The sequence below is a fragment of the Mytilus edulis genome, chromosome 10 (assembly GCF_963676685.1).
Source record: "Mytilus edulis chromosome 10, xbMytEdul2.2, whole genome shotgun sequence".
Classification (NCBI taxonomy): Eukaryota; Metazoa; Mollusca; class Bivalvia; order Mytilida; family Mytilidae; genus Mytilus; species Mytilus edulis.
The window spans coordinates 45,559,893-45,631,981 of record NC_092353.1 but is presented as its reverse complement, the minus strand read 5'-3'; the positions used below and the strand labels follow the sequence as shown (position 1 = coordinate 45,631,981).

At 32.0% G+C, this 72,089-nt stretch overlaps 2 protein-coding genes and 1 long non-coding RNA gene across 14 annotated transcripts in view; 1 reads left to right on the top strand and 2 right to left on the bottom strand.

Annotated features, from left to right (window-relative positions):
- Nucleotides 1-3,601, bottom strand: part of LOC139491301 (uncharacterized) — an 11,361-nt gene extending 7,760 nt beyond the window's left edge. The window contains exon 1 of one of the 3 annotated variants that reach the window (XR_011656514.1): nucleotides 3,579-3,601. Coding sequence is in view for 1 of the 3 variants with exons in the window: in XM_071278918.1 (XP_071135019.1) it covers nucleotides 1,419-1,526 (108 nt within the window). In the remaining 2 variants the exon portion in view is untranslated. Of the gene's footprint in view, nucleotides 1-1,418; nucleotides 1,542-1,598; nucleotides 1,746-3,578 lie in introns of those variants that run through there. The other 2 variants (XR_011656513.1, XM_071278918.1) reach the window with 2 other exon arrangements.
- Nucleotides 3,602-9,191: 5,590 nt separating this feature from the next.
- LOC139491300 (uncharacterized) lies at nucleotides 9,192-11,625 on the bottom strand. The gene is made up of 4 exons (XR_011656511.1): nucleotides 11,547-11,625; nucleotides 11,123-11,195; nucleotides 10,415-10,659; nucleotides 9,192-9,650 (listed from the first exon to the last, which is right to left on the bottom strand). It is a non-coding gene; the product is annotated as an uncharacterized lncRNA (long non-coding RNA).
- A 13,045-nt stretch (nucleotides 11,626-24,670) lies between these two features.
- On the top strand, nucleotides 24,671-70,172 carry LOC139491298 (unconventional myosin-VI-like). Of its 10 annotated transcripts, none has more exons than XM_071278908.1 (33): nucleotides 24,696-24,824; nucleotides 32,738-32,864; nucleotides 33,623-33,692; nucleotides 35,051-35,124; nucleotides 35,685-35,814; nucleotides 36,681-36,845; nucleotides 38,022-38,119; nucleotides 39,615-39,779; nucleotides 40,703-40,783; nucleotides 42,064-42,247; nucleotides 43,009-43,153; nucleotides 44,093-44,250; nucleotides 44,826-44,917; nucleotides 46,371-46,443; nucleotides 47,230-47,357; nucleotides 47,987-48,082; nucleotides 48,516-48,707; nucleotides 49,429-49,470; nucleotides 52,313-52,406; nucleotides 53,178-53,308; nucleotides 53,529-53,736; nucleotides 54,450-54,540; nucleotides 56,130-56,280; nucleotides 57,163-57,303; nucleotides 58,197-58,273; nucleotides 58,808-58,886; nucleotides 59,099-59,148; nucleotides 59,593-59,697; nucleotides 60,106-60,126; nucleotides 61,765-61,868; nucleotides 63,519-63,653; nucleotides 65,596-65,808; nucleotides 66,910-70,172. In XM_071278908.1, exons 2-33 carry the CDS (start codon nucleotides 32,748-32,750, stop codon nucleotides 67,095-67,097), a joined length of 3,798 nt encoding a protein of 1,265 aa, XP_071135009.1. In that variant the 5' UTR covers nucleotides 24,696-24,824; nucleotides 32,738-32,747; the 3' UTR covers nucleotides 67,098-70,172. The 10 variants fall into 10 exon arrangements, with proteins under 10 accessions (XP_071135014.1, XP_071135009.1, XP_071135008.1 ...); XM_071278907.1 differs by having other exon boundaries at nucleotides 24,772-25,061; XM_071278909.1 differs by lacking the exon at nucleotides 24,696-24,824 and adding an exon at nucleotides 28,171-28,336.
- Nucleotides 70,173-72,089: the final 1,917 nt, after the last annotated feature.

Below are 72,089 nucleotides of genomic sequence, written 5' to 3'. Positions count from 1 at the left end.
TGTTGAAAGTTTAGAAACTGATAGTTTAAATCTAATAAACTGGTTTTCTATAAATTTAATGAAGGCTAATCCTGACAAATTCCAGGCTGTAGCCATTGGGGAAAAAACAAGTAAACATAATTTGATATTTAATTTAAATGGAAATAAAATTTCTTGTGAAGAAAATGTTAAACTTCTTGGAATAACTATAGATTTGGACTTGAATTTTAACAATCATATTTCTGAAATATGTAAAAAGGCATCAAGACAATTAAATATTCTAAAACGTATGGGTAAGTATTTAAACAGGCTAGGTAGGTTAACAGCATACTACTCATTCATACTTTCGAACTTTAACTTTTGTCCAGTAATTTGGCACTACTGTAGTGAAAAAATTTCTTTTAAAATGGAAAAAAATCAAGAAAGAGCTCTAAGATTCATTTATGAAGATTATGATATTCCTTACGAAAAATTGCTAGAAAAATCTAAATTACCATCTTTAAAAATAAGAAGAATAAAAACAATTGCAATAGAAACATTTAAAATAATTCACCAAAAAGTCCGAGCTACCTTCATGATTTGATTGATATAAAAGTTAACAAGTATGATTTAAGATCACAGGAAACAGCAGTACTCCCAAGAGTTCGAACTACTAAATATGGCTTCAGATCTTTTCGCTATAATGCTGCACAAATCTGGAATGAGCTACGGAACCATTGTCGAGTGGAAACATCTTTCGACCAATTCAAAAAATTGGTACAAACATGGTATCCAAGTAACAGCTCATGCCAGTGCAGTGCATGCATATAGTGTTTATGCCTGTTTTATTTTACTTTTTATTTTCTGTGTGAATATTTGATTTGTGCAATCTTATTATTAACTTGTGCTATGTTTTAAGTGTACTATATGCTTTTAACTTATATATGACATTATGGTATCTTACTATGCATTATATGTTTAAAATTGTGTTTTTTTCATGACTTTTGTATGTGTGTATTGTATTTGTGTGTGTGTGTATTGTATTTTGTTTTAAGTCGATTTGAAAAGCTAACTAGAGCTTGTGTTATGTAGTTTATTGAATATCGACTCTAAATAAAACTTCGAATCTTGAATCTTGAATCTTGAATCCTGTATTTATCAGGTCAGTAATATAATACTAATACATTAATTGAATCTGCTCACTGAAATGAAGTTATCGGCAGTAAACATTAAATTGTTACATTTTTTTCTAACCGTCTGCACTTGATCCCCTTTCTGTCATCCCATAATAAAAAGATGGGTTAAAATATTTATTTTGATGGTATAAATGAAGGCAGCACTTCTAATGGATCGTGACTTGTTGCGTCGACAGAGTACGCGACTATGCTTTATGTTGGGGTTTTTTTTGGGGGGGGGACGGGGGCGGGGGGATTAAACAAAACAACATATGGATACCATACATGCTTCGAGAAAACCTGCAAAATCTGAGACACCAAACTATCCATCCCTGCATATGGTCGTTCTTCATATCCAACAAACAAACAGAAAACGTACTGACTTGCAGTCATGAAACTAATATTGAATTGTACTCAGAATTCCAATTAGATCGATAATATCAAGTAAACAATAAAATTACTCACTATATACAGTTAGTTGATATCGTCTATTGGGAATTCCTCCGTGAATTCGTCTGCTGGGAATTCCTCATTTGATACGTCTGCTGGGAATTCCTCATTTGATTTGTCTGCTGGGAGTTCCTCATTTGATTCGTTTGATGGGAAATCCTCAATGACCTCACTGCATGAACGCATGCGTTTACTAACATTTAATTTTCAAATTCCTTTCTACTTAAGTTTAGAAATATACTTGAAATTTAAGGCAAATTATACTACAAGTTTGTCAGAAATTATTGAATTGCTTCGATTTGAAAATTAATTCACATTAAAGTAAATTTACAATACAATATATTTCAAGTTTATCAGAATTTATAAAAAGTTTTTTAGTTGGAATTGAATAACGAATAATGCGAAATTTAAAATATTTTCTACTTCTAATTTATGAGAATTTAATCTGTTATGTTTTTTTGCAATTTAAAGTCTAGTTAAATTACATTTTACCCCATCTTTAATGAGAGTTATTTTTATAGTATACATATAGTTAGGAGTGGTTTAAAGCAAATTAGCAAAATATAGCATTAATTTTATATTCAAGTTATTCTATTCTTTTTTCTTCTTTGATTTGTTCACTGAATTATCGGATAACGAGGAAAGTTACTAAACATAACTTTTGTGCAGACATTTGAGACAACAGTTATTTAATCTGAGGTTGGATATATCGGCTAAGTAATAAATCATTTATTTATTTAAAAGACTATGTTTGGGGGTCAAATTTCAAGAAGTTGATACTAATTCTTTACTCCCCTTTCCATTATTATATATATATAACTTCTTTTACATTGCAAATTCCTATTTTCCTCGTACATAATTTAACAATTTTGGGGTTATTAAGAAATAAGGCTTTTATTTTTCTCAATTTAATTGTTTCATAGTTTTCATGTCGGGGCTTATTGTAGCCGACTATACGGTATAGGGTTTTTCTCATCGTTGAAGGACGTTCTGTACGGTTGCCTATAAATTAAATCCACTTCATCTGAATTTTGGTGGATATATATATATATATAGAGTTTAAAACTTAGTTGTCTCATCGGCAAATATGCCACATCTCCTTATTTTATAAACATCAAATATGGTGTATTATGCTATTAAACTGTTTAATCATTCGTATATTATTCGTCATTATTTATATTCCTTTGCATTATCAGTATAGTCAGGATATTTAAATTTTGCAATAAATTAGCATATGTTGTAATTGTTTACCATACCTCTGGTTTTGCTTAGTATGAATCCAAAATTGTATCCTTATGTTCGTAGAGTTTACCTCCCTTTGATTACAAAAGATGCATCCAGGGGAACTAACTGCGCTGCATTTACAACAACGTTTTATTTGGTTATTCTTAAATATTAGATACATGCTAATTGGTTAATTTACCGTTTATATCTTTCTATTTACTACCACAACAACGCCAGCACATAAACGAATTTGTAATATACAATCAAGGTTAAAAAAATAGAAAAGGTAAAATACTGTAAAATGTTAAGGACATGGCTGTTTTCCTAAACAGATCATATATCTAGTATCTGTTTATGTAAACAATACAATTGAAAGAGTCTGGCCAATCTTTGAATTAAGAAGCAGAAGAAAAATAAAAACATGAAGCAACTGTAAGATATAATAGTGCCCTGTGAAAATGTGTCCACCTGGACAGTTTTTCATTGAATTTTGGTATTAAATAATGTCCATTGCCATGAAATATTGTCGCTTAAGTGGACATATTTTTATAGTCCGAGATTACTCTGACGTCCAACGGCTGTTTTGCCAGACAAGCTGGGGCCGTGGGACGTCAGAGCTCGTCCCATATCAAAAAGTGGATATTTGCCCACCCAAAATATATGCGCTGCTTCGTCGCTTCTGATGCCGACTGACGGCCTTGGAATTATATAAATCGGGCATCAATCTGTTCATTTTTCATTTATCTCTTCATTTATGTAAGTTTCACCTACCTGCCAACCTTTATTTTTCCATATTTTAACAGTTTTCACAGTGACCCATCGATGTCGGCATTTTGCCTTTCATTTTCAAAGATAATCACGTGACCACGAGAAAACAGTGATGATTTATGCAAATGACCATAATGTAACACCTCCTTCATTTACGATGCAAGTTATCTAAATGTCCGAGAGCTTCCGATTGTAACGTGGTCGGAACTAAATGCTTCATACCGATCTCCTGTAAAGGAGGTGAAAAATCGTGGTTGGCTACTAAATGTTAAACATCGATCTCCTATGAAGGAGGTGAAAAAAATATAAATATTTGCATATTTTGAATCTCGAGACCACGAACTCTCTCGTAACTTGACGTCCATTTGAAAGTGAAAGCGAAATTGAAAAAGCACGGTCAGAATATACGTAAATAATAAACTAAACGAAAACAAGAAAACCCAAGGACTTGATATTGACTTTGGATGGGAACGTCAAAGATCCGGTTAAAACATATCAACAATCCGCTTATATAACTTGGACAGTGTTGGAACAATCGCCGATGTCGGATTTATGACAATGACTGCTCAATACTTATCTGACATAAAACATACGTCAAGTGCTTGTTTCTAATTGTTCTTACTATAAATATTATCTGAATCAAAGATTGTAATCATACTTGTAACATAAAATGTTTTTACGTTATAATATTTGGAGTGTCCATAAAAAGAAGATATGTTGGATAAACGTTTCTGCTTTAAAAAGCCTCAATCTGAAAAGTCACACACTTTTGATCAAACGGTTCTATAGCGTGAAAATGCGCTAATGTTCAATCTAGAAGTAGAATCAGAATAATTTCACTGATCTGACTTCTGACTTCACCATGCGTGATTGCGTATGTTATAGTACTATTTACACATTCCTGGGCATTGCCTAGATTTGCGTTATACTCTAATAAAATTGAGAATGGAAATAGGGAATGTGTCCAAGAGACAACAACCCAACCATAGAAGAAAAGACAACAACAAAAGGTCACCAACAGGTCTTCAATGAAGCGAAAAATTCCCGCACCCGAAGCCGTCCTTCAGCTGGCCCCTAAATATTATCTAAACACGAAAGCAGTGCTAGGTTCATCCTAGTACTATAACCTAGCCTTATAATACTGAAATGTTAACTGCTTCGACAGTTTACCGTACCCTTTTGGGTAGTCCGAGATTACTCTGACGTCCAACGGCTGTTTTGCCAGACAAGTGGATATTTGCCCACCCTAAATAGATGCACTGCTTCGTCGCTTCTGGTGCCGACTGACGGCCTTGGAATTATATAAATCGGGCATCAATCTGTTCATTTTTTCATTTATCTCTTCATTTATGTAAGTTTCACCTACCTGCCAACCTTTATTTTCTCATCATTAGACAGTTTTCATCACTGCTGATGATCCGATGGATAAATCTGTTGTAGAGTTGTCACTGGTTCAGACGTACTTATAATATATATATATATAAAAAATAGACCGCCCTCACTTCTCTCATAAAGCGAAGAAAAGAAAACAATCTCGAAATATGTTTCAGGAATAATGATGGACTTTAGCATGCGAAGCACCCGCTTTTTTTTTTAATCATATGAGAAAGTTGAACTGTGAATGTTTTGTTTCATAATTGAAAACTAGACAAACTTGCAGAACTATTTGAAAGTTTTAGTAGTCAGTTTATAACACCCGATGACGAAAACACAATTTCCATCCCATTATTACATTTTGACGTTGTGCATTCCTCCGTATATTCTCTACACCCAGGTTGTCATATATCACAGAATTTCATAATCTGGCTAAAACTAGTTCAAGTTGTTATTGAATGAAAACTATCTTATTTTAATACTGAAATCCATCTTTGTTTTTTATTTAATGTCACACGAACATAAAGTTCGAAACCGAGATCTTTTTCTAGAGAACCAATATCATGCATAAGTACGATTGACAAAAAAATACACCAACTCATTTAACATCAAATCAAAAAGGTCGAATCAAAGGACTATATTCGGATAGGTAACATCAATACGAATAATCCGACATTGATATATTGACATTGAGACCGAACTTAAAGGTAATATACATCTTGTACAAGTCATGAGGACAAGCCCAAAATCATCGTATGTCGTAGGTCTTCTTCAAAAGATTTTTTTTTTACAAGAACTTCCACACAGGTAAAATGGCATACACAATATGCCTACATTCTTTGAAAGGGCAGTTATGAAAGAAAGTATTTTTACTTGAATTATCCTATACAACAGTTGCATGTTGCTTTTGATTTAAGTTCTATTTAACTCTAGATTTTTTTCTTGTATTACAATTGTACCGTACCACATCGGTAGTTTCACGGTAAAGAGTTTGTAATTGTACTATGTACAGGCTTAGAGGTTGTGGGTTTGTTCAAAGAGCAAAGACAAAGTCTTGTAATAATATCAAGCATTGGGTTCTTTTTCGCACTATTAATGGAGTCATTATTTTAAAATGTCAACTCAGTGTATCGGTCTACATACATTGTAAATCAGAGTATCTTCTAAAACTGTTCGCATTAAAATTAGAGTGAACTGTTTGTTGATGTTACGCAGCTATCTAAAAATCTTAATCAATTTTCTCTATAAATATGTATTAAAATAATAAAGATTTTCTTTGTTTATATGAGAACGAACATTTGATATTCTTTGAGGGAGATTATAACACCTGAGCCTTCTTGCCTTGTTATACATGCCTCTAGAAAAAGACCAATTTAGATAAATAAAAGAAAAAGCCGGCTTCGCGAAAGGGGAAAATTGATATTCTCCTCCCGAAATCGTCTACTGCCCCTCTCCAACAATAACATGGTCATCCCCTTAAACAGTACGCAGTAAATGATATTGATAATCAAAATTCAATTAATTTTAATCCCAGTTGAAAGAGAACAATTTCGCAATTCCTATGAACGGTTAATAGATCGTTTCATCGTGCAGTGGCAAGTATTACAGATATATTTAGGACGAACCAATTCAACAAACCATATCCATTTCAAAGAATATGATATAGAATATTCATTTGTCATACGAAAACTGGATCTGTCGATATGTGAAGGGAACTTTATCACCGAGTTGTCTACGTATACAAAAAGAAGATGTGGTTATGATTGTTAATGAGACAACTCTCCACAAGAGTCCAAAATGACACAGAAATTAACAACTATAGATCACCGTTCGGCCTTCAACAATGAGCAAAGCCCATACAGCATAGTCAGCTATAAAAGGCCCCGAAATGACAATCTAGTACTTTAATGGCCACTAGCGTGTCAAAACTGAGGCTGTGACTGTGGTTCTTTCTTCGGCAAAGTTTGTTCAGCTTAGATCTTTAAAAATAGACAGACGTTACTTGTTTTCTTGTCGAAGCCAGTGGTTTTCTCTGGCTTTCTCTATAAATTAGTCTTGATTGTCATGGAAAGCCAAGCGTAATGAAAGTGTCACTAAAACCAGAAAACAACTAATTGTTCATACGATTCTTTTCGTTTACGGGTAAAATGATTTTATTTTAGTTACAACCATGTATTTGAAAGACATAAGTGCGTAAACATTTTTCATCACTTTTTATACTGATTTTCGGAGAACCCTAATTGTGCGCCTATTCCCAAGAACAGATATACTGTATTTTTTGCCCAAAATATTGAATAAATCATTTTAATTTCGGTGATTTTCAGATACAGACTCTGAACCTTTCCAAATTCAAACTCTGAACCTTTCCAAATGCACTGTCTAGGCATGGCAGTAATATTTATACTTCCATGGTTTAGGTATCTATTAAAATCTGAGATCCGAATTTCCATAAGTTTTTTAAATATAAAGGTCTGTATACAAAGGTCGTAACTTGAGTTTATTAATTATAATCCAATATGGATTTTTCAAATTCAAACTCTGACTGTGACCTTTCCAAATGCACTGTCTAGGCATGGAAATAAAATTTATACTTCCATGGTTTAGGTATCTATTAAAATCTGAGATAAAAATTTCCATAAGTTTATTTTTGAATAAAAAGGTCTGTATACAAAGGCCGTAACTTGAGTTTATGAATTATAATCCAATGCGGAGTTTAAAACTCCCCCGCGATTTAAATTGCTTATGGGTGTCCAACAGATCGTTTAATAATAAATACTAAAAATTTGCAAATACATGTATCTGTAAAATTGAAGTCGTGTGCCATCTTAACAAATTTCTATAATACAGTAATAAGATAATCACGTGTCCGAAAATATGTAAAACAAATATATGTGTAAATCTAAAAGTACACATCTGACACTACATGTATGGTCTTAGTAGAAAAAATAAATAAAGGAAATTAGCTTTATTGCTTGCCATGTTTTAACTATTTTTTTCATTTTTGCCCTTTCAAAATACTGACTTTATGTGTTGCACTAACAAACTAAAACTACAATACATACTCATCATGATCAATCAATAAAAAAATTCAACACATTTTAGGCTCGTTTTTAAACTGAGGACAGGGCTTGATTTACCGATGCATGGTTAAAAGTTTTGTGGTTTATTAATATGCTGTAATTTGTATTTAGATTTTTCACTATATTACATGTATATACTTGCAACAATAGATATATACATATATATTATATGTATGTGTATATGTTAGGTTTTTTTTTAGTTTGTCACAAACACGTTTAATTTGTTGAAATATATATGACAATAAAGATTATTATTATTTATTTTATCAACGCCTGACTTTTAATTATTCAGTTTTTTTTACCCTAACCATGGACGTGAAATGACTAAAGAGGTTATATGACCTCATTACCCTAACTCTAATGTAAATTAAATCTGGCAGATATTTTCAAATCCGCAAGAACAAATGTTTCGTAGTAGGGTGAATTTTCTGATAAAGGATCAAAGGACGCCAATAGTACTTTATTATAAAACTTTCATCACAATAAGATTGTGGCGTTCCTGATCAATTTACTTAACATAGGCGGATCCAGGGGGGGGGGGGGGGGCAAATATTTAAGTGACATGTCTCGATCCTTTCTTGTCAATCACGGATCTTGAAATCGAAGTCAGTTATGGAATTGACAAATCCTTTTTATCTATTATGTCTGCAAATCATACCGTTACTGATTGACGACCAACTGTGTGTCATGCTCGTTTTGGGACTTTGTGGTAAAAAGATATCACGTGATTATTTGCACCCGAGATGCCGATAAAACGGTGAATGGTCTGGTATCGGTATTCAGATTAAAAATCAATTTTTCTCGCTTATTCAACCGAATTAAAATCTTAATATTCTTAAGTTTATGTCTATTTATACAAAAGGAACATAATATCAATTTTTCATTTTTTTGCGAAGTTTCCCTTTAATAACAATAATTAAGAGGATTAATATGATTGAGGGAAATTTACAATTATTGAATACAAAGCAGACGACACTAAACAGCGATCTCTAAGGACTTGTTTCGTTCCGCGAGTGATTCTTAAATTTATAGTGATTGACGATTGTAAATATTTGTTTATTGTTTTTATTTGTAAATTTTTGTATCTGTTCTTATGTGTTTATATTTAACAATCATGATGGACGCAAAATATGGAGCTTGAATACATAACCATAAATTGTCATATCTAAAAAGGCATCATATTCAAAATATCTAGTTTACACAAATCTCATACTGTTTATCATGCCACGCCTTCCAAATTTTTAACAATGCACTCGAAATCGGATGAGTCGAACCTCGGATGAGTCGAACCTCTGTTAAGTCGAACACTTTCGTCCGCTCCGTTCGTCTTCGACTCAACGAAGCTTTTCTGACATTGCCTTTTTTCTTGTGTCCGTAATATACATGTATTTTGTGTTTTTTGGTTTAACGATTTCTGGTTCTCTACATCCCATTTCCATCCTTCTGCTACATGTACCTCCAGACTATACTTATCTTTGATAAATACAGTGTTCTTCAAATCAACAAAAACTGATAGCTAACAAGAATTTTTTTTAAACATTTTATGTATTATATTCTTAAATATTTACTCTATAATTGTTTATAATGTGTTTACATGTAGTAAGTTGGTGTTGGCAAACATCTGAAAAGGTAAATTAAGAAATGTTATAAAAGAATAAAATGTACAAAACCAATCAAAATTTTAGTGAAGAATAAGTCTAATATCTGAGACATATAAAAGTCAGAGCTGCAGCTTTTACCACGGGAATTCGAAAGGTGTCAACTGATTTAATGCCTACATACAGATGACTAACAATCTTATTTTAGGTGGATTTAACTGAAATGTGATCTGAATACCATTTAGATATATTGATCCTTTATAAAACTATATCATGTGTAAATGTCTTGTTTTTTTTTCATTAAATATTTCCTTTATGTTCCTCCTTTTTGTTTTTCATTAAACCATTTCTCTGAGAATTTCAATTGGTGAAGCACTTATATTCACAGTCGCTTTTTTATTTTATTTATGACCATTGTTTATTTAATGAAAATAATGTCAATGTCAAAATGCAGCTTTCACCAAAAAAACTGGTTTTACTAGGCTTTTCAATCAAAACACCTTTTTTTGACGAAATGTAGTATTCATAAATAGTAATCTGACGCAAAAAAAATTAACGAGTTTAAAGTGGACAAAAATATGAAATAAGTATGTTATCCACCAAAAGAATGCTTTTTACAATTACTAGCACGAGAGACATGTGTGGTGACGGAAAAATCGATGATATTAATTAAATCTTCGTCTCGTGAGGTTATTGCCGGGGTTTCAACAAAAGCTATGGTATAATTTACGAAACACCACAAAACTATCCAAAAGATATGAAATATCTATAACATAAAGTTACTCACAATATATAGTTAGTTGACTTCGTCTGTTGGGAATTCCTCAGTGAATTCTTCTGATTGGAATTCCTTAGTGACTTCGTCTGATGGGAATTCCTCAATGACATCGCCTTGATTAGACCTTCTACATCCATAGCATTTGCATTTCGTTCTTATCCAGCCTCTACAACGTCCGGTATGACAGCGTCTAATATGGCGGCAGTAGGCTCGACACAAATAACGAATTGGACAGCCATAATTAGCCTCAGTTACTACAATATATATATATAATTGAATAAGATCATATTCGTTTCCAAATCATATTTAAAACTGTAAATGTTATATTCGTTTCCAAATTCTATCTAAAACTATAAATTTTATCAATTGAAATCATGCTTTCTTGAAAATCCATCAAAATAATTCTGATACGAATTTACATTTCATTGCAGTAAGCATTTCCGTTTTAAAGAAATGATAAATTTGAGGGTCGCCACATTCGCTTTTGTTGTGTTAATCATGTAATGTATGAAAACATCTGAAACCCTTCGATATTGCAGCGTTACACCTTCACGACGTTACGAATATTCTGTCGATTTATTCACTAAATGTCTACAAAAATAAAATATGAAATAAATAGTGGAATTTCCGAGTAGTGAAACACTCTTGAAATAAGACTGCACCAAGTAGACACTTTGAACCTTGCGCTTGGTAAACGCAGGCGTCTTATAATCTTACCTGTGATATATACTGCACAACAACAGATAAGTAAACCAATTGCTGCTTTCATATTGCCAATTTTCTTGTCAAACTTTAAATAAAACAGGTTGCATTAAAAAATAAACATGCCATAACATGTATGCACCATTGATTGTGTCTGTATGTAAATTTATTTATTATGTTTAGTGTGAATTTGCATGGCGGGGGATTCATGCATAGCAAGAGACGCTTAACTATCGACGCACCCGGTCTCTCTCCCTTTGTGAGTTCATGCGATTCCCGCCGATTGTTCCGTTCTCTATATTTGAATCTCCCTAATCGATGTATGAGATTGGAACATAGTTAAACTAGTGTTGTCTAAATTCATGTAATTGAAAATCTACAATATTTTCATAATTTAAATATCTATGTATTTTAATAAAGACAAAATAATTCAACTCACCTTTTACTGTTTTGAAGATGATTTCAAACTGTTTAGTTAATTTAACGCATTACAAAGATATATATACATGCCAATAAACAAACAACGGAGAAAAAAAAAGGAAAATCTATTCTGGTCCTTGTTTTCTGTTTCCTGCGATAACGTTTTTGTTTTTTTAATTTTTATAATAGTCATTGTTATTTTTGCGACTCTTTATTGTGGTTTTTTTTTTCTCTTCTAAATCAATTTATTAGATTTGAACTTCGGTAAATTACTTTACTCCCAACTTTGCTAAATTTATGATTAGATAAAATCTTTTTTATGAAGTAAGAACATTGTCTATTATCATCAACTCATCATAGATACCAGTCTTCAATTTGTACGTCATAAGTTCGTTTCGTCTACAAAAAAACCTCACCAGTTACGTTGTAATCCAAACAGTTAAAAGGGTCAAATAAGGTACGAAATTGATCAGTCAAAATGTAACAATCGGGAATAAGACACAATCGGAATAAGATATAGATCGGACGATAATACTGGCATTAAAAGATCTAAAGTCGCGCAACCATGTGATTTGAGACACCATAAAATGTATATAATTTCGATTTCATTCGTTCTATCATATAGCTCTGGTGTTTTAATAAAGCAGTGCAACGAAGTCTGCGAAGTGTGAACATGTGCAAAGCTATAGCAACGCCGTATGACGGAGCAGAGGGTATGTTCTTACCAAATGATACCTCACAACGGGTTTGTACTTACATGCGCAACACAACGGGTAACACATGTAGAGGAGGGTCTGCTTACCATTTCTGATCACCTGATATCACCCTGGTTGTTAGTAGGATTCTTGTTTCTCGATATTTGGTTTTCTATATTGTGTTTTTTATATACTATTGTTTGCCTTCTGTACGTTTTTCAGTGTTTTGCCATGGCGTTGTCGAAATATGAGTTTGTTTGAATATCCCTGAGAAATGGAAAGGTGACAATTGAAATGTTGAACTCATCACGTTCGTCATAACATCCAGTCTGAAGGCGTCTTGTCAATATTAAAGAAAAGATCAAAATATGAAGACCTTCTACTTTCGGTAGTACCCTTAAACGGGATGTTCTGTACTTGTTCCTTATACTGTCAATTTCCTCATTTACATTTACAATTTAAAAATAGATTGAAACGTAAATGTATTCCGTATTTTCTGTTTTAAAAATTTAGCACATACATTATATTGTCATTTTTGTCCATTTGTGAACTAGTTAATGATGACAGGTTCGTAATGAACACGGTTTGCTTAATATTTTCCCAGAAAATAATATATTAAATAAGTCGACTAGAAGTAAGATAGGTTTTTAGTCGATATGGATGCTTTTTTGTCTCGGAACAGCAGAGTCATTTAATTGAGGACATTTAAAAGAATGCTGTCAAATGAACAAAATTAACATTCGGGAGGTGCAAAACACTATTTGTTTTAAATCATTGATGTTTAAAATAATTTTGTTATCAGAAGACTGCCGGACACTTTTCTGAAGATAACAAACGTACCGCACATTCAAAAGCCACTGTTCTAACAATATATGTATCATTTATAATGTTTGATGATCTTTTGCCAGTATTTGTATCGTTTTTATTTATATTCATAGTGAATATTTTTGCAATAAAGAAAACAGCTCATTCAGAGTGAATCAAAAGAGAATCATAAAACATTGTGAAAGTAAACTAATCTATATCGATAACACTTCGCTTAATTCTATGAGTTGTCAATTTCTGAAATCAGATGCATTATTTGTAATATTGCAGTTAATGCAGTAGGTTAGTTACGTATTGGTACTGAAACAAAAGAGGAACACAAAAAAGTTTTCAATATTAACTTATTTATAAGTAGAGTTCTAAGCATACTACGAGGTGTTATAAATATCTGAAATCAAAAACATATTCTTTTATCAAGCAATTTGCTGTACAGTATACACAAACATATAGAAGTACTAAATTTATGAAAAGGGATAAAATAAGTTACAAGAATTTTTTGGGACTTTTTCAGAGTGCTTTCATTGATATGTGATGTCTTAACTCTTGCTCAAAGTTAAAATGTTTTAGTAGTTCTTTATATGCGTTTTAGTTTTAATGTGTACACAGGTTTTATTTATTTGGCTTCCCGTGATATTGTTCTTTCGTAGATATTGCTGGGTCGTTACAACTGCTTGTTTCGCTGTCATTCCTGGGGATACCGTACACTGAATATTCTGTGTTTTTGGTAGTGTCAGGATTTGAATGTGTATATAGATAAATATTCCTTTTATAAGTGAGGTAAAAGCTATGATTGCAATTCCATCAGGCAAAGTTATTCCCTTTTCACGAATGTGACCTACCGAATTGGACTGTTTATCGGGTTTGTAATAACATGAGCAACACGACGGGTGCCACATGTGGAGCAGGATCTGCTTTAGTTTTCTATGTTGTGTCTTGTGTACTATTATTTGTCTGTTTGTCTTTTTCTTTTTTAGCCATGGCGGTGTCAGTTTGTTTTCGATTTATGAGTTTGACTGTCCCTCTGGTATCTTTCGTCCCTTTTTTTTATCCTAAAACAATAAGGCCATTCATTTAACATGTTTAAAAAAGATCTAGGTTTAAAATCTTTACGTTATCTAATCTGTCAACTACATGTTATTAAAGCAACTTACAGTTACACGTGACTTGAACACTTAAAAATGTATCATACAAAACAGTCTCAACTGTCCCAAAGATACAGTGTAAAGGAGAAGTGAAAGATACAAAAGTGAAAGTCATTCTCATAAGTCGTAGAAAAGAACTGACAACGCCATAGCATAAGGCGACCAAGACACAAACAACAGTTTGCAAAATATAACATAAAAAACTAAGACTGAGTAACACGAACAACACCGAAAAAGCGGGAGTATTCTCAACCCCAGAAGGGTGAGAAAATCCTGCTCCACACGTGGCACCCGTCGTGTTGCTCATGAAAGTACGAGCACAATTATAATTCTTATTCACATTCGAGGAAAAGAGGACATAATTGTGGTTACGAAAAGATGGTACATCATTGTATATTTTTGGTTCTAGTGTAAGGCTTCGTCAAGATTAAATATACTTGACCCTTTTGCTTCTTGTGTTATTTCCACTTCAGTTTCATATTGGACATCTAAAGGTAATCACTGTGGTGTTGCAGAACCACTATCAAATCTTATTTTAACCCTCTTATCTCTTGGAGACTCTTCAGATCATGTCTTCATCGTAAACTGAAACAATGAAGGAATATCATCTTCTTTAAGTCTGCAGCGATCACCTGCATTACAAAACACAATGAATTTATAACATCATATCCATTTTGTGGACATTTTAAAGCTACATGTACGAGTTCATGCAGTTGCGACGCGACACATTAAGTACTTTTATTAGCTTTTGAAGTCAATAGTACTTTTGTTGATTCAATAATTCTTTGATATGGTTTAGTTTATTTTTGTTCAGTTTGTGTATTTGTTTTTTGGGGGTAACTTTGATACCGATATTAAAGAGCTTATTGCTTTTTCTTACCATACTTTGCGTACGTTGCATAAACTTTTCGTATTCCATTGATGAAAAGCAAAAGAAAGAGAATTGAATCTAAAAATAAAACTGTTAGCAGCTTGTCCATGGTTAGGCTTGTCTGAAAAATTTACACATTTTTTTACTGTTTTGGTTTCTACTATTAGTTGAATTATGTGATGATGGTATTTTTTTTTTTGTCTTATATAGTTTCTCTAATATTTTTGCATATTTGTTTTGGACTGGGTGATCTTGAGCTTGAAATACTTGTATATATAAACATAAGAAGATATGGTATGATTGCCAATGAGACAACTCTTCACCAGAGACCAAATGCCATAGAAGTTTACAATTATAGGTGACCGAACGATCTCGAATAATGAGCGAAACCCATACAGTATAGTCACTATAAAAGGTCCAAAATGACAAATGTAAAAACGAGAAAACTAACGGCCTGATTAATGGACAAAAAAATGAACGATAACAATTTATTATACAGCAACAAAACACTATTACTGAATTACAGGCTCCTGACTTGGGGTGGAAGAAAGATCCGCTGATGTAGGCCCTCAGGTAATCGGTGCCCTCAGGTATCTTGCAAATAGTGCCCCATATGCGTAGTAATAATATGATCTGAAAATAGAATAAACTGAAAATACATTATTCTACTTTCTATTTAGACTGTGACAGTACACAAGAACTCTTGGTTTAATAGCTTCCTTGTGAGCAGCAACCCTCTATCGAGGAAATACAAGCCCAGGAATATCGTATTAATTGGGAGATATATACTTCGTATGCAAGCGCTGCTGGAATGTTGCTACATAGAAATGGAATGTTCACAATTGGGAAGCTGAAACCATCTCTTTTGTCGTAAAGTTTTGTTTTCAACCGACCCTCATTGTCAATTTCTAGATGTAAGTCAAGATATGAGGCAAACTTAACTGTATCTGTTGTATTCTTTATCTTTATTTCGATGGGATAGATGCGTTCAACATAGTCACCAAATTTTGAATGATTTAGTGAGAGAACATCATCTATATAGCGGAAAGTAAAGTTAAAGGATATTGCTAACTTGTTATCTTTCTTCCTAAGAAGTTCCTGTATGACGTCAGCCTCATAATAATAAAGAAACAAGTCGGCAAGAAGAGGGGCACAATTGATTCCCATTGGAATGCCGACAGTCTGTTGAAAAGTCCTCCAAACGTAACATATATGTTGTCAATCAAGAAATCAAGCATCTTGATAATGTCAGTTTCAGAGAATTTGTTGTTTGAATCAGAGTGATTCTTTACAAAGTAGGATTTATCCCTCCCCAAGACAAGATACTTGTATCTACGTTCGCCATTCTTTTTATGAAACAAAGCAATACCAACTCTTTCAATTTGTCTTTTAGTTTGGAATGGGGAATACTTGTGTAAAGTGTCACAAAGTCACTTTGTTCGTTATAACATTCAAAAAAATACACACAATTTCAATTTTTATTATTCAATAAAATAATTTATCAGCTGGGCATCCAGAGATTTAAGTAAAGTGGGTTACTAGTAGTTGTTTGTGACTTCAGCGAACTTTATTTGTATATGCCAGTTATGGTTTCATTAATATTTACAACACCTTCATTCCATTTCAGCTTTAGTTAGAAATACTATCATGGAAGAACATGTTTAAACTTATGATTTGTGTTCTTAAGAATTGAACCGAGCAGATCGAGACGAAAAAGCATTATTTCTTTCGTGCCAAAATATTACATTTTGTTTACAGTAGTGGAAGTGTAGGGTTTGAGTCCCTTGATTATGCATCTCCAGGTCAACCGTAAAGGAACGTAATTCATGTAAAACCGTGTAGAAAATGTTACGCTTGACTCCCATATATTATAATATACCATTGATAAAATCAATTTTTAATCATTTAGTTCGGCCGATTGGTGCAGATATAGAGCAGAATTGCTCACTTGATGAGGAAAGCACGAAACTTTGCATAGTACTTCTTGGTTATAAACCCTTCGATTTCAGCTATGGACCCACTCTGATAAATCCAATATGGCTGCCATTTTCAAGATGGCGGAAAAAAACGGTATAAATATCAGATTGTTCTAAAGGTATTCTATATAATTTCCGAAATTAAAGTAATGATTCTTTAAAAATGGACTTAATGTTCTTGAATTTGTTATCAATTAATTTTAAAATATTAAAAAAATAATGTTGTTATTTCTATAACACATACATTTGCAAATATGGCTGCATATACAAAAACAAATAGTAAAATTCAAAATGTTGATCAATATCTTACATGTTATTGTAATTGTTCTTTAAACGCTTTCAGTTTTAATGGTTGGAATGAAATAGGTTGAAACGAGTCGATTGAACGTTAATATAGGTCGGTTAAATGTGGTGGAATTGTATGTAACTCATCTGAACTTTGAGGCAGTGTCGAGGGCACCTTGTCTCGTGTCTCTTCAATGCCACGTCTTACGTCACTTATCGCGTTTTCATCTGCCATCGTCAAATTATTTTATGTAATCAATAGGTGTACCTTTCTTCAGGCGGATTAGACGATTGCAATCATTTGAAATGGTTAAGGGTCAACTATTACCTTTTCAAACTACGTGCGACACCAATTCGCAACTATTCAGCGAGCATGGTCCTAAAATCGCTCCTGGTCAGCACTTTTATTAGTTTTAATGGTAACAGTAATTTCTGAGTTTGGCGGAACTGTGATGGTTCGTTTCATGCAAACTTGCTGAGTTGAAATCTCGCTTTTACCACTTTATTGTTGATGGTAAGTGTATGGAGTACTCAGGTTTATCACTGCGCTCAGTGTGTCCAAAATATCTAGCCTAAGTATAATACGTCTGTTAATGGCTCTTTGCACACATCCCATTGTATGTTTATTCTATTAATGTCGAGAGTCGTTCTTTATAATCTTCCCAATAACAAACTCTTAACCCAAACCACGTAGCATTACTTTCTCAAAATCTCCATTTTCTACCGGAATTAGTTTCCCGTTTACTAATGTTATCATTGCATCAGTGTCCACAATCATGCTCACACTCTGGTCATGTATAGTACATCGTACTGCTAAGCTCTTTCAAATGGTTCGTTTGATGTCAATATCGGACGAGGCCGTGGGCCTCTATTCGATTTTGTGATGAGGTATCGATGTTTCATGGCCAATAGACTTTGGAATCGTGCGTTGGCCTACTGGCCCGACCCTTTGCTGTTTAAAGAATCCATTGTTTGGGTTGCACTTTGATTTGCTCCGTATCCTGGTGAAGGTGACCGTTGTCTGAAAAAACCGGGTTTTCTGGAGTTTGTCCGTGGAGATGCTGACCGTTGTTTTTATGATCTATATGATCTCTAGCTTAGTGGGGGTATTGCTGATTGATATGCATTAAGCTTGGGTGTATTTCTATCTGGTGAACTACCGCGATTTTATTGCTCAGGAGGTCTGCAACGTGTATATTGATCAGGTGATGTTCCATTGAACTGATGATTTTCCATGATTATTTGATCAGAAGAACCGAGGTTATATTGATCGTCCAATCCACGGTTATGCTGATTAGTTGAAAGCATAACATCAGCTAGTTGTGTGACAATTTGTGTGAGGTTATGCACCTCATTATCCAAAGGACTGCTCATATTTCCTTTATCGGTCGGTGATACTGCACCATCAGGAAAGTAAACTTGTCGATGGTCATAATTGGCACTTTTTGATCCATATATCGCAATCTGGTTTGCTATTGAGGTTTTCAATTGTTTTGACGCCTTGTTGAATGTTTCTGGGTTCCTTTCTATTACATGCCTTGTAGAATTTTTGTCTTTACATTCTCGGAGGAATGCTTCGGTTCCAATCTGGTTTGATCGTCTTTCTTGCTGAAGCGCTGTTCCAATGCTTTTTTTAAGGCCTTGGAATCATCATCAGTGTTTACCTTGCGAGCGTACTCAAAGCCAACATCGGCCTGGCAATCTGAGGCCTACACACATTTTTCCTGCTTTTCCATTGTCATCTATCGGCAGTTCGTTAAAATTGGTAAATGAACGCCTCCCAATTCAAGGGTCCTCTTCAATTGAGTTTTTGCATTTTTGGGAGCTGTGGGCTTCGGCTCCAGTCCCTTGCACCGATATTTTCTTGCCATCGGGTATATTCTCTCTCCAATGAGGAGTCTGAAGAAGAACAACTCTTTTGGTTTCCTCTGCCCTCTCCTTGGTCAGTCAGTGGAGTCAGCTTGCTGTTAATGGAAGCCTGTTAGAGCTCCAGGAGCTGACGAGGTTGTCATAATTAGAGTGATAAATGTGGGATTTGCCATTAAATCGACGGGGATGATACCGTAAGTAGGCACTGCATTCAGCATTGGAGAAACTTGATAGGATCCACTTGCAGCCAATTGTTTCTTTAATGATGTGCTGCTCTGAACCAAATATTATTGACTCAAAGTAGATGGTATGTGTGCGTAAGACGACACATAAGCCTTTTGCTGGTATCCTTGATTAGAGGTTTATAGTATGTTCTTAAATGGAGATTGTTGTTGAATAGTTTGAACTGTTTCGTGCAGGGCCATTGGCCCTGACATAGGACTTTTGACTTAAGGTGAAGACACCTTTAGCAAAGTTTGCGCGGTTGATGGTTCATGCGAGCTACAATTGGGGAAAGACCCAAGGCATGGATTTCGTTGTGTACTTTTGGTAAACTTGCGTTGTACTGGCTAAGGTAAAATTTTAGCTTAGATGATGTGCTCATTGCAGGCATTTTAACTTCTTTATTTCAATTGTCCACTAATTCATTTACAACATATGCCAGTTGTTGGAAGGTATCCTACTGTTCAAATGCAACTTTAAATTGAACTGTGTCTCCTTCCTCAGTTGTTTTCAGCTTGTCCATCCGTCTCACCACAACATTGAATATGTTATTGGTCTGACCATCCATTTCGCCAAGCAATTTCCACTATCCGTGTGGTCTACCCTATCTTCAGACTGTTGAAGTTGCTGAGATATTGCTCCCATCTGTTCGTTATTAAAATGCATTGCCTCTTTCTGTTCTGCTTGAATCGAGACCAACACATATTTTAGCAATTCGCTCTTCGCTCTGTTTTATATTGCAGTAAATCCAAGCTGTTCTTTGAGCATTAGATTTTCTATCTGCTAAAAATTCTTGGTACAATTGTTTAATAGTCATTTCTGAGTTGTCCTCTGTTAAAGCGTCTTCAGCTGTGGGTTTCTCCGTATCCCCAAGTGATTAAGTTTCTGCCATTTCAATGTTCTTGTCTTTGTTGTCCTCAATTTCTGCCATTTCACTGATATGTGTTTAAAAGATTTTCTATTCACAGTATAATATCTCAAATTTCAAAATATTGCGACCAAAGAAATAAGATAGGCACTGAATAATATCTTTAGGCAGATAAATCCCAAATCACAGCTTTTATGTGTGACCCAAGACAACAAATAGTGCAGCTTTTAATGAAAGCTACTACTACAGCTTTTGATAAAAGCTACTACTTTGTGTATGAAATAACAAGCAAGGCAAAATTAAAAAGGACAGAACTGGGACAAATACTAAATGACACTGTACATCAATAAAATTCTTATATTCAGGTCAATTCTCAATAATGAATATTTGCTTAGTTTTCAAGGCGGCCATTTTGAAAATAGCCACCATTTTGTATTTCAAAGATAGATCAAAACAAAATCTTGCTAAGTACACCAAGTCATTCAAATATGTTGATTTTAGTGCTTCCAGCATCTAATCCACTGTGCAATACTGGAAAATATTTTAGAACGTACGGCAGCCATCTTGAAATAATCCGCCATATTGAATTTTGAGGGTGGGTCCATAGCTAATATTGCTCAGTACAAAAAAAAATGTACCATCATGCAAAAATTGGTGCTTTCCTCATTATTTGAGCAATTTTTTCACCGATCGGCCGGGCTATAAAAGCTTCCAGAAAACCTACAAAAACTAAGACATTATTAAACCATCAATCCCTGATATTGCGTTCTTCATATCTAACAAACAAATAAAAGAAGGCTTTGACTTGCATGAAGCAAATATTGATCAAATGAAATTAGATATCCTGATTTAGTATATTCATCAAATAAGCTATAATTTTTGCATGTGTGAATTACAGAATTTATTGCTCAAATATTGTGAATTAATTTCGCTGCCTTTTTTCCTTTTTTCATTTAAAGTATTATTAACAAATTAGACCCCCACTTTATATTCCCAAATTTTCCAGGCCCCCTTAATTTATCCTTCCCACTTTCAGGTTACAAATGACCAGTCCCTTGAAAATGTAAACGAGTTACGATAAATATGTTATTTTAATCAGATTGAACCCCCCTCCCTTCCTGACAAAATACGAACGGTCGGTGCTTTAGTAAAACTGCATTTCAAATTCTTGGAGTGTTTGCCACGATGTTCATTTTGAATTTAAAAAAAAAGGGACAGTTATGGACACTTTTTGCCTTCACATAGGCGGATCCAAGGGGGCCCTGGGGGGCCCGGGCCCCCCCTTTCGTGGGAAAAATTTGGTTGAGTATATAGGGAATCACTGAAGCATGACTGGAGCGGGCCCCCTCTTAGGCAAAGTTCTGGATCCGCCACTGCTTCAATCAGGCAGTCAGAATGTAACATATAATTCAACAACGCCCATATGGATATTAACATATATATGTTAACATTTATCTGTTTTATTATTAATTAAAAAATACAACAACAAAACACAGATGTTTAGTACAAACCAGCAGGTCATAAAAACATGTATTTCTCAAAATAAGTCAGTTGTTAGTAAAAAGGATGTCCGAATACAGACAAAGGAAAAAACAAAGGAAAATTGATAGGATCAAGCTTTTTTGTGATTGGTTTAGCATTTGTTGATATATATCTGTGTTGTGATGTTTTATTTCTTGGCTAGTATAACATGTACCGAGAAATTAAACAGGCAATATATATGCCCGAAGTTTTAGAATTCGTTCATACAGTTTTGTATTATTCAAAATTATTAGTCAGTACAAGGATCACCAATCATTCACCTTTCATTTGATACCTTAACAACTAAAATATATTCTACATAGCTTTATATTACACCTTATGCGTAGAAACTATTTTGTTTTAAATATGTTATACTTTCCTGTATGTTTTTTTATAATGCTCGATTTGGCTGTGATACATCTTACAAAGTCTATCCTAATCATTTTGCCCCATATCTTTTTTTCTATTACAAATTGTTTACTAGTACTTCAGAATAATAAGCACTTTTACCAGTGAGCATAGAATAATTTTGGAAACCCGAAGACCTGCGCGGTACACAATTTGAGTTGTGTGTGCTCCTGATATTATTTATATATAATTTAAAATTGTTACAAAAATTTTAAAACTTGTGATCCCCCTTCTGTCATCCCATAAAAAAAAATATATGTTAAACTTATTTATTTTGAAGGTATGAATTAAGGTAGCAGAGGTTTGACGACATTAAATTCTCATAAATTGATTAATAGGATGACAAATAGATAAAAAAAAAAAAAACCACACAAACTGAACTTGAGGACTTGCTCGAATTCAAATGGAGCGTGACTTGGTGCGTCGACTGGGTAAATGACTATGCTTTCGGGTGGGGGAGGGGGGGGGACGTAACATTTGGAAAAAAGTAAAATAACAAAAATACCGAACTCCAATGGAAATTCTAAACTGAAAGTCTGATTTTTTTCAAGTCCTGATCTTGAAATAATAAAATAAAATAAAGACACCCCCCATCCTTTCCAAAGACAAAAAAAAATCATCCCATCATCTCTCAATACTTGTGTTCGTTACAACAAACCATACAATGCTTCGAAAATCTGCAAAATCTGAGACATCAAACCATCCATCCCTGATATAGTCGTTCTTCATGTCTAACAAACAAACAGAAGATGGCATGACTTGCATATAACAAATATTGAAATGAAATTTGAAGTAAAAAATGATAACACAAGAGATATAGAAAAAACATCTGAATCGCGTATTAGATATTCCTGCTGAAAATAGTCAATCAAATACTGATTTAGTGTATTCATCAAATTAGCTATGGTCGTATTGTAGTCTCTTTGACACGATTCCGCGTGTCTATTGTCAATTTTAACTATATGATTTTTGTAGGCTTGAAATATATTTATATAGAATTGTTCGAATCCTGTGAGCAAATTTTGATCCCCCCACACCCATTTTCAAGTATTGGAAAATTAGACTAAACATCTTTAAATTTTTAAAACTTATCAAGGTCCCCTTAACTTCTTCCCCTTTCTTAATGTTACAAATGACCAGTTCCTAAGTAAACGATTTACGATAGAAAGTGTGTTATTCATATTGAACATCCCTCCCTCCCCCAAGAAAAGATGAACGAAAGGTTCCTTAGTAAAACTGAATTTCAAATTCTTGCAATGTTTGCCACGAAGTACATTTAATGAAAAATGGAGAGTTATGGACACTTTTCTCATTCAATCCGACAGTCAGAGTATAACACATATGTCAACTATCTCAGTCAACTATATCTATAGCCTATAGAAGTACGAATATTAATATTTGTTTTTCTCTTTTTTTTAATTTTAAACATATAAAAATCAAATGTTTAGTACAAACCAGCAGGTCATAAAAAAACATAAATTTCTCAAAAAAAGGTCAGTCGGTTAGTAAAAGGATGTCCGAACACCGGCAAAGGAAAAAACAAAGGGAAATTGATAGGATCTAGTTGATATCTTTAGCTATATGGTGGTGTCATTTCTTGACTAGTATAGCATGTATAAATTGTTTACCTGAGAATAATGTCCACTTTTACAGTGGGTATACCATAATTTTGCAGTCCTGAAGACCCGCGCGGTACGCAATTTGAAGTTATGTGCTCCTGATATATATTTTTATCATGTTTTTTTATTTTTTATCATGGTTTTTTTTTTTTTTTTGTTCGAATGATGAATGGATAAAAAAAAAAAGAGAGATGTTGGTGTACGTTGACGAGACAGCAATCCATTAAAACAAAAATAAGACATATCGTCGCTGTTATGCAAAAACCTCGTATCTCAATTTTTTGTGGAAATCTTTTTATTGATTATTTAGAATTAAATATGTATGTTCGAAAATATCTGATCTTCTAACCAATCATTAACCTGAATTCTGACATGTGACGAAAAAGTGTAGTCGGATTGGTGAGACATTTTGTTGTTCGAAAATATCGTATCTCAAAAGAAAAACACACGGCACGGCAGCTGACATCATAACAGCTACAGTTTAATCAATTTTAGGTTCTCAAAGCTAATAAAGCTTAGAAATAATGTGAAAAGCTTTCAAAATACAATATCGGTGCAGACATTTTTGCTCGTCGATTGCAATGGTTAGAAGATCAGAATTTTTCGCACACAGTGGAACATACACACAGAATAAAAACAAATAGTAGAATAATTGCAGAAACAAAAACATAATATAATCATGTTCATAAAAAGATAACAAAATAAGAGTTATTTCTAAAGATTAAGAAAAAAAATCTTAAAAATTACAATTAAGGAAACTAAAGGCTCCCATCCAGACCCTTAGTTTGTTTGTTTGTTTTTCTTTTGGTCATGGAGGTGCGTGTCCTTCGATGATTTATCGTATGGAAATTGATAATTTGTCAATAACAATTTTAAAACTCTTGAAGTTTTCAATGTTAGTCCGGAATTTGAACGGTTCATTTTATTTTGTGTATTATTTGACATCCGGCAATTCAGCATACCTGGCAAAAAAAGTACGAAATTGGTACTCTCTGGGTAAGTTGACTGATTCTTAAACCAATGTATTTACTCTTTCTTTCTGCTGGTAAAATCTTGGACTTCCAGTAATTATTAGAGGTCAAAACAAAAGAAAATAAAGGAACTATTTGAACAGGTGTTTTCAATATCACTGCGCGTCTACTCCTATTTTTAGCAGGTCAACTCACCGGTAATAAACTTGGGAAATAAAACAGAGAAACACCTTCAACACACAATTACTGGATACAATTTTTGGTAAGAATTTATAATAATTTAGTACAAAAGGATGACAAATCGTCAATTCGTGACAACATTTTTACAAACTCTGAAATTAACCCTAATATCCACACCTGAATATACAGGTAAAACATGTAAAAAGTCATACTTGATAATTCCAGGTAAAAAGGGTTTTCTAAATTTTTTATCAATGACTTGTTTGCAGTATGTTGTAATCTGATATAATTCAAGGGTTTTTGACGTTTAAAATGATGTCAGAGCTACAAAAGCAAACTTTCAAATTTAGGTGACACACCCTTTCAATTCAATATAGATTATCACATATATTATAATACATATAGGAGATTATCTGGTAATTAATATCATTGTTACTGTTTAACCCACATGTCTATAGCTTGCTTAACAGGATGTGATACAGACAAACAAATATTGAAGGGGGAAGTTCACAAGCAAATGACAAGTCTATTTTATCATTAAATTTCCTTGTTTACTTTTTGCCAGTGATTGAAAACTCCAATAATCATTATAATGATCTGAAGTTTCAAATCCAAATTGAATGCATTGACAGAAGCAGCCAATGCATTCAGTGGCGGATCAAGAACTTTTTGTATGGGGTGCCGGTGGGGTGGGGGCAATGACTGACGGTGGGCCCTCTCCATTTATGCTTCAGTGATTCCCTATTCAATCAACCCCTGGATCCTCCTTTGGCAATGAAGGTTAAGTTTTTTGTTTTTATTTAGTTGTATAAATGACAATATCCACCACTGGTCAATGCTACACTTTTCAAATACATGTAGACCATGTAGACAAACAATTGTTTATTTAGAACATGATAAATAAGGTGGTTATTTTTCTCAATTAAATATGGTTTCATATTATTCAAGTTAGGTAAGATCTTTTAAAGCCAACTATACAGTATGTTTTTTCTCATTGTTGAAGACTATCATGACTATATATATATATGGTTTCCCATAATTCCACTTTATTTTTAAATTTTTGTTGTCTCATTGGCAATGACATACACTATCTCCTTATTTTCATCATGTTCATATTGGCACACAAACTAAGTATCAATCAGCAGTACATGTATGTATTTTAGAATTGCAAAGTCTAAACCAGTTTTATTTAAATGTTTTGTTGCTGGGCTTAATTTTCTTCAATGTTTACAAAACTTTATCACTTCTGTTTAATTTGCAAATTTGCTGAAGGTTAAATAAAATTGAGAATGGAAATGGGGAATGTGTCAAAGAGACAACAACCCGCCCAAATAAAAAACAACAGCAGAGGGTCACCAACAGGTCTTCAATATAGCGAGAAATTCCCGCACCCCGAGGCGTCCTTCAGCTGGCCCCTAAACAAATATATACTAGTCCAGTGATAATGAACGCCATACTAATTTCCAAATTGTACACAAGAAACTAAAATTAAAATAATACAAGACTAACAAAGGCCAGAGGCTCCTGACTTGGGACAGGCGCAAAAATGCGGCGGGGTTAAACATGTTTGTGAGATCTCAACCCTCCCCCTATACCTCTAACCAATGTAGTAAAGTAAACGCATAACAATACGCACATTAAAATTCAGTTCAAGAGAAATCCGAGTCTGATGTCAGAAGATGTAACCAAAGAAAATAAACAAAATGACAATAATACATAAATAACAACAGACTACTAGCAGTTAACTGACATGCCAGCTCCAGACTTCAACTAAACTGACTGAAAGATTATGATTTCATCATATGAACATCAGGCACAATCCTTCCCGTTAGGGGTTTAGTATCATACCATCATAACATATATGAGAAGAACATAACCTGTGTCATGCCAACAACTGTTTTTAGAATAAATGTGTTTAGTTCCGATGCAAAGACCTTATCAGTGACTCAATATTAACGCCAAAATATGCAATCTTTAATGACTTGACAACAGTATCGTAATTATATCCCTTCTTAATAAGTCTATTCAAAGGTTTTGTAAGTTTCTGAGGTGAATACTGACACCTTTGTGCTTTATAAAGAATATTACGATAAAGAATATATATATATATGGTGTGTCAATTGAACAAAGAATTTAATATTAATCCTTTCTTTCAACTAAAATAACCTCAGGTAATCAAATTGTGTACTATATAAGATAAAGGTTAAAAAATAAATATCTCGAATAACAAAAGATGACATAATTAACTGTAATTTCCTTACCTAGCACTTACCTGTCAATAACAAGTCAATTAACAACATGGTATACACCTGTCCTCACCTGGTGGGAATAAAACAATTACATGTACATGTAACTATAACACAATTGAAAAAGTTATAGTATTTCATGTATTTGTTTATTGATATTGGTCAATGGTGTCTATACCATTTGTAATGTATAATACACAGAGCAGTAATTAGTTGTCTACCACAATTCAATGACAGATTCTGAAATATCTTCTACTAATTTTAAGGTAATTATGGTGTCTGCTTGGAAAAGATTTGCTCAAATAACCAAAGATTCCATCATTTTACTTATTGACAAAATGCTCAAGGTGCATGCAGTTGCATTGGTTAATTTAAACCTCTCTCAGACTGTGATTTTTTAATGTCAAGTGAACTTTTTTTTTCTTTTTTTTTGTATACATATTTTTTCCCAGATTTATTTCATCATGTTTATCATACCCTAAAAGCCCAATTTGAGTTGACCAGTTTGACATTGACAAGAAATCGCTGCTGTGTATGATATTTTTCTCTACATTTAAATTTTTCATGGTAGTATTATAAAATGTCTATCTACAATCCATCATTGATTTTTATATCTTCAAAGTCTTGTTATAATACCTGTAAAAGATACACAATGGGTTAATTAAATCACTGTAAAATGGAAACAATGCTTTCATGTGAAAAAACACTAAGTCAGTGGATTTAAAAAATTCTAAACCCCCCCCCAGTAATAAGGAGATAAATAGCTTTATCGGAATGATTAGTGACATACAATGACATGCACATGTATTTTCTCTAAAATGCTTCAAAATTTCATGTGTATCTAAATAACAACAGATGTTGATTTCTTCAAGACACATACATGTACAAGAAGACCTTCTAAAATTTGTGAGGCAGACTTATTAATTCATTTATAAAATCCTTCAGCTCGTCATTCAGAAAATAAAAAAAGGGTCCTCTAATCACTGTTCATCCTAATGTAGATCTACAGTTGTTCATACAAGGGACTGTTCATGTCTTACTTGAGCATATTTAGAAAGAAATAGAAAGTTTTGTCTATGTTCAATTTGCAACCTCAGCCACTTCAAGGGAGGTAAGTCATATTTATTATCAGCATGATTGATAGTTGAAGATGTATACTTATTTTTCACTCTTTTAGTCTTTTAATCCTCAATATGAATATAAAATCATGAATAACAGAAAAAACTGATCAATAAATTATTTTTGCCATAAATTTGAAATGAAAATTTGTCTCGAGCAATGAAAATTTTCTGCAAAATACTAGATTTGCTTAACTTGTAATCATGGTAATTGAAAACAACACTTTTTATTCCATCAAAAGTGTTGAGGGATCATGTTTTTGAATCTATACTTTCGCCCTTCAATTAGTATGAATACATTGTTTCAGGTTTATAAGTTTTGGTTTAAGGTGCTCATGCAGTCATATGAACCTCAAATTTGTGATCATGCACTGATCTTAATATTTGAAACATGTTATCATATGAGATGGTGCTAATTTTAAGAATGTTTAGTTTACCAAATTCATGAAATTAGTGGTTTAATCCAGATTTCAATGTAAAATAAATTGGACATGAAATGTGAGATGAGCAGCATGTTTCCCAACAGACACATTCCAATGGACATGGTGTATAGTGATTATGTTTTTTATTTGGACAATATATTCTTGCTGCAACCCCATAAATGCACATTATATACACATTGACTAAAGCACTTTGTCATGATTTTAAGGCAATTATTTATAAAGAAAATTGTTCTTATTGCTAAGATAGAAAAAAGTAATGAAAAATAAAGGGCTGCTGACACTCAGTGCTGAAACAAAAATTAATGCCTTCTATGTATTGTTTTGGTAGAGTTTCCGTATTGCTACTATATGTATGAACATGATCATTTGATTACAATTTTACCTTCGGTTGCATGGCAACCCAACCGATAAATATTCTTTTAAAAACCATAGGTATGAAGTATTAACAGTCTATTGATCTATAGCAGAAAATGTAGATACAATATAGCAGTATATAAAATCCAATAGAATTCTGTAAATTATGTGACAGTCATCAATTCTAAATATAAGGAGGAAGTAAAAAAATATCTACAATCTGTTGACAATTGAATAAAAATCTAATTGTGTAGGTTAATAATCATAACACTCAATGTAAGTACATTTACATTGATTATTTTGTCTCGTTTCTAATTTTTTGCTTAATGGTTGTATTTTTAAAAATATGAATATGAACGAAAGTAGATATTGGTTGGAACTACAATTTTGAATAAAATTAGAATTTGGGTTCAAAGATCAATGAGACAGCAACTAAACAAAATGAAGCAACAGCTGTTTTTCAAGTATAAAATTAAAGATAAGATTTTACATAGAAATGAACATACATGACATACATGTATATTTCAAAGGACAGAGGTTATCTGTAAGTCATACATGTATATAAACATGCACATCCAAAGTATTCTGAACAATCAGATCATATGTTGTTTCACAATAAAAAACACTCAGTAAGTTCTATGGTGTTTGTATGATTATATTACAATGATATGGGGTTCAAATATTTGTCCGTCATGGCTGTGATTTTAAGGGAGGAAAATTTAATACTATTTTAAATTAAAATGTAGTATGATGTCTTTTGTGAAAACCAAAGCAATGTCGGATATATTTATCATTTCCTGCTAATGCCAACTTGCCTTGTGTTTTTGGAGGGAAAACTTGCTGTAGTAACCTTAGTGTAACATTTTGTGCTGAAATGCCTTAATTGACAGATAGTTATGTATCATTTCTTTTGGTCTTTCAAATGAACAAGAATTACAATCATGGTTCCTGCAGCACCTTGATGTATTTTTGTTGATTTATCCCTCAATCCATTCCCAAAATTTGTCAATAAATATGGATAGAAAAGACTTTAAACAACAGAATATAACAGCTTATTTCAGTGCCCTTACAAAATGTAAGTCTCTTTACAGATTTTAAGTAGTACTTTCTACTTGTATTTTGTTAAAATCAAATATATCATATGTTATAATTGTTATTCAAATATTTTATCTATAGATATATTTTTTGTGCACACAAATTTAAGCCATTATTTATGACACAAGTGAGAGAAAAATAGCGACATTAGCAGTAAATCAGTGTTACGCTTAACAAAAGCACAGTATTTAAAACTTGATAAATTTGATAAAAATTAAAATGTGCAAAATAAATAAGAAGATGTGGCATGAGTGCCAATGAGACAACTCTCTAAGGAAGGCACAATGTGAAGACAGTAAACAATTATAGGTTAAAGTACAACCTTTAACAAGGAGCAAATTCATTGAATTTAAGGGACGACATCAAAATATCAATGTGGGATAAAAAACTTAAATCAAATAGTTTGGGGGTGGGGGTTAAAATTCTGCAAGTTTTGTATATCTAAAATCGATTTTTACATATATCCCTATTGGTAAATCAATTTTTCCCAAATTAAGTTAAGAGGGGGGGTGGGGGGGGTCAGTGAAAAAACTATGTGAATTAAGTTTTTTATCCTACATTGAACTTTTGATGTCGTCCCTAAGAAGAAAAGTAAGAGTAAGCAATGTCTCTTTAAGTACATTATACTAGAAGATATCTTAAATCAATGGATCACCTTGGTTTGTATATATATATATCAAGATATAAATATTTAAATTACACCCTGATTACCATTACATGCATTCTATTGATTAGAAGTAGGAAGAAACACAGGTATATACCTTGATTAGAGGGTTGTACCGGTAATCTAAAGTTAAATGATAATCTACTTTGATGACTTGTTGATGTATAAACTGTCTAAAGGACTGTGTCACCAGCTTGATAGTGAGTCACCTCAATTAATGGCTTAACATCAATGCATGTTATTTATGCATAGAATACATACCTGCTATCTTTTTAAGATTTCTGCAGGGTATTTTAGAACAAGAAGAACTAATGCACCTCTAATACATGAAAAAATTAGTCCACTATATACATGTACATGTACTGTGATTTAGATATAAATGTGCTAATATAAAAAAGAAGATGTGGTATGATTGCCAATGAGACAACTATCCACAAAAGACCAAAATGACACAGACATTAACAACTATAGGTCACAGTACGGCCTTCAACAATGAGCAAAGCCCATACCGCATAGTCATATAAAAGGCCCCGATAAGACAATGTAAAACAATTCAAATGAGAAAACTAACGGCCTTATTTATGTAAAAAAATGAACGAAAAACAAATATGTAACACATAAACAAACGATAACCACTGAATTACAGGCTCCTGATTAAAGTCCTTTGAATGCATGCCTTTTATGAGGTGTTCAGTGTATTGTTTTTTGGAGGATTTCAAAAGACTGATAACACCCTTCATGGGAGAAATATTTTACTTTTAAGTAGGAAGCATTTAAACAGTTTAAGCATTAAGTGAAAGATTTTAATTTTTACAGTGCGTCTTCTAGAATAATTGCTAATCCTTGTTCATGTGAAGGTCGATAAGAGGTAAAAATTAAGGACACTACACTAGGGTAATAGGACCTAGAGATTTATTCTATTTTAGGATATTAAGTACCTGTATTTAAATCATCTTTTCAGTGGACCCTAAAGTACACAATACAATTATGTTATTTAAAGTCATACTTGAAAAACCAGATTACATGCAACCAAACATGTATTCATGTGTTAAAACTCATCTAAATGAATGTCAACAACGTGTGTAATTTTAATCTCTTATATACATACAGTGACTCAGAACGTTTACAAACCATTTTTCAATAAAATTAATGTGAACAAGCAATAACAATTATGACAATTGATTTGCCATTGGGAAAATACATCTTATACCAAGAAAATATAGATATTTCGTTAGCTTCAAGGTGAAACTGTATATACATGTACATGTATCAGACAGTACAGATTTTACATTGAGATAATGGAGATTTTGTTGATAAATATCTCATTAGCTTTCCATGTGTAGTCTGTTATACTTCCTTAACTTAAACGAACTATCCACGTCACAATCAATAATTTTTATTGAAAGATCAAAAATTTCAAAGTTAAAAAGTTTACACTATATACATGATATATATTAAATAGGAGGAGGAGAGTTGTATTAAAACATAAAACTTACATACCCATAGCCAGTGGGGGTTCGGACGAACTTCCCCTTGAAATCAAATAAGCACTGTTAAAGTCAACGTTTTGCATGTTTTGTTCAAATTGTGACTGTTAAAGTTGAGTTCATGCATATGAGTCCAACGAATCCCCCCCCCCCCCTTGAAATTCCTGGCTACGGGCTTGACTTAGGTCTGGTCTCGAGTAAACTGGTTTAACACCATCACATTTTCATATGCCTGTTATAGTCAAGTACTTATTCAGTGGCTGTCTTTTATGATTTTATATTTTTTGTCAGGGTTTGGGAGAATATTTTGTTATTTCATGTATTTTGAGTAGATTACTTTTCTATTTTCAGGTAATCCACTATGGATGGTGGAAAGAAGGTATGGGTGCCCCACGCCCATGATGGGTTTAAACTGGGTCGTATTGTAGACATCGGATCTGATGACATCACAATTGAACCATTTGATGCTCCGGGAACTGTAAGTTGATAACAAATTGATATTAGAATTAAAAAAAAACTGAAAAAAACCCAAATACATATATATGAATATTATAACTGACTTAGTTCTCACATCTCAAAGTTTTATTGGAATACAGTATACATGGTTATATTTAATGGTTCAATGAAAAATGTGAATGAAGTATGTAAGGGACTTTCCTAAAATTTGAATTCATTTTTTCTTGCTAATTGTCATGCCCAAAGAGCCATTGTGTAAGAGAATTATTAAGATTCATCCAAAAATTAGAAAATGCAGTTTATATGTCAATGAGACAACTCTCAAGTCTCAACCAGAATGAATAAGTAAAGGTCATATCAACAGTGTGTCTTTCTTTAGTATATGTCAATTTTAATGATTGAAATGTTAACTGCATGTGAGCCAGATGTCCTATTGAAATATGGAGCATGTGTTACAAATGCATTGTATACAGTTTACTTGTTTTGTACTTTTTTGTAAATTGAAATTAATCAGATCAAACATGGGGGAAAAAATATTGAGGTTTATTTAGGTAGTCTATTGTGACATCTAATATTTATAAATGAAAATATAAAACAAAGACATGAACATAAAGATCTTAAACTTTTTTACAATTTTATGATTTATAAGACTCAAAAACAGAAATCACAACCTCTTTGATTCTTTAGAATATACCGGTATATGTATATATGCAAGCATGAAATTGAATTTAGAATCTATGAGCCTGCAATTGTTGAATAATACATGTTTTCCCGTTTCAGGCAATACATTCAGTGTATGACAGAACCTTCCCAGCTGAAGAGTATGATAATAAAGATGTTGATGATAACTGTAAGTTTATTTCTATAATGCACAGAAATGCTTGCTTCCTATTTGATCTCCTATGGTAGGAAGAATTCTGCACACTTTATTAATCCAGTCAAACTAAGGTTTAACCTCAAACTAATTACAACAGAAAATGTTTTAGGTCTAATCTATAGTAATAGCCCCAATTATACACAGAATAATAAAATCTAACTTGAGGAAATCTCAAAATCAGCAACTTTAATTTCCTATGGAAATTATCATTGGAAAGGGAAGATAACGACGTAAAATTTGTCTTTTTTGTCAGTTTTTGGATGATTTTCTTAAAAATCATGTAAAGTATGATGCTTTGATGAAGTTCGTATTTTACAAATGTACAAAACCGAAGTGTTATGGGTATTTTTTTTGTTTGTACATTTTTCATTTAAAGAAATTGTAAATTTATGGCTATGTAACCGTTTTGAAAAAATAATGTGAATATTTGGTATTGTTTATATCTGTAAATTATATTTGTTCAGCATCTTCCTAATTGTTTAAAAATGTTTAGATGATTTTAGACCACAAAAAAGAAGAATATATGCATGATAATTAGATTTATTAAATTTGAAATTCTTTACCTTGACGTGCTGAAAAATCTAATAAATGGTCAACTTATGAATTATGAAATCTAGGTTGTAGCTTGATAAAAGATATGAAAACACCCTTAGAGTTGTTTGATGTACTCTAAAGACGGCTAAAATATCAAGAATCAATACATTCTATTGAATAGAAGCGGTAAAGTTCTAATTTTTTATCAATTTTTATTGATATTTCTGCCTTTTTTGCAGAGTTATCTCCCATTTCAATGCAAATCTCCATAAAATTTTGAAATCGTGATTTTTTAGTATTCCTCAAGGTAGACTTTGTTGGACTTTTTTTCTGTGTATATTTGGGGTATAATGCTAAAGATTAAAACTTAAAAATCTTCTGTTGCAATTACTTCAAGGTTAACTTAAGGTCAAAATTATGCTAGATTGACTGGACTATACAGTGATTTTTGACGATAAAAGAAATTCTGCACACTTTGCTTTTAATTAAAATGCAGTCAGAATGCAGTCAGCCATTGTGACAGCCTTGATAATAGATTTCAAGAAATTGTGGTTTTTAGAAATAGAAATTTTGTTAAGCCCTGACAAGGAGGAAAACATTCATAAAATAAAATTATTAATTAACCTTAATTAACTTTTTTGATATTTTACATTATCATAGTTTTATGGCTCTATAACAAATTGTATTTCTATGGAAGTATCTTTTCCTATTTCCTCTTGATTAACCACTATTTGTATACATCGCTGTATATTGTACTTTAAAAACCTTATACTTTGAGAATTTGTTTTACATTTAAGGTGGTTTAATGTACTTGAATGAAGCCACTCTTCTTCATAATCTAAGAATCAGATACCTGAAAAACCAGATCTACGTAAGTACAGCTTAGTGCATTAGTCAGGCTATAATGATATATCAAAGAGAGGCTAAAGATACCAAAATGACATTCAAACTCCTAAGTCAAAAATAAACTGACAACACCATGGCTATCAACAAACAAAGATCAAAAGGCAAATAATAGCATACAAAACCCAACATAAAAAACTAAAATTTAGGCATATAAAATCATATAGATTCATATTTCTGAAAGATCAAATCAAACTTACATTTTGTATTTCGACCAGCTAAAAATAAGTTACCTGAAAAACTTGATGTCATAATTACAGCTTGGTTAAAGCTGTACTATAGTGATATGGTGTTAGTTAGTCAAACTTACACATGATTGTCCATTCACCTTAGAATCAGATACCGAAATACTATATCAATGTACATCTAAGTACTGTTTAGTTAAATGATGTACAGGGTTATTGAATGAAAATTAAATTAATTGTACACATATTTTATTGAATACAAAAACATTCATATTATAAATATATTGTTAATTTAGAATGCATATATATGTTCTAATGTTTATGTGTTAATATTTCATTGCAGACCTACACTGCCAACATCTTGATAGCAGTTAACCCTTATTTTGAGATGCCAGACCTTTATGCAACACAGACTGTCAAGAAATATAATGGAAAATCCCTAGGAACAATGCCTCCACATGTGTTTGCTATTGGTATGTTTTTTGCTGAATCCATTTGAGCTGAAAACTTATCCTTCTGCCTAATTTCATTTATTAATGCTGGTGTTACTCAAACTTCTTGCAGCAGTTCATATTTGGCAGTCATAAATTATTAAGCAGCCAATTTAAAAACTTTACTATCACAAAAGTTTACTTAACTGTATTTGAAAGAGGGGAAAAGCAAAAAAGCAAAAAATACTGTACAGCAAGGAAAATTGGAAAAAGGAAAGTTCTTTATCAAATGGCAAAATAAAAAGCTCTATCACATCTAAAGGTTGGAAAACAACTGTCATATTCCCAATTTGATACAGGTCTTTTTCATGCAGAAAATTGTGGATTAAGCCTGGTTTTATATTATGCCTGGTGAATGATCATGATGGGACATTCAAACTCATTAGTTAAAAAGCTGACAATGAGATGGCAAAACATGAAGCACAATATTATAGAATACCATAGAACAATTTTCATTTCAACAAAAAAAATTGCTGCAATAAGATATTTAAAAGTAAGACACATTTTAATCATGCTACATGTAAATCCCTTTCAAACTAAAGCTTGATTGATTGTTGGTTGCTAAATGTCTTGTGGCAAATATTTCATGTATGTTCAGGACATATTCAATAATTGAAAAGAGAGCTTCCAACAACTGCTTTGAATAGATTATTTGTAAAAAAAATTACTAAATGTATAATTTCTAAGTATGAATGGTATAGTCAGATTGGCTGACTCACAGTACTAAGATAATGATGATTTGATTTGATGTTGTTAGACCCTGGTTATTTTAAGAAATTTGTTTGGAAAATGTCACTCACCCTTTCTTTATACAGGACTTATTAAAAAATAAATATTTATTATTCCAGCTGACAAAGCTTATCGTGACATGAAGGTTACCAAACACAGCCAGTCTGTCATAGTGAGTGGTGAATCTGGAGCAGGAAAGACTGAATCTACCAAATATATTCTGAAATACCTAACAGAATCCTGGGGTACAGGGTCCTCGAATATAGAACAGAGAATATTAGAATGTAAGTATTGACTTGAAACCAACAAGTGAGTGAAAATAGAGAACCTACCATTCTGGCAGAATCATGAGCACCAAGTCTTTGCATATAAAAGGAAAATAAAGTTTGATCTAGATTGAGGGTTCAAGCACCTAAGAAAAATATGACGTAGAAAATACATCTTTTTCTAAAACCTGCCTTTACAGCTCTCAGTCAAGTTTTGTAATATGGTTTGTCTAGTTATTAATACATTGAATAAACAGAAAAGTAATTGGGTCAGGAGGTGTTGTGGATTTCTCAAAGCCAGAAATGGTAATGTTTTCTTCTGTAGCTCAGTCCATATTGTAAACTTGGATATGTATGATGGCTCATTTTGAAACTGAGACTTTTCTTATATGTGGTTAAATTTCCTGGTTACAAAGTAAGATTCATTGTTTTGTAAATTAGCACACCCTGAATATTCGTTTGTGAAGGGTCTCCTTTTGGTAAAAAATCTTTTTTGTCACACACTAAGTTCTTGGAAACTTTAATACTTTGCATTACATTCATTAACTTCATAGTTTTTACACATTTATTCCATGGTCCTGTACTTTCCAAATCCACCCAAATTGTTAAGCTTAATCACTTTTTAAAAATAGAAACATGTCCAATAACACTACACAGAGATTTGTTTTGTTTATGCTCAAATTTTGAATTTCTCGCTTTGAGGCATATTTTGAATCTTTGTCCTACTGACTTGATATCATGCCAGCATTGTATATAGATATAAGAAGATATGGGGTATGAGTGCCAATGAGACAATTTGTAAAAGTAAACCATTACAGGTCAAAGTACGTTCTTCAACATCGGAGCCTTGGCTCACACTGAATTGCAAGCTATAAAGGGCACCAACAATGACTAGTATAAAACCATTCAAACGGGAAAACCAACCGTCTAATCTATATAAATTACGAGAAACGAGAAACACTTCTGAACCACATCAACAAACAACAACTACTGAATAGTTTCCTGTCGTGTCAATATTATTTACTGTCATGATTATGTTAAAAATTAAGTGTCTTACTTTCAAAATTTGCATTATTCTGCCAAAATGACAGACAGGTGAGACATTATAATAATTGCTGGGTGAACAGTTTATTGTTTTTGAAATATGAACCTTGTTTTCTCACATATCTTATGATTTACTATCATTTATTACAGCTAATCCATTACTAGAAGCTTTTGGAAATGCTAAGACAGTGAGAAATAACAACAGTAGTAGATTTGGAAAGTTCATTGAAATACATTTTGATGGAAAGGTAACCAATTAACCATCACAAGTCATTACAAGGCTTTTACTTATAAGTAAATGGTAGATATAGCATATTGATGAAAAGACAGCTAGCTCCTTCAAATATAGTTTTCCTTTGTGAAAAAAACCCAGATTGGATGAAGGGTTTAGACTTGAAAATATCAAATTAAAATTGCTTAATTGTCAAACACTCAACCTAGACATGTTGAATTTCTGCTATTGAGAACTCATGGAGCCATCTTTCTTTTAGTTTTGCACTGGAAAAAATGTTTTCTATCATTTTTACCTTTTTTTTTCAAAATGTTTTTATTTTTAGTCAACAGCATGGCAAGCTGAGGTGAAAGTTATTTTTGTTGCGTGTGTTATATAAATATTGACGTGATTTCAAAAATTTATATTGTTTTGGTATTCTCATTGTATTTGTTATTGTTTTGTGTTTGTCTTGTTGAATATTCATCCCCGCCCAATGAATGTATACCTGTTTACCATGTTTACCATGTTTACCATGTTTACCTGACTTAAAAACATTACTGGTCAAAATAATTTACTGTCCATGAATTTAAATAAATGATTTTTTAAGAGTTAATATTCAGTTTTAATTTTAGAATAGTTGTTATAATAAAGCTAAGTGTTTGAACCAAAAGTGCTGTGGTAAAATCTAAATTAAGATTAATTGATAACTCACCTGAATCTAGCTGTAAGACTTGCACAATATTGATTGTTAAGTTCTTCTTAAAACTTCAGTTAAACTGACCTACTTTCAGAAATAAGTGGACACTATATGATTTTTAATACAATTTTGAGTCAAAGTATTCAAACACATCTAGAGTGATAAGTTATTTCTAGGACTGAAATCAGCATCGCATGTTTCTTTGAAGATCTTAGTGAGCAAAAGATACTATTAGGGGGAAATGGCATTGCATGTTTAAAAAAAAATGGCATGATACCTTTGTACTTTTATATATAAAAAAGAAGATGTGACAAGATTGTCAATGAGGCAGCTCTCCATAAGAGTCAAATGACACAGAAATGTGGATTTGAACATGCTTGAAGTTCATTATATACACAAATATGTATCAAATCCTGTTGGTTAACTTTGTCAGTAATCTAATGTTAAAGGAACCATGCTAACAAATTTAATTTAATGTTACAGCCCTGATGTCAATTTTGAAAGATACCAAGTTAGACTTTCTTATTATGGAGTATACAGAATTTTCTTGTCTGTGTTTTTTTAAGTCATGGTATCACTTCTGTCGGAGAAAACTTCATAAAAATCTAACAAAAAAATAGACTAGGGTACATTTGACTGCTTTCCTTAAGATATAACCTCTAGTTTGAAAAGAAATTAAGATTTACTTTAATAAATAAAAAATGGAATCAGCAAATAAACTGAAAGATATCTTGTTTTTGATCAAATAATATGAAGACTAACAGAGCATTGAAAACCAACAGATCCATATTTTGAAATTCATGTTGTTATAATGATGTTACTTTTGTTTCAGTGTTATGTAAATGGAGGCTTTATTTCTCACTACCTGTTAGAGAAGTCAAGAGTGTGTACTCAGAGTAAAGAGGAGAGAAACTACCACATCTTTTACCGATTGTGTGCTGGGGCTCCCGATCAGCTGCGACAGAAACTTAGTCTGGCTCCTCCAGATAAATTCAGGGTAGATTGATATATATTGATGTTGTGTTTGATATTGTGTAGTGAAATTAAAATTTTCTTTCCATCATCATTCAATTTACCCAAAACATTTCAGATCGTAGAAAAACAATTATGGTTAACGCAGGTTTTGTTTTGTTTGATATACAATGAAAAGATTGACATTTATAAGATTAAAAAAAGGTTTTTAAAAAAGATAAAAAGAAAGTGCAAACTCTTGAATGAAGGACACATTCATTAAGATGAAAAATATAGGCCGGTCTTAAATGCTTCAATTGTTTTACTCCATATTGATTGTACAAGGCTTAAAAATTACTTTGGTGGTCCAACTTTGAATTAAAAATAATATCTAAATTCAACTTTAAAATATTTCAGAGCTACAGATTTTTTAACCAGTTGAAAAATCATCAGTTAGGGGTTTCTTGTGTAATAGGATTATATATCTACAGGATTATAAATGAAAAGACCAAAACTTAAGGCCTATTTTCTTTATAAAGAGACAGGAAAGTTGTAATCGAATGGAAAAAGTATAAAATTCCAGAATTCTCTCCAAAATTTGTGATCTATAATTTTAGATATATAATTAATTTTCAGCTAAAATAGATATAGATTTGAGATGATAACGATCGTGACATACTGTATAGGCACATATCTATTATTGAATACTGTATGTGGTAGACTAGTTTTCGTTTGGTAATTTTAGTTGTTGGGTCGCTGTCTCATTGACACATATAACCCACACCACCTATTAATCATATTGAAAAACAAATTATTTTAAAGTTCTGTTGTGTGTTTTTACCTATTTTATTATTGTGTATGAATCCCTGACATTGTAAAACTGTTTTTGAACATTTCTACGAGATTCCCATTTCTTTCAAACATTGTTATTGTACAAAGTTGCATGTATATTTCCATGTTGTGTTTTAGTATTTGATGCGTGGCTGTACACAGTACTTCTGTAATCGCCAAACAGATAAACAACTAGCTGCTGATAGAAAAAGCCAACAGGTAGTGTATAGTACCTTACTTAGTAATCAATTACTTGTAAAAATCACTGCTATTAGTTTTTAATTAAACACTCACTACAGAGTTCTCGAAAAGTGGTGGTCCTAGGGATTTGAACACCAAATTTTGCAACAGAAATAATAGTGAGGAACAGCATATATTTTTTAGGACCACCTGGGGGGGGAAAGAACTCTGCCCACTCTAGAAGTGTGAGCTTAATTGCAATCACATTGTCAGTCCCTCTGTTCGTCCATCTGTTGGTCAATACCATAGCTGTTGTCACTGTTTTCTAAAAAGTACGAAAGAGAATGACCTCATATCAAATTAATGACTTTACTGTGATTATTTAAGTTGTAATGTGTGAGCATGTTTTGGAGCTGTCCAGTACCTACTTCTTGTTAGCCTTATTACTTAGAATTTTCAAAATGTTGAATGAACTTTAAATGTTTGTCACAAAACAACGTTATATTTGGTCAGTAGTTACATGTATACAGAGATCAGTTGTAACCTGTGTGCTATTTTATGACCTGTCTCCTACTTTTTTGCTTTTACTTACTTTCAATTACATATCAATGAACATAACTGTGAACTAGAAAATATAAATGAAAATCACAAGTTAAAAATGTTTCTATATATTTCTGGACAGTTATATTATACTTCTTAAATTTCAAAACTCATTTAAAAAAAAATCTTCGTTCATTAAGGGGGGTAGGAGGGATCCTGATCCCGAAATCTCCGTCTTAAAAACATGAAATCCTGAGATCCCGAATTTATATAAATTTAAATCTTGACATCCCGAAATTCGAAAAAGTATTCCCGAATCCCAAAAGGGTCAAACCCGAAATCCCCAGCTTAAAAACACCAGATCCCGGAGTCCTGATAAAGGTCATATCCCCTCTCTTCATTGTTATCCATATTGATCAGTGTGTTTAATGAGACTCAAGTTTGTTAACTTTTTGAAATCTTCCGCCAATTGTCTTCTACTGTGGATTCATTTATTTTTCGTGGGTACCAATTTTTTGTGGGTTGAAGAATACTTGCATTTTCGTGGATATTAAATTTGTGGTTTTGGAAAAGTCCGCAAATATTCCTTTTGAAAATTAGAAATTCTTTGAAAAGTTTAATTTGTGGTTTTGGTTCCCCTGTTTCCACGAAAATTGGTATCCAACGGATATTAATGAATCCACAGTATTTCTCTTTTATCTCTTTAAGCTACTGTTATCATTGGTGATTGGTTTAAAGTCTAAATCAAGTGTTCACATCTTAACATATTTTATTTGCAGTATCTTAAAGATGGCAGTCTTCATGATCCTAAACTGGATGATATGAATGATTTTAAAACTTGTGACCTTGCTATGACCCATTTAGGGATCAGTGATGAGGATAAATTGTCCATCTATACACTAGTGGCTGCTGTTCTTCATCTTGGTAATCTGGAATTTGAGGAAAATGTAGACGATGCAAAAGGTTTGTATGAAAATAAATACAAATTATTTAAATTAGATAAAAGGTAGACTTGGTAGATTATTGCTCAAAATACAACATTAATTAAATTGATTTGTACTAAGGTGCAAACTACTACTTCAGAACCAAAGAACCAAGCATTGATTTAATACACAAAAACTAATTTCCTACTAATTTACCAATTAATATAAAAAGAAGATGTGTTATGATTGCCAATGAGACAACTCTCCACAAAAGACCAAATAAGGTTATTTCATGTATTTCATGGAATTATTCCATTACAATTCAAATAATGTTGGCATGTACTAACTTGAAAAATCCTTAAAAAAAAATTCTAGATTTTGTAAAAAGATCTGAATTTTCAGGAAAAAAAATTAGTAAAATAATGCATTTAGAGAGAAGATTAATAGCTGAAGTGAATTTATCAAAAGGTGATTTATGTGCAGAAATTCTTCACATCCTTGTTATGCCCCATTTATGGGCATTATGTTTTTTGGTCTGTGTGTCTGTTAATTTGTCTGATTTGCAATTGTTTTTAAATTCAACACAAAAATCACTTCAATTATTGCAAATTCGTTAAATGCTGAATGCAAATAAAGCTATCAAATTTCCAAATGTGTGTTTTTATTCTAACAACACCTAGACATCAATCTAAATGATGAAAAAACGTTTATAAATGCACAATATTATTGTCGAGCCTGCAACTTTTGTTGCAGAAAGCTCGACATAGGGATAGTGATTATTTGTTTTATACTTGACTTTAGGTGGCTGTAAAATCAATGGACCATCAGAGAAGACTCTAGGCATATGTAGTGGACTATTGTCGTTAGACAAGGAGGAGCTCAGAGAATCATTGATAACAAGGGTTATGCAGACATCAAAAGGAGGCTCTAAGGGAACACTTATTAAGTTAGTATAAAAGTACTTTACAAATCATCATAGTTAAACCAGAAGGCAATAAAAGTTGCAGAATGAATTATTCAATTCTTGACCAACGTTAATTCTGTTAAACAGATAATAAGGAGATGCGGTATGATTGCCCAGGAGACAACTATCCACCAAGTTCAAATAAAGTGAATGTAAGCAATTATAGGCCACTGTACAGCCTTCAAAGATGGGGAAAACATTACTGTATGGTCAGCTATAAGAGGCCTTGATTTTGTTGTAGTTTATTACATTGGTTGTAGCTAGAGTTGATCATTAAGCAAAGTAATGAATGAAAACATAGATATTAGAAGATGAGGTAAGAGTGCCAATGAGACAACTCTCCATCCAATCACAATTTCTAAAGTTAAACCATAGGTCAGGTCTTCAACACAGAGCTTTGGCTCACACTGAACAGCAAGCTATAAAGGGCTCCTAAAAATTACTAGTGTAAAACCATTCAAACGGAAAAACCAAAGGTCTAATCTATATAAAAATATTTATTTCTGGTAATCATATCGCAAACATAAGCCCCTCTCCAATGATTGAAAACATATTAATCATGTTTATTTCTGGTAAAAATTTCTCAAAGATGCACATTTTTAAAGCCCCCTTCCAATAAATGAAAACATGATTTATTTCTGGTAAAAAAAGATCACAGGTGCATATTTTCCAGAAATATTTAGTTGATATAATCATGATGCCTGGGTTACTACTGTCAGTACAGTATGTGTAATGCCCTTCACTTCCCAAGAGGCATGCTAGAAAAAGCTTGTTTAAATGGCAATTTGATTATTGGGAAAGCTTATTTGCACATCAACTATTACCCTGAAAGAACATAGACATGTATGTTGTGGTCAATTTAAAATTGAAACTGAGAATTAAATAAAAACAAGTTGAATAAAAACAACTTTATTCTTTCAGAGTTCCATTGAAGATTGGAGAAGCCAGCAGTGCCCGAGATGCATTAGCAAAGACCATCTACTCCAAATTATTTGACTACATTGTATCCAGAGTTAATCAGGCCATTCCATTCTCACAGTCCATGTCTTTCATTGGACTTCTGGATATTGCTGGATTTGGTAAGTTGATTGCTATCCAGCTATGATTATAGAAAACTTCTGAAAAAAACCATTCTGTACTTATGAGATACAAAAACTAAAGACCAGAGAGTGTTTGTTTGCTAAATATTCCCTTTGGTTTCAGTTTAACTCCAGAAGAGCTGTTTGCAAGAAAAAGTGTATTAAACATATTTAATCATTTTATTTATAGTCTACTGGTCTGTTACAATCATATTATATTCTGGCTTACTATATGTTTCAATGTATCTTACTATATATGACCTTATAACAAGTTTCAGCAAGTCTTTTATTTATTTTGTCATAAAATTGAAAAAAAGACTAAAGTTGTATTTTATAGGGTTCTATATATGAGATTCAAGTACATTCAAGATGGAAGTCGGCAAGTTTACATTGATAAGAAATTGTACTTCTTCCAAGAAAATATATTAGGATATATTATGTTTTAATTTTAGTAATAAATAAATACTGAATTTCTTGAGGGCTGAATATAGCCCTTTTTGTGTCTATATTTCAAACACTAAAATTATTTATGCACTAAACAAAATAATGACATTACATTCAATTATCTTTAACAGAGTATTTCCAAGTAAACAGTTTTGAACAGTTCTGTATCAATTACTGTAATGAAAAATTACAACAGTTCTTCAACACCAGAATTCTGAAAGAAGTAAGTAAAAAATGTTTACATCAAATACTTGAAGCTCTCTTCTGCAAATTTGACTAAGAGGGTTTGGGCTTTTCTTTTTAGACCCTTTTAGTTATTATATAGATTCCTGTATATATGCATCAGGGCTTTTACTATTTAAGGAAATTTGAAACCAACCCATAAAAAATGTATACTTCATATTTGTTCAAAGCAGTAAATACCAGTTTTTGGTTTGAAGAGCTGAGGGATTGAACACACAACATCATAAATTACAGATGGGTGCCCAAGTGACACACAACCAATTTAGTGTCATGAATGGATATCTCTATTTAAATTTCATTTGCAAAAAGCCTCATAACCATTGTAAAAGTGAAATTGCAAACTATTTTTAACCAATGAGGCAAACTGAGCATAATCATATTCTACTGGGTTTATTTAAGGTAGCACAATACAAAGATTTTTTCACTCTCAATCAGACAACTTCAAACTGATGTAATTCATTTCATCCTTCTTTATATTTTACAAATGAGGTACCAAAAGAAAGAAGAAAGATTAATCTTTCAAATTGTGATAATTTCATTATGATATAATTATTACATAATTAATTATTATGTAATTAGTTGCTATATTGTGATGTCCACACTTGAATGAATTTAGCGTTTTTGTTCTTCATAGCATCCCAAAATACTTTTATAGATTCTTGTACAACACAGTTTGACCTCCAACACTGTGTCTCAGATTTCTAAAAACATCAATAGAACAAATTTTATACCCAATTGAATTTAGTGGTCTCTTATGAATTGATGTTGCAAACTTCATTGAAGATTTATGAGAGAATAAAATACAAGAGGAAAAATCTGAGACACAGTTTTGGAGGTCAAACTGTGTTGTGCAAGAATCTATAAAAGTATTTTGGGATGCTATGAATAACAAAGAAGCTAAATTCATTCAAGTATGGACATCACAATATGGCAACTAATTACATAACAATTAATTATGTAATAATTATGTCATAATGAAATTATCACAATTTGAAAGATTAATCCTTCTTCTTTCTTTTGGTACCTCATTTATAAAATTTAAAGAAAGATGAGTAGAATTACATCAGTTTAAAGATGTCTGATTGGGGATGAAAAATCTTTGTATTGTGCTACCTTAAGTTATGTCTTTTGCAAGAAGAAAACATAATTTAAAATATTTTCTTCTATTTTTATTATAAATAAATCAACAAAGTTAGATACATTTTAATCATTAACTGACCATGCAAAGACTGTATAGCCAGTCAAGGTGGTTAAAAACTTCCATCATCAATAATCATTAAAATAAATTAGCCGCAAGGACAGTTAGAAAATACTAAACTTGAAAATATTGGTTTATAGTATTCTTAGTTTTATGTTCAGAATTTAAGACAGGAAAGAAGTGAGGATATTATGTAAAATGAATCAAAACATTTTTATGTTTTTCTTGTATTTAGGAACAAGATCTGTATGAAAAAGAAGGGTTAGGTGTAAAGAAAATCCAGTGGACAGATAACCAAGATTGTATAGGTATGTTGTAGAAATGTATTTATCACTTTTGGTGGTGTTACTTTCTGAGTTTTCTAGTTCTGTCCCTTTATAATGTTACATGAAAACATATACAGTCATCAACAGTACAATATTTTATAGAATTTGTAAGTTGTGTTTTGTTCAAACTTTCAGTTTCTGAATCTGAAACATTTTGGTTAATTGGTTTTTGTACACGTAAGTCAAAATTATTTTAGTCATTGGTTGAATATTCATTGTTTAGGATGATGTTAACATACCATCATGACTTTTAAAAATGCTCTTGAAAATACTACCAAGGATGCATTACATTTTGAAATGATGAGTTGTATAAACCAATAAAAAGGGAGATAAACCTTATCAAACATTTTTTATTATATAAGACTTAATAAATAGCGCATAAAGTGTCATTTGCCAAAATCTAAGTAGATTTTTTATTTCTTTTTCTTTTGATTTGAGACCCAAATAATACCAATGCAAATATAAGGTAAAAGTCAGAGTCAGCCTTTTCCCGCCATATTTAAAAAATCAAAATCTTGAAAAGGAGCTCCATGACCTATCAATATTTTTAGCGTATTTTGTTCCTGAAATAATGCTCTTCTAACTAAGAGTATCAATTTTAAATTCTTGATTTTTTTTAATTTCACCAACCCTCACCACATCCTTAATAAGATAAATGTCACCTTGTTGCTATTTTTTTTTTGGTGCTGAACCAGTTCCAGCCTTTAAAGTTTTACAGTTGGCTTTAAAAAGGATTAAGCTGATGTTTTTTATTTTCATATTTTTCAGAATTGATAGAGAACAAGAAAATGGGTATATTTGACCTACTTGATGAAGAGAGTAAACTTCCTGCACCTAAATATGATCATTTTACCATGGAGGTTCACAACAGGAACAAAAATCACTTTAGGCTTAGCGTAAGTAAAGGGAAACCTTAAAAAACAGTTTTTGTCATGATTAGATTGTATGTATTTCAGGCAGATCTATGTATACCTATATACTAAACTTTCAAAACTGCTACCTTCAAAAATGTTTTCCTTATAGAAATCTACAAAGCACAGAACACATCATTGTTATCTTGAAATGTGAAATGGCATATGACATAATATAATACAGATTGAAGGAATCCTAAGTAATGAGCTAATAATTTTATAATACTTGTGACATGCAGTGGGATAAATAAAAGCTGAAAATATACGCAAACTGTATGTAAAGGAAAGCACAAACCTCTGCATCAAAACAACATTAATATTATTATGCCCCATTTATGGGCATTATGTTTTCTGGTCTGTCCATCCGTCCATCCGTCTGTCCAGGTCGAGGTAGTTTTTGGTGAAGTTGAAGTCCATTCAACTTGAAACTTAGTAAACATGTTATGATCTTTCTAATTTTAATGCAAAATTATACATTTTCCCCAATTTTCACCTTCCACTGAACATAGAAAATGATAGTGCGGATGGCGCATCAGTGTACTAGGGACACATTCTTGTTTTGTATTCTGTTACATTGTGTGCTGTGTCAAATTTCATTTGTTTATATTTTTCAGCTACCAAGGAAATCCAAATTGAAGTCCCACAGAGATGTCAGAGATGAAGAGGGATTCTTGATTCGTCATTTTGCTGGTGCTGTTGTTTATCATACTGTAAGAATATTTTTTGGAAATGTGCCTTCATTTTCAACTTTGAAGAAAAATGAAAGCTTTTTGCCATTGGAAATTTTGAAGACTACAGCAACATGAGTAAAATGTTTGACTTTACTAAAAGTAATGGGGTGACCTGACCAGTTATTTAAAATATATTTTTAAATACTAGATTATAAATGCGATAGATGTACTAGATTATAGATGTGATATTATGTTTAGGTAATGGTTAACACTGAGCGTCACTGATGAGTCTTGTGTAGACGAAAGACGCATCTGGCGTACTAAATTATAATCCTTGACCCTTTGATAACTATAAACACACATTTAAATTAAATTTACACTAAATTTCAAGAAACAATAAAACTTTTTATAAATTAAAAAATTTTCTTATCGTGTTATTACCAAATTTTTAACAAGAAATTTCACATTACAGAACCAGTTTCTGGACAAGAACAATGATGCTTTACATGCCTCCCTACACTTCCTGATCCAGGACAGCAACAACACGCTACTGAAAAAGATGTTTGAAGGAACGCAAGTCTCTACTGGAAAACTAAATTTCATCAGTGTCGGAAGTAAATTTAGATCACAGCTGGTTATACTGATGGAAAAACTGAAAGCAACAGTAAGTTCCATAGCTGTATACATGTATGGATATCTAAATGATTTTTGCAACTTACTTTTTCAGAGGGTAACTTATTGAAAATACCCTAAAATTAAAAAAATGTCATGTCAGTGGTTAAATGTCCATAATTATGACCTTTTAAAACCAACCACAGCATTTTGGTGTGCATTTTTGATATTGCAGAAAATGCATTTAATTCTGAATTGGTAAAATTCAATGATGTTATTGAATACGTTTGAAAAGGTTAGAACTTTCAGTACAAAAAGTTAAATCTTTGTATGCATTGCTTACAATTTTCTTTTGTTGAAAACAAAATTGGTTCATTGAAGTATGTTTTCTTGAAAGTCATCTGTATTTGAGGTCACCAGCCACTCAAAAAAAATTTCCTTTCTATAATAAAAAAAGATTTAGAGAAGATCTATTAAATTTGGCAGAATGCAGTATATTGAGTTTAAATATATATTTTATATTTAACACTTTAAAAAAAGCTGTGTATATATATATTGTAACAATATGATTATTTTTTCAAATAATTTTCACATTTTGAAAAACTAGCATTTATGTAGAAAAAAAAATGACAAAGTTGTTTTGGGAGAATTTTCTGCTATTGTAATTTTTGAATAATAATTAAAAACAATGGAAGAATGGGGTATATATATATATATATTGAATATCATGTATATGATGTACTTGTTTCTGTACATTTTAATGTGACATTTAGGAAGATGTTACACTACTGAGGACTCCAACTTTACTTGTCAAAGTAAGTGGGAATCATGGCTCTAACACAGGGTAGCTGTCATATGTATACTTTGTGTCTTAATACATATATTTTGGACAATTTGACCAGTCTAATAAAATAGGGATCTGTAGTCCTTTTGTTATTAGGGTTAAATGCACTCATTACAGTTGCTGTGATTTTTTTCTGTTGATTTTCTGTGTTTTGGTTGTGGAAATATTTATAGTTTATATTCACAGAAAAAGAGTAAATACATAAGATTAATGAACCAAAACATCTTTTTACCCAACTATTAACAAATTTGAAAATATCATGATTCAATTATTCTTTTTTTTGTTTATGTCTTTGTTTTATCAGGTTTAATTTAAAATGTAAAAAACACTTTTAAACTCATTTTAATGAAAAAATGAGGACACGTAAGTCCCATCTTAAAATGGCTATCTGGAAAGCATCTTCATTTAAAAGAAAGGAATGATACACTTGTTGAGAAAATATTCTGGTTTTATACTGATTTTACAAAAGAGGATCCAAAAGTTTCCATATATAAAACCTGAAAGTTTGCCTTTATATTGTCATATGTTGCTACTGTCTATGTATGAACAGTGTGTGTGTGTTTTTATGTGAATGTGTGTGTTTGTGTGCTTGAACTTCTGTTCTATAGTCCCTATGAACTATTTGAATGTGATCCATTCTAAGGGACAAATATAATAATAGCTGGGATCCCTAAAACATATTCGTAAAATGAACTGGGATCCTATATTTCAGAAATGCAGAAAGGAGAACTAAAAGGAATTGATGGTTATCATTTTAAAAGGTTGAAAGTTGTGATTTAGACTGGTCATAAAAAGTTGGATATACATTTTATATTTGACAGTTGTTAAGACACAAGATATTAATATTAACTTGACATATAAACAGCATTTGTATATATTGTGGCTAATATATATCATAGGTATTAAGAACATAGTAGTTGTCTTCATATTTATAGGTTGGAATTAATTAATGTTTCAGACCTCAGACAGTGCCAACTGGCTGTCCTCTCTTATTGGAAATCGTATATGTCACCAGTTTAATAAAATATTTATTTTCAGGAAAGGAACACTTATTTTTACTGTTAATTTTTAAATTTTTGTGATGTTTTGTGGAACAGCTTAGGTTTTCCATAAAATAAAACTAGCATTTTGAATTTTAACAGCATTTTTTCTATGTATCATTATTGTACTATGTATTAAACAGATGGTAATTTCCCATTATTTTCTGATGTTCAACTGTTAATACATATCATTTGTATCTATTTTTTGTTGCAGTCTTTTATAAAATTGAAAGGTTTTAGAAAAAGGTTTCATATAAGCAGCACTATTCATATTTAATGGGTATTAAAATGAAAAAACCTAGAAAAACTACTATGTTCGCATATTAATATAATTAGAAGTTGAATGAAAGTATATTTTTTGTATCTTTTTTTAGGATCTTGGAATGCAGTAGTTTTCATTTAACTAACCATAATTTTTTTTATCATGTTTTTGATTGACGATACACTTTCAGATTTTATTGACAAAACTAACAGGTTTATTTACTTAACATACAGAAGGGCTTTATAGTTTTCATTGGTGAAAACACATTACCGGTAGATTTCCCTTTTTGGAAGAAAATAATTTTGATATGATAAATGAAAAACTGCCCAACTTACATGATATGAAGTTGAAATTCAAAATGTATATTGTCAATTTTATCGTGTCCCTATACAAGTAAAAGCAATTTAAAAAATACATCAGCATATCAAGATCCAAAATTACTCATACACTGGTACCGGTACCTGTATACCAAATTAAGTTTGTCAGTTCCTTTCAATTGGAGCTATGGTGGTTCTACTGTAGTAACATTTTATCTGCTTAGCAACATATTATGAACCCTTTTTGGCTGATAAATAGTATACAGTACTTGCATGAACTACATCCACCCATTTCCTGTAAATAATAAGTAAGACAGGGCATGCATATTTAATGCAGACACTTTCTATATTATAATATATAACATTATTTATTCAGCTTATGTATATCTAGAAACAGTGGCAAGTTGAGATAGCAAACAATAGTGTTATGTGTCTTAATCTTTTTCTGAATTCTCATCTTAATATGTTTACACTGTCAGATAGATGCTGCACAAAATCTAATTAAAAACTTGCTTTAGATTTACTGTTTAATATTTATATATCCTTTACCATCCATGATGCTATTTCAGTTGAAATGTGTTCCATATTAAAAAGAAGATGTGGTATGATTGCCAATAATATAACTCTATGAGATAACTCTATGCAAGAGACCAAATGACACATAAATTAACAGCTATAGCTCTCCATACGGCCATGCTGGTTTTAAGAATTCATCAGAGCAGGAAGATTTATATTTCTGTCTTTTAATAGAAAATAAAATGATATAATATTTTCTAAATACAGCATCATACAACTGCTAGTTATTAACAAGTGAAAAGTCTGGGGACAATGAATGTGATCAACTGCCATGTTTATAAAGTTGTATGTCAAAATTTACATGTGTTGTTCACTAGTCTTAGCCAATTACTAGTGAGATATTTTTTAATTGGGTTACAAGATTTTGTTTATTAAAACATATTTTAACCAAATTAATGGCATCAAAATATGAGATGCTCACGTAAAGCAATGTATAAGGGTTTGTGTGTATATTATAAGCAATAATGTTACTTTGAGCTGAAATTTGAAAAATCAGCATTCACAAATTATTGGGACTAGCAGATTAATTTACTTCTTGTAATAGAGGAGATGTATTTTATTGATTTCAGTTTGAACTAATGTGTAAGCTTTTTTTTATAATTTGTATATGTTTTGTAGGGTACCAATTTCATTAGATGTATTAAACCAAATTTGAAAATGGTGGATCATTTGTTTGAAGGAGGACAAATTCTGAGTCAGCTGGAGTGTGCAGGTAAAGTATTTGAGCTGTGACGAAAACTATTTTTCATTGAGATTAATTTCTTTTTATTTTTAGCTCAATTTGACTGAAAGAACAATAGGAGATTTTTATCATCACTTTGTTTCCTTGACCTTCATCTGCAATTAAATTTTAAGCTATGTCCACTTTAAATCAGTGGATCCATGAAACCAAAGGTGAAATTATCTTCACATGTATGTGTCTTGTTTTAAAATCTACAGACAAAACATACATGCCTATCTACATATGCTCCACTTGCCATTGAAGATGGACAAAATGACTTCTAGACTGTGCATCCATTCTTTGGTACATTAATCTGTTCCTCTTAGGGGGGGGGGGGGGTCAGAGGGGTCCTGATCCCGAATTTCTGGGCTTAAAAACACGAAATCCTGAGGTCCCATATTTAAATAAATTTAAATCCCAACAACCCGAAATTCGAAAAAAGAATTCCAGGATCCTGAAAGGGTCAACCCTGAAATCCCAAGCTTAAAAATCCCGATCCCTGGGTTCCGATAAAGGACCTATCCCCCTCCTCTATCCTGAATCAGATTGGAAATTTTTGAAAAGACAGTCTTGAAACTATGAACACATCCTCATTAATCTTTTGAAATAGATGTTGAGTTGGATTCTTTTGTGCTGTTCACTAAACATTGAAATAAGGAAGTATGTAGTTTCTTATAGACAAATATTGTGATTTTGCGTTAGTTAGTTTATATTGTGTAATGTTTAAATAAGGCATTTGATATGTTGTTTTGTTTATCTTAGGTATGAATGCTGTATTAGACCTTATGCAGCAGGGATATCCATCCAGGACACAGTTTCTAGAACTTTATAACATGTATAAGAAATTCATGCCATCAGATCTAATTAGACTGGATCCAAGATTGTTTTGTAAGGTAAGGGATACCAGAAAACTTGCTTTGTACAAAAATAAATGCATCTTTTAGATTTTAAGGAATAATTTATTTACTTGCACCCTTTCATGTTCAACATTAAAAAGTTTGAGAACTTATAAAAGTATGTTTGCTGTGCAAAAAGTTTTATTACATTGTTTTTAACAACAAGATTGATGGAATTCCATTAATGACATGGTACAAATACATATTTTTATTCCAGGCATTATTCAAGGCTCTTGGACTGGATGATAATGATTTTAAGTTTGGTTTAACCAAAGTCTTTTTCCGACCAGGAAAGTTTGCTGAATTTGATCAGATCATGAAGAGTGATCCAGAAAATTTAGCAATATTGATCAAAAAGGTTAAGAGGTGGCTGATTTGTTCACGGTGGAAGAGGGCACAGTATGGTGCAGTAATGGTCATTAAATGTAAGTTTCATTTGATTCTAAAAGATACCGGAGGGACAGTCAAACTCAAAAATAAACTGACAACGTCATGGTCAAAAATGAAAAAAACAGACAAAATAAAGTACACATGACACAACATATGAATCTAAAGAATAAGCAACACGAACCCCACCAAAAACTGGGGGTGATCTCAGGTGCTCCGGAAGCGTAAGCAGATCCTTCTCCACATGTGGCACCTGTCGTGTTGCTCATGTTATAACAAATCCGGTAAATAGTCTCATTTGGTAGGTCACATTCATGAATGGGAAGGGGATTGTAGTTAAGACGTAAGGAACATATCCGATATCATCTGTGAAACGGTTATTCCATAACGGTCAACCAACTCGTGATGGCTTCCGTAAAATTTACGAAGGGATGATTTCAACTTCACCATTTGGAACTCTTGGTTTAATAGTTTCCAAAGGGTAGTCTATTGGATTTGCTAGATTTTATTTTCACGGTTGTTAGAAATGAAGAATCCAATAACTTGATATTAAAATTTTGAATAACAGAAGTCTAAAAATAGAGTGGAAAACAATCTTGCATTAAAATTAAAAAAGAGTTTAGGATTTGCTGACAGGTGATTGATTACCCAACGTCTTCTTTTATTCATGTGAAAACTTTTCAATATTAGGGATTGTGTAATATTTTCAATAAAATCAAGCATATAAATATTTACATGTTATTTATTTCAGTGAAGAACAAAATATTGTGGAGGAGAGAACAGATAGTAGTCTTACAGAAGTCAATCAGGATGTGGAGGGATGTTAGGAAATTTAAACCTAAGTAAGGTTATATATTATAAATAATAATTTTGGATTTAACGCTTCTTCTGATTGGCTGACATTGTTATGTTTATCAGCTCATAGACATAATTTTGTCATGTGACCCTGACGTAATCAACGTTTTTTCATGGTTTACTCCGATTTAAAATGGAATTTAGAATTAAATTATAAGAAATGACTAATATTTTATTTGTCTATACGAAATTTAACATAAAAAATGTGGTGCACACTTTGAAATAAACCGCTATTTCTTCATAGACAGAAAAAATATTACAGTCATTCCTTAAATGTTTCTGAGATACCATTCTGGCTTCTGTGAGGGATCATCATTGTATTCAGATGAGAAACCCATGGTTAATTAAAAGTTTAAAGATAAAAAAGATTAATAAAAAATTGAAAAACTTAAAAATAAGCAAAAATTATCAGCAAGACAAAATCTGCAATTAAGAGAGCATAAAGGAAAGGAGTAGGTCCGGTAAGGGCCGATTTTGGCCCCAAATTTCCGTTTCATCTAACGAGATATTTAGGACACTTTTTAAACACTTAAGTGTCTATTTCAATTGATTCGATTAGTTTATGTAAAAGATTTTAACTGATTCAGTCATTAAAAACGCTCCGATTGAAGCTTAAATATGAAAAATCTATCAAATATGCCAAAAAACGTCACTTTTCAGATGGTTTTCGTCAAAAATGAAAGTGGCCGCATCCGTGTTCATCCTCAACCTTTATATATGTTATGTATTATCATCAAATACAACTTACATTTCAATATTATGAATGAACACGAATGCGGCCACTTTCATTTAAGACGGAAACCGTCTAAAATTTAACTAAAATGCTATAATTGTGAAGATTTCAGTAATTAAGCATGACTTTATGATGCTAGTACACGATATATGTACATTGTATTGTCAAAAACAGCACATATTTATGTAGCAGAAGCATTCTACTTTCCAAAAAATAGCTAAAAGATTACATTTTCACAATTTTGCAAAACTGCTTAATTTTGGGGCCAAAAAGGGGTCTTACTGAACCTACTCCTTTTCCAACAAATCCTTATTAGAGTAATTGCCCTTTAATGACGATATTTACCAATTTAATTTTGCATCTTGCCTTATATGATAAAAATTATTATAGATAAATAGACACTTTGAATTCATCAAAAATGACCAGCAAGGCAAGATCTACTAACAAGTCAAATTTGCTGATATAGTCACTCTTTATAGAAGCGATTGCCCATAAATTTGATTTTATTTTTACCTTCATGAATTCTATTCACATTTTACATTGTTGAAGAGTATTTTTTGTTGAACATGCATATAGACCAAGGTATGATAGGCTCTTTGGAGTCTCTAGTTCATTGATCATACAGTTGACACTGATGCTCTGTTAAGACTTAATTTGTTTTAATGCTCACAAATTATTTGGCGTCTGGAACTATTGATCTTGAGGCATAACTAATAAAGATTTTCAAGGAACATGTGCTGTGCCAACTGAGAATCGTAAGATACATTTACATAATGAAATCATATTTTTGATATTTCCATAGCAACTTTGACATTTTTTAATGCATGCTATTTTAATTTTTAGGTATAAGATGATTGTAAAGGCCAAGGGATCACAAGCCCAGCTTACTAGAATGCAAGAGATTGTCAGTCAATTGAAGAAAGGAAAAGATTCAGCAGCTAAAAAAGTCAAGAGTATAGAGGATTCTCTGGAGAAATTCATCAGTAAAATCAGAGTAGGTTATTGAGATAGTGTTCAAAATTACACTCAATTTTTGTTGACATGAAATGAAAAATAAATAATGATTTATGCACTCAAACCATTGATTTAGTATGCTCCTAGGAAGTTCAATTTAAATCAATTTATCATAGTAAAGAGACGAAAATAAACCAAAGTTTTTTTGTTCGTTGAATTTAAATAAATTGTGAAGTCATCAAATAACATCTTTATGATGTTCACAAGACATTAGTCCTTCAAAGATCAGTATTTTGTTTTTCCCAGTTTGAAGAAGGTGTGTGAGGGGATGAAGCTTTCATCTTTTTTGTTTGATAGATTTTGACCATCACAATTAATTTTTTGTTCAAAGTACAGATCTTTACAAACTAATGCTCATCTGAAAAAAAATGTTACTGTGGCCTGGTTTTAGGCATGAATGGTTGTGATGAAGGTCTGGCTAAAATGATATTACTGTGAGTCTCTTTTTATGTATCATTCGTGATGTTGAGGAACGATCTTGTGTCAGTTAAGATTAGGATGGCTGGCATTATGTTCTAGTTAAAATATTTCTATGTGATTTTTCAAATCATATACAGATTTAAAAGTTTACACTATAAAGGTATGAATTATAGACCTAGATTAAGTTGTCTATTTTTATGTCCAATTTATGGGCATTATGAACTTAGGTCTGTTTGTCAGTTTGTCCGTCTGTCCCACTTCAGGTTAATGTTTTTGGTCAAGGTAGTTTGTAATGAAGTTGTAGTCCAATCAACTTGAAACTTAGTACACATGTTCCCAATGATTTGATCTTTCTCATTTTAATGGTAAATTAGAGTTTTGACCCAAATTTCATGGTCCACTGAACACTGTACTATGGACACTTTCTTGTTTCTTATTTCAGACAACGGAGATGAAGAAGACTGAGATGGAGTCCCAATACAACCATTTCCTAACACAGATGGACCAAACCATGCAGGATCTTAGGAAAGAGATGGAGAAAGAAAAGGTGGCTGCAGAGCAAGAAAGACTCAAGAAAATACAGGTATTAACCAGGAATTGTTATTTGTAAAATGTCAAATGTTGAAGAGTGTTTGTCTGTTCCTGCAAAAAGTCAATTTCTTTATATTAAAAGACTTGGCTGCAGAAAAGAAGTAAAAATTACTGAGATCTAAAACTAGACACGAGTAACCTAACCTGGATCAAATGAATTTGTAAGGTGGTACATAACACTACAGGGAGATAACTCTGTAAATACCAGCTGAACGTTTTAATCATGTTCTCATTGTTAGGGAAATATTAAGAATCACAATGATCAAAATTATAGTTTTTTTATCAATCTGCTATATATCCAATGAAATTTATTCGCATAAAATATGTGGTTCAAGTTTTTTGAAATTTATATATTATTGTCAAAGGGTCAAAGTAAATATTTTGTCAAAATTTAATGAAATTCAAACAATCCAAATTAATTTTAGTCAAGGTGTTACTATCACCTTAAGTTAGGAAAGCTAGTTATCAATGACTTTAGATATATAATTCATCATTTATCAAATGACATGTGCTTTCATTATAAATCTGTTAATTATACAGACAACAAAAGGTACCAAATTCTGTTTCATTTTGCATATTTATTTTTTGTTGTAAATTGAGTATAAGGTTGATATAAAAATAAGGAACTCTGGTATGATTGCAATGAAATAACTAAGATGAAGAATATCTAACAAAAACACAAACCGGAGGTGGCAGGGTATATATAAATTCATCACAGCACAAAACGCACACAACAAATAAAAAAGATCATGTATCTAAGACTAAAATATCAATCAGTACACACCCAACATCCAAAGGATTTAGTGTAAAGTCATCATTATCTGTCATAATGACATATAGCAGATATATTCAACAAATAAGTATTTGGTTTTCGTTTGTTTTCAGGAAGAAATGGAGAGAGAAAGACAAAAGAAGGAAGAAGAAGAAAGAAAGAGAAAAGAAGAAGAGGAAGCCAGGAAACTGTAAGATATTAATAGATAAATTCAAAAGACACAATATATATATCATGTAACAAAAAAATTGTGGTTTGATTGCCAATGAGACAGCTCATCTATGTGTTTTGGAGAAAAATTAAACATATTGTGCAATATTATTTTTTATGAACTCTACACATGAAATGAACATTGAAACCCCTTGATTAAAATGCTAGGCTTGAATTTAAAGGTCACCTCTAATAAGTGAAAACATGTCTTGTCCGGTCAACCAAAACTTCACTTTTTGTAGAAACATACATGCATTTTGATCCTCAATTTGTAGGTCATCTCACTTACAAGATCAGTTTTTCTCTTTTTGAGGGTGAACTTAACATACAGGTATCACTTGTAGATAAATAAAATATATACAAAATATGAGAAAGAAACATTAGATTTAGCAATTTCCACAGATTTGTGGTTTAATGTTATATTGCTACTGCAACATTAGCATAGAAAGTTAATTTGAAGAAAAAATGTATACTTTACTTAAATTGACTTATAAATATAATATTGTAATTGCAGAAAAGCAGAAATGGAAATGAAAAGAAAGAAAGAAGAAGAAGAGAGAAAGAAAAGGGAAGAAAAGGAAAAGAAGGAGAAGGTAAATAATGGTTGCTCTTACAATATACAAAATTCTGAATTAGGTTTTAAAAGACTCACTGCGTAAACATGGCAAAAAATATATTTGTATGAATCCTCATTAATTCTCAAAATCCATAAGCTTGGTAAAAGTGCCATGTCATGGAGATATAATTTTAGAAATATTGTATGCTGCAGTCTATAATAATAAAGTATTTACTCTATTCTTTGCAGGAAAAAATGAAAGATCAACTTGCAAAAGAAGCAGAAGAAAACAAACAGAGGTATTTGGTTATGGATCTAACATTTCCGTTATAGTGCTTGTAATTATAACAGAAAGTTAAAAGCTTGATTTCATTAAATTATCAGAAAAATGAAGGGCTATATACAGGATGTTTTCTACACAGAAATGATTGCATATTAGCAATTGTTGTAGAATTAGGTCTACCGTTGATAGTTGCTATTAGTAGAAAATTAACATACCATTAACAAATCTAAAGCCAATTATTCCTATCAAATATGTGTTAAGACCTGATTTGAAAATAAGAATTTCATAATATCATGCATCATTTCACAGTTCAAGAGCATGTGTTTTGTCGATTGATCAGTTTCTTGATAAAAAATTGTGGTTTTATTAACATCATTAAAGCAATATAGATTGATAAGATCGATAAATAATGATACTCTCCATTTTGGTTGGCACTCGTCTAACTTGTATGTATTTGTAGACAACATGTATTGGAACAAGAGAGACGAGACAGAGAATTGGCCTTACGTCTTGCAGCTGAGGACGCCAATGAGGTTGAAGATGTCGTTGTTCCACCATTAAAGAGGTAAGGCCATTGATTAAAAACGTTTGTTGGCTTTTCCAAAGCAACTTAATCAGACTGAGTGTATTTGAAAACTAATTTAAAATTTATATCTTTAAAAATTAGGCCATGTATAACAAACATAGATATAATTTCTCAATTTGTGGAGTTTCAAAGGGCGGATTCTGAAAAAAAAACATTTTAAAATACCCACATATAACTTTTGGAATAGCGTTCATTTGGTTTTCCTTGAATGTAATACAACATATATTAAGTATCTTGTAACATACGGTTGCAACAATATTTAAGTGAAATGTAACATGTATTTTTGTACTTTTTATCTTCTTATACCTTAGTCTCTTAACACAATTTATATTAAGTATTTTTATTTCATTTTGCTGCTATTGTGTATACATTATTTTATCTTAACAGTGCCACAGGAGGCTCTGCAGGGTAAACATCATTGAATTGAGCATGCTTCTTAAAATGATATTGTTCAGTCTTTTCAAATTTTTTAAATAAAAAAAGAGATCTCCTAAAAAAGAATTTAAGATAGCAGAACCTTAATATCATTTTCTGGCACAACAGAGTATGCCATGCAAAATCAAACCATTGCAATCCATTCAAATATCACCCATAGCACAAGGAATGCAGAAATTTGAGATCCGACAATCAAACCCTTTCAAGCCATTCAAATATCACCCATAGCACAAGGAATGCAGAAATTTGAGATCCGACAATCAAACCCTTTCAAGCCATTCAAATATCACCCATAGCACAAGGAATGCAGAAATTTGAGATCCGACAATCAAACCCTTTCAAGCCATACAAATATCACCCATAGCACAAGGAATGCAGAAACTTGAGATGATGACTCTAACAATCAAACCCTTTCAATCCATTCAAATATCACCCATAGCACAAGGAATGCAGAAATTTGAGATCCAACAATCAAACCCTTTCAAGCCATTCAAATATCACCCATAGCACAAGGAATGCAGAAATTTGAGATCCAACAATCAAACCATTGCAAGCCATTCAAATATTACCCATAGCACAAGGGATGCAGAAATTTGAGATCCAACAATCAAACCCTTTCAAGCCATTCAAATATTACCCATAGCACAAGGAATGCAGAAATTTGAGATCCAACAATCAAACCATTGCAAGCCATACAAATACTACCCATAGCACAAGGAATGCAGAAACTTGAGATGATGACTCTAACAATCAAACCCTTTCAAGCCATTCAAATTTTACCCAAAGCACAAGGAATGCAGAAAACAGAGATCTGACAATCAAACCATTTCAAGCCATGCATTTATTCCCAAAGCACAAGGAATGCAGAAACCTAAGATCTGACAATCAAACCCTTTCAAGCCATTCAAATATTACCTATAGCACAAGGAATGCAGAAACCTAAGATCTGACAATCAAACCATTTCAAGCCATTCAAACACTTCCCAAAGCACCAGAAATGCCGAAAACAGAGGTCTGACAAGCAAAGGCATTTAACCAAAAATCCTAGCATGAATTTTTCAATTGTTTTTGAATGCTTGCAAACAATAGATAGCTAGTTTTAAAGTGGCCACATGCCAGCACTAGTACTGTGGTTGCACTTTGTAGATATTTATTGATCTCCGGATTTTTTTGTATAAAAATAATTGAAACTCAAAATTTTTTCTTTTTAAATGGTAATTAACTTCATATTTTTTGTAGTTTTCCATTGACATATGTTTAACAATAAATATTAAGTTCAGCATTTATAATAATATACTTTTGCTAGTGAATTGAAGCTTATAATTTTGTTATCATAAAAAGTTATGTTCCTTTATATATTCAGAATAGATTTAAGAAGTTGATGTATATTCCTAAACAAAAATCACACAAAATATATAAGGAACAGAAATATATACTGAATCAAATTGAACAATTGATATGGAATCTTCAACTTAATCATTTTCAGTTTTAATAATAACTTTTAAGAATTGTTTCAGCATATATAAAATGGCAATAACACTTGGATGATAATGCTCAAGGGTCACTATAACATAAACTTGTATAATTAATTTTTCATAAATGTTTTATTAGGTCTGAAGAATTCAGGAGTCAACGTGCTGAGGCATTATCTAAGAAGTATGATCTAACCAAATGGAAGTATGCTGAACTTAGAGATACCATTAACACTTCTTGTGGTAAGCTGAACTATTCAATACTTATGGACCAATTTCCATTTTTTTCCCCATTATGTGTTATGATGTTTTGGTCTGTGAGTCGTCCGTCTTTCCAGCTTCAACCCCAAGGGTGACTGGGGAATAGAAATATGGTCCCTTGGTCTTCTCCCGACCATCAGTAAAACGCTTGCCGAAGTGGGGCGTCCGTTTGGCTGTGAGGGATGTATTTTAAAAGTTTGCAGTCACGTCCAGTCAGAATGGGGACGTTAAATCCGATGTCTTGTGTAAAGAGATTGCCACGCTCTTTGCACGTTAAGAACCCTTGCAACAACTCTTTGAGGGTCCATAGGTGGCCTGTGGCAAGTCAAAATTTCTGTCCCTATCCAACCTGTCCAATTTACCCTCATTTTCCAGTGGCAGTCTAAATTTCCCTGACCATCATCCAAAATGGCCTCTGTTATGAAAAGACCTACCTATTGTATTTATTGTTAACTTGTTCTCGTCCTGAATATGCATGAAATATTTGCCACTGGACATTAAGCAACCAGCAATCAATCAATCTTTCCAGCTTCAGGTTAATGTTTTTGGTCAAGTTAGTTTTTGATGAAGTTATAGTCTAAACAACTTGAAACTTGGTACACAAGTTCACTATGAGATGATCTTTCTAATTTTAATGCCAAATTAGAGTTTTGACCCCAGTTTCACAGTCCACCTAACATAGACAAAGATAGTGGGAGTGTTTTACGAATGAGTTATGTTAGTTGCCACAATGTCAATCAAAGTCCTTACTGAATGGTCAAAAGAGTTAATTCGCTGTACAACTAGGCTTTCAAAACTGAGGTTGTGAGTTGGAAATTGCATGTGGCAGTTGTGCTCAACTTCCATCTTCATTAGCTATATATATAGCTAGGATTAACATTATGTGGTTCTCAATGGCACTTCGGATTCCTTCACCAAAAAGAACTGACTGCTACAATATAGAAAAAGTGCTGAAAGTGGTGTAAAACACAAACAATCAATCAATCACTGAGGTCAATCAGCATATTGAACTATCAACTCTTTATACCGATTTGTTATAGAATTATGACATTGAAATATGCAAGAAAATGCACAAAAAAGAAAGACTAAAGTCATCTTTACTATTATTTAGAACCAAATATATACCGTTTAAGATTTTAGATTTATTTTAAAATCCATAGATCAATTGTTTTTCCACAAATCATGAAATTTGAAACCATCAATTAAGGTGGTTTCTTTATTACTTGAAACCTTTAACATACTAGCTCCTCAGTGAAGCCTTGTAATTAAAAGACAAGATTTTTATCAAATTTTTCTTGCAATTGGTCAATTTGATTTAAAATTTCTGTAATAAAAAATGTGTTGCTTTGAATTGACCCCAAAATAGGTTTGTCTTGTTCCTCTCTACACTTTTATACTTTTTTCTAGAATAACAACCCCTTTTAAAAAATCCTGTATCTGCACGTAGAACCTTTTTTTTTTACATTTTATCACTACCGTTAGATCTGGTGTATTTGTTTCATACTTTGCTTTGTGGATTGTAATTTGTTGATATTGGCTGTAGAAAAATGTCAATAGATTAGTATAGCCTTAAGCAAAGTTTATATTTTTTTTAAATAGATGATTTATATGATTGACATTGATTTATTATAGACATTGAGTTACTCGATGCTTGCAGAGAAGAATTCCATCGTCGTCTTAAAGTCTATCATTCATGGAAACAGAAAAATAAGAAGAAATCTGAAGGCCAGACCGATGAGAGAGCACCTAATGAGGTGTTACAACATGGTCAGTATTGAATATTCATAGATAACATATAGCAAGTTAATGTGGCAGGTGTAAAATTTGGCGACTTTCATTGAATAAGATATATGAAATATTTTGTCAGATTTAAAACTTTTATCAATACCTTTGCATGGGCCATTTTAAATTGGCAGAATTTATTTTGGCGATTTTGTTACTATCCGTGAAAAGAAGCAAAAATTTGCATCCCGCAAAAATAACCCGCTATAAGGTATAAGAATCAAAAGAACAGTATGTTGTCAGAGATCAAAACATTCTTTTCATGATAATATATTTTTAATCTCATGTTAAGTTTCTGTAGCTGTAACATCCTAAATTCATGTCAAAGCTTGTCAATATCAATAAATCCTCCAATTAACCTAATGGATGCACAGTTTTAGCATGCCACCTTAATACTTGACATAAAAGATGTGGATGATGATCATGATGATCAACATTCTTATGTTGTACTGTTATACCACTGTTGGGATCCAGCTAACATGTTTAACCCCGTCACATTATTTATGTATGTGTCTGTCCCAAGTCAGGAGCCTGTAAATCAGTGGTTGTCGTTTGTTTATGTGTTGCATATTTGTTTTTTGTTCATTTTTGTCGAGCCTGCAACTTTTGTTGCAGAAAGCTGGACATAGGGATAGTGATCCGGCGGCGGCGGCTACGGCGGCGGTGTTAGCTCACTTCATAAAAGCTTTATATTTTAGAAGGTGGAAGACCTGGATGCTTCATACTTTGTATATAGATGCTTCATGTTACGAAGTTTCCGCCAGTCACATGTCCAATGTCCTTGACCTCATTTTCATGGTTCAGTGACCACTTGAAAAAAAAGTTCAAATTTTTTGTAATGTTGAATTCTCTCTTATTATAAGTAATAGGATAACTATATTTGATATGTGCGTACCTTGCAAGGTCCTTGTGTCTGTCAGACAGTTTTCACTTGACCTCGACCTCATTTCATGGATCAGTGAACAAGGTTAAGTTTTGGTGGTCAAGTCCATATCTCAGATACTATAAGCAATAGGGCTAGTATATTCGGTGTATGGAAGGACTGTAAGGTGTACATGTCCAACTGGCAGGTGTCATCTGACCTTGACCTCATTTTCATGGTTCAGTGGTTATAGTTAAATTTTTGTGTTTTGATCTGTTTTTCTCATACCATATGCAATAGGTCTACTATATTTGTTGTATGGAATGATTGTTAAGTGTACATGTCTAGCGGGCAGATGTCATGTGACCTTGACCTCATTTTCATGGTTCAGTGGTCCAAGTTAAGTTTTTGAGTTTTGGTCTTTTTATCTAATGCTATATGCCATAGGTCAACTATATTTGGTTTATGGAAATATTTTATGATCTTTATGTCAGTCAGGCAGGTTTTATTTAACCGTGACCTCATTTTCACGGTTCATTGCACAGTGTTAAGTTTTTGTGTTTTGGTCTATTTTTCTTAAACTATAAGTAATGTGTCAACTATATATGTTGTATAGAAGCATTGTTAGCTGTACCTGTCTGCCTGGCATGGTTCATCTGACCTGGACCTCTTTTTCAAGGTTCATTGGTCTTTGTTTAGTTATCTTGGTTAATGTTAAGTTTATGTGACAGTTGTAATAAAGCTTAGCTTTATACTTAGGACTATCAACATAATATCAATGATTAGTATAGAAGGCGAGACATTTCAGCGTGTGCACTCTTGTTTATATATATATAAGGCCGTAAGTTTTCTCGTTTGAATTGTTTTACATCGTCATATCGGGGCCTTTTATATCTGACTATGTGGTATGGCTTTGCTCATTGTTGAAGGCCGTACAATGACCTATAGTTGTTAATGTCTGTGTCATTTTGGTCTCTTGTGGACAGTTGTCTCATTGGCAATCATACCACATCTTCTTTTTTATATAGAAGCAATAATTGAACTAATGCTATTTTCACTTTACAGCTGATGAACCCGCAGTAGCTACCAAAGCTCAAGCACCTAAAGCTAACACTCCAGCACAACGATTCTTCAAGATACCATTTGCACGACCAGCGGATGAATTCCGTGGAGAAGCACAGAAGAAACATGGCATGTGGTATGCACATTTTGATGGAGAATGGATTGCAAGACAAATGGAAATTTATCCCGAGAAGTCACCAATGCTTATGGTTGCAGGTATTTAATTGGGTTATCCCTCAAAATGTGGTTATTGAATTCTGCTGTCAAACTAAGAATTAATGCTACTGACATAATTAGTTGACAAGACCCTTTGTGTTGGCATGCACTTTGTTGGTTAAAAAAGTTATTTTAAATACCTTGCCTGTAACAAAGAAAGAGTACAATTGAGAATGGAAATGGGGCATGTGTCAAAGAGACAACAACCTGCAAAAAGAGTAGAAAACCGCCAAAGGCCAACAATGGGTCTTTTATACAGCAAGAAAATCCCGCACCAAGAGGCACCAAGAGGCGTGATTCAGCTGAGACATGCTACTATCTTTGTTATATAGAAACACTGCAATGTATACATGTCTATCACAAAGAATTTATCCGACCATGACTTCATTTCATGGTTCATTTTTCATGATTAGGTCAGTTTCTCCAAAACTATCTGCAAAAGGTCAACTATAGTTGGTGGGAAGAATGATTTAACCCTTTCTCCATGGATTTTTTTTTTACATACTAGATTCGCATAGGATTTTTTCAATAAAAAAAAATCATCAGGTTTAAAGTATTGATGCATTGTGAAAACAAATATTTGATCAATGAAATTCAATTCAGATATTCTCATGAATATCCTTTTCATATTGGATACTATTTTTTCTAAGTCTGATCCAGACATTTCGTAGTCAGAGCATTTCAACTGAGGTACTACACAGGCGTCAAAAGACGTCATTATGGAGTAAAGGGGTTTGCGTCAAAAGGCGTCATTATGGAGGAAAGGGTTAAAAGATGTTTATCTGACCTTGACCTTATTTTAAGTGTTGATCACTGAACTGTTAAATGAAGTCAAAGTCTGGTGAATCCTATCTGAATAACATGAATACCTTGCAATGATTCTAAATGTTTATACCAGATATATATATATACAGTCCTCCTATTACTAAAATAACTGAGTACACATGCTGATATATCTCAGTTCTTTTACTGATAATGAATAAATTGTATGAAAAATAGAAATGTTGTGCCTGTATTACCCTTTTCAGTTCTTTGTAAAATTCCATATCACTGCTGTGTCAGCTGTCATACATGTGTTACCATATCAATTGTTCATTTCAGGTGTAGACGACTTACAAATGTGTGAGTTGAAGCTAGAAGAGACTGGACTGACCCGTAAGAAAGGTGCAGAAATCCTAGGCAAAGACTTTGAAGGTGAATGGGGGCAATATGGAGGAAGAGAGTACATGCAGAAACATGCTAAAAGAGTGTCCTCTAAATTTCTACAGAAAAGACTTGGAATCAACTGATGATGGCAAATTTTAGGTCACATAATTATATATTTGTTGAGATACTTTTTTGCTTTTAATTTATATTGTGATATTTATCGAATGTTTGCTTGTAAGATAGAAACCTTTAAACTGAAAACCTTTCGTAGAGAAACTTTAACAACCTGTTCTATTTTTATATAGTTTTATAAGAAATTGTACATGTCAAAATGGTTAGGATGGTTAGTTTTGTATGAATTTTACATGAGATGCTGAAAACTGTTTGAAATGTACTTTAAGCAAAATTAGACTAGAAACATGCTAAAATATTACTTTTTTATAGTGAAATTAGCCAGTCAAATGATATTGGAAGAAATCTAGGATTTTGCAGAATTACTCAAGTTATGCAAAACATATTGCTCTTTTGGTATCTGAAAAGTTAAATCGTGATGGGTTTGAAAGCATTTAATTAGTACTGATGTTTTTTTATTAATTCAATGGACATCAGTATTCTCAAAACAAAAGTTCAAAAGTTCAAAAGCTTAAATGATGAATGTAAAGCAGATTGTTGCTTTTATTGTTGAAATGACTTGTTAAATTATATCTGTTTTGTGGTGAGATTGATTGTTACATATTTTTGTATATTGTTCATATATATTTTTAAACATTTCTACAAAGAATTATTTGTTTCATTTCCGTAAATTCATTTCAATGGGTTTTAGGTCTTTGGGAGATATTTTTGAATTACAAAGTAGTAAATGGTTGTTGAAAGCGTTAGTTATAGTTTGGGAATACATATGGTCATTAGGTGTTTCATTGGCATGTTTGGTAGATACCTAACATCATAATATTACATCTAGTTATAGCAAAAAATATATTGCTTTTTTTTGTAATAAAATAAAATCAATAAATGATCAAATTTTGTTCACCATTTTTTTTTGGCATTTAAAAAATATTCAAGATGTAAAATTAGATGCTTTAGACCTGAGTAAAATGCTTTATTTATCTTGGCTGTCAAGTACATTTAAGAATTAACAATTAGTGAAAGTAAGAATTGAATTAATCAAGTTAACATATAATTTACAATTCTAGTGTTGTATGTAAGGTTGAATTTCATTGGTCAGCTTCATAAGAACTGAAACTATAGATTAAATTCAAATTTTGAGTGTTGTGAGTATGCTGACAAAATATTTCTATAAATATTATTTTTTTAAATTCAGATATTAAAATATATCTTCTTGAAAATTTATTGTATCCTTCAAAATTGCAGAGGAGCTAAATATAAAGTTCTCACATTAATCTGTCTTTCATTCACAAACCAAACTTAACATTTTATTCAGATTTTCAGCAAATTAACTAAGTTTTTCACATTAATAAATTCATACAAATTGATCTTTTTACTCTTATAGTATGTGACAATTCTGTTTGGTTGTATGTATGATAATGCTTTGTATGTCTGGATTTTAAGTTTGTATCATTAATGTTAATTTTAAATGAAAATAGGAGACAATCATTCAGTTTAAAAAAAAGAAGGAAGAGATATGAAGTTGTGTAGCATTTGTAGTCCAGATTTAGCAGGGGAAAAATATATTGATTACATCAAGCAACTTATAATTGATAGATTAACATGAATCAAAATAAACAAGTTTAAAATCAAGTACAAAATGAAATTGTTACTGATTAAACTTAATAAAGTACTGTAGACCAACTAAGTTTTGTGAGTAACTTATATTATTTTAAAAAAATAATTTTAAACTAAACCGCTGGGAATTTGTGAAAAGAAAATTAGAAAATCACAAAAAAAAAAAACATGCATCTACTGTATGAATAACTTAGTATTGTGTTTTTTTGTATATGGTTAAATGAAACAACTTTCCAGATTTTGTTGTACATACTCAAAGACCAGTAATTTATTACAAGTTAGTGTAAAAGAGAGTTGTGATTGTTTTTGTTTCTTCCAAGTGTGGTACTGAATTGAGTACTAGATATTTTTTGTCGTTTACATACATATATAATTAACCAAATGTAATTTAAAAAGACCAAACCCTGAATGTTGTTTACAATTTCTTGCTATATTCTTACTTGTTTTTGACATATATACATATATAAATATACATATGGGGACCAAAAGGCCTTGATGGCATTCTTGTGATTATTGCCAAGGAGTTTGAATTGTTTCAGATGATGATGATAGCATTCAAAATGGTTTTAAAAAAAAGTTAATATATAAGAGTTTTCTCCCCTTATTTTTTTTTATTATATTAGAGAAGTGCTTCAAAATTAAGGTTGTGGGACCTTCTATAATCAGCTGTCTCAAAAAAGCTTTTCATATTTTAATTGTATACAAAAATAAAGTAAAGGTATTTTACATAAGCGCAAAATTTTAATTATATATAGAATATTTTACATCATGTTTTATCAAATTTTGACCTGACGTGTATATGGATGAAATAAAATTTAGGATAATTGTTGAAAATATATTCTAACTAGTTAATTAAATGTGTTTTACATCTAAGAAATCCAAGGTTGTGGCTGGCCACAGAAAATTTTGATAATTTCAAATTTACATATTGTCATTTAATTGGTTACAAAAATGTGTATGGTAAATTTGACCTCACTTATTAATTTCTGTTTTTCATTTATCGTTTATTTCTGTGAATTTATGTTTTTGTTGGTTGTGTATAAAGAGATGTTGTTTGTCAGACATAAATGTACAGGTTCATTCTTGATACATGTATTGTGCAAATGGGGGCCAAAATGTTATTTTATTTCTTGTCAAACAGGGACATGTTACATTTTTGAAAATTTTTATGCCACATTTTTTTTTTCAATTTCTTCAAGTCACAGTTTTTATAGTTCCCAGTAATTATTTTGTTAAATGTTAGTATGTGTTTTGGAGAATGCATATTCAAATAAAAAATCAATAACAAAAAAGTAAAAATTGTGAAATTACTAGAAATTTTGTATATTTGTTTTACCAGCATTTCTTACATGATTTGTGCTAGATTTTGTGATAATTCTGTGACATTTGTAGATGTAGTAAATTTATTGTTTTGTTCTTCTGTTTTGAGATGTGTATGTTTGGTAAGATTAAGAAATTAAAAGAACAAAATGTTATTTACTTCAGTTATATTTAATACCACAAACACCAGAAGGTTACATGGATATAGATTCAATGAGGTTGAAAAATTGACTTCCAATTGTATTTTTGTCCATCTGACGAGTTAAGCCTTTTCAACTGATTTTGATAGTTTGTTCTTATGTTTACTGTTATACCACTGTCCTAGCTTAGGGAAGGGTTCGGATCCCGCTAACATGTTTAACCCCACCACATTATGTATGTATGTGCCTGTCCCAAGTCAGGACCCTGTAATTTAGTGATATTCGTTTGTTTATGTGTTACATATTTGTTTTTCGTTCATTTTTTTGTACATAAATAAGGCTGTTAGTTTTCTCGTTTCAATTGTTTTACATTGTCATTTTGGGGCCTTTTATAGCAGTTGACATGCGGTATGGGCTTTGCTCATTGTTTAAGGCCGTACGTTGACCTATAGTTGTTAATTTCTGTGTCATTTTGGTCTCTTGTGGACGGATGTTTCATTGGCTATCACACCACATCTTCTTTTTTTTTTATATTGCAAGTGAATAATACATCAGCAATGTTTTTGAGCTTATTTTAACAAAATTGGACCAAACTGACTGCTTATGGAAATATTACAAATATTAGCTTTTATTAATTAATTGATTTGAAACAAATATAATCATAGTTTAATTTTTGTCTAAAGCTATAAACGCACCTTTAATATGACATGGATTGCTGCAAAAAAAGTAAAGTCTAGGAACAATTGAAAGACACTATTAGTACTACAATTTTTCAATTAGAATTCTACACATGTCTAACATTTTGGATATCTTAGCTGATGCCAAGCCAGAGCTGTAATCGACCATCGACCTTTGTTCTGGATTCTGGCAGGTACCATTAGACCCTGCTACAAAATACAAAAGTGCACTAATCACACAAAAAGGTTCAACTGACTAGTATTTGGTATGATGAATTCACCAATGACATTCCCGTGTTTAATGACCGAAGTACTTAAAAATCTAATTTTCAAAATTACGTTAGTCTACATTAATGATGTTATGATTTTTATCAAAGTACTTTGAGGAACTTTTCTGAATTTACGAAGTGTCACCTTCAACTTAAGAACGTCAAAATGTAAGAAAGAAGTTAAATATCTAGGACATATTATTTCGAAAAATGGAATTAAAATGAACACAATGGATTATCTTACAGTTGTATCCTTGAAGTTACAAACTCCATCTTCATAGACAACCTTGAAAGTCTTAAATAATTTTGTATACCATCAACTTGAGCTAAACCTTTTTCTGTAATATGCCATCTTAGCTCAGAGCCACGCAAAGATCTTCCATCATAAGTAGGTGATTGCTCAACTGCATTCTACATCTGACTCAATACATATCCCTTTGAATATTCAGATGCATCTTATGATAGTAAAAACAGTTTATATTAAATATGGTACAGTCAGGATTATACCTCGTAAACATTATCTCCCAATTACACTATCAATTTTCACAATCGTAAAAATGGAGTCCATTGATAAAGTAGAGATGACGCGCTGTCAAATATCTCTTCAAAAACTTTTTCTTTGAACTTCTTTTAGTGAAAAATATTATCAGGTTTGGTGGCTACATTCCTTTCATGTGACGTATTAATAGAAATAAATATTTTGCGCATTCGCGAAAATGTAACAAAATTAACACAAAAGTCATAAACATTTAAACTATTTACTATTTACGTAGTGTTTTTGGACTTTTAATGGTATTATGAATTGGTTTGATATAACATTTTTCAAGGTTATGAAACAAATGTGTTTATCAATTTGCGCATTCGCAAACTATTTAAAGACATACACAGCAATTTACCTAAACTACCCGGGCACACTGATGTGAAATTAAAATCGTTGTTCATCGAACAAACGAAGATTTGAATTTCGTAAACATATGTTGGTCGTC

What these genes read in the sequence shown, in the direction of transcription:
- LOC139491298 (XM_071278908.1), top strand. Translation starts at nt 32,748, where the DNA reads ATGGATGGTGGAAAGAAGGTATGGGTGCCCCACGCCCATGATGGGTTT. An exon ending in AAAAGGAAAAGAAGGAGAAG is followed by an intron (nt 58,887 to 59,098) that starts GTAAATAATGGT and finishes TATTCTTTGCAG; the next exon opens with GAAAAAATGAAAGATCAACT. An exon ending in TAATGAGGTGTTACAACATG is followed by an intron (nt 63,654 to 65,595) that starts GTCAGTATTGAA and finishes TTCACTTTACAG; the next exon opens with CTGATGAACCCGCAGTAGCT.